General features: G+C 51.8%; 5 protein-coding genes across 12 annotated transcripts; 2 read left to right on the top strand and 3 right to left on the bottom strand.

The window, feature by feature from the left end:
* Positions 1-15,587: 15,587 nt before the first annotated feature.
* Positions 15,588-20,956, bottom strand: TUBG1 (tubulin gamma 1). Its single transcript, XM_004608800.2, has 11 exons — positions 20,833-20,956; positions 20,400-20,512; positions 20,045-20,212; positions 18,389-18,457; positions 18,064-18,143; positions 17,406-17,532; positions 17,159-17,245; positions 16,914-17,063; positions 16,404-16,556; positions 16,160-16,321; positions 15,588-15,976 (listed from the first exon to the last, which is right to left on the bottom strand). The coding sequence occupies exons 1-11, from the start codon at positions 20,879-20,881 to the stop codon at positions 15,779-15,781; spliced, it is 1,356 nt and encodes a 451-aa protein (XP_004608857.1). The 5' UTR covers positions 20,882-20,956; the 3' UTR covers positions 15,588-15,778.
* Positions 20,957-21,104: 148 nt separating this feature from the next.
* Positions 21,105-50,837, top strand: RETREG3 (reticulophagy regulator family member 3). The gene is made up of 9 exons (XM_055133347.1): positions 21,105-21,467; positions 39,952-40,058; positions 42,342-42,375; positions 43,501-43,627; positions 44,232-44,316; positions 45,840-45,977; positions 46,768-46,850; positions 48,296-48,428; positions 48,819-50,837. Exons 1-9 carry the CDS (start codon positions 21,229-21,231, stop codon positions 49,274-49,276), a joined length of 1,404 nt encoding a protein of 467 aa, XP_054989322.1. The 5' UTR covers positions 21,105-21,228; the 3' UTR covers positions 49,277-50,837.
* A 1,465-nt stretch (positions 50,838-52,302) lies between these two features.
* PSMC3IP (PSMC3 interacting protein) lies at positions 52,303-56,935 on the top strand. The gene is made up of 8 exons (XM_004608799.2): positions 52,303-52,353; positions 52,452-52,552; positions 52,630-52,719; positions 55,655-55,766; positions 56,285-56,430; positions 56,505-56,558; positions 56,667-56,726; positions 56,803-56,935. Exons 1-8 carry the CDS (start codon positions 52,320-52,322, stop codon positions 56,857-56,859), a joined length of 654 nt encoding a protein of 217 aa, XP_004608856.1. The 5' UTR covers positions 52,303-52,319; the 3' UTR covers positions 56,860-56,935.
* An 81-nt stretch (positions 56,936-57,016) lies between these two features.
* On the bottom strand, positions 57,017-62,854 carry MLX (MAX dimerization protein MLX). 6 transcript variants are annotated; one of them, XM_004608797.3, is made up of 8 exons: positions 62,750-62,854; positions 61,861-61,897; positions 61,245-61,334; positions 60,875-60,981; positions 60,547-60,646; positions 60,326-60,425; positions 59,775-59,976; positions 57,017-57,965 (listed from the first exon to the last, which is right to left on the bottom strand). In XM_004608797.3, exons 1-8 carry the CDS (start codon positions 62,789-62,791, stop codon positions 57,909-57,911), a joined length of 735 nt encoding a protein of 244 aa, XP_004608854.1. In that variant the 5' UTR covers positions 62,792-62,854; the 3' UTR covers positions 57,017-57,908. The 6 variants fall into 6 exon arrangements, with proteins under 6 accessions (XP_004608854.1, XP_054989587.1, XP_004608853.1 ...); XM_055133612.1 differs by having other exon boundaries at positions 62,567-62,848; XM_004608796.2 differs by having other exon boundaries at positions 62,588-62,848.
* A 508-nt stretch (positions 62,855-63,362) lies between these two features.
* COASY (Coenzyme A synthase) lies at positions 63,363-67,129 on the bottom strand. Of its 3 annotated transcripts, XM_055131466.1 has the most exons (10): positions 66,997-67,129; positions 65,919-66,629; positions 65,277-65,491; positions 64,915-65,046; positions 64,628-64,817; positions 64,482-64,546; positions 64,244-64,328; positions 63,999-64,096; positions 63,771-63,917; positions 63,363-63,693 (listed from the first exon to the last, which is right to left on the bottom strand). In XM_055131466.1, the coding sequence occupies exons 2-10, from the start codon at positions 66,616-66,618 to the stop codon at positions 63,643-63,645; spliced, it is 1,683 nt and encodes a 560-aa protein (XP_054987441.1). In that variant the 5' UTR covers positions 66,619-66,629; positions 66,997-67,129; the 3' UTR covers positions 63,363-63,642. The 3 variants fall into 3 exon arrangements, with proteins under 3 accessions (XP_054987441.1, XP_054987442.1, XP_054987443.1); XM_055131467.1 differs by having other exon boundaries at positions 65,919-67,051; XM_055131468.1 differs by lacking the exons at positions 63,363-63,693; positions 63,999-64,096 and having other exon boundaries at positions 63,829-63,967.
* Positions 67,130-67,548: the final 419 nt, after the last annotated feature.

Genomic DNA, 67,548 nt, shown 5'->3' with positions numbered 1-67,548 from the left:
AATAAAGCCTGGATTGACTGTGTACAAGGCAAGAGAGTTACCTACTCTACCATCTCTCCGGCCCCCAGGGGGAAAAAATATTTTATAATCTGGTAGCATTTGCTTTGTAAAGGCAGAGTTGCTGTCTTCCTTTCTTCCTTTTTTTTTTTCTTCTATTTGGGTCACATCCAGCCATGCACAGGGGTTACTCCTTACTCTGCACTCAGGAATTACTCCTGGCGGTGCTCGGGGGACCATATGGGATGCTGGGATTCAAACCCGGGTTGGCCGCGTGCAAGGCAAACGCCCTACCCACTGTGCTATTGCTCCAGCCCCTCTCTCTTTCTTTCTTTCTTTCTTTCTTCTTTCTTTCTTTTCTTTCTTTCTTTCTTTCTTTCTTTCTTTCTTTCTTTCTTTCTTTCTTTCTTTCTTTCTTTCTTCCTTTCTTTTCTCTCTCTCCCTTCCTGTGAGTAAAAAAATATCTATTTACAGCAGACATTAAGACATGATTTCAAAAACAAACAAGTCTTTTATATATATATACATATATGTATATATATATATATATATATATATATATCACTGTTATCCCATTGCTCATCGGTTTGCTCCAGCGGGCACCAGTAATATCTCCATCGTGAGACTTGTTGTTACTGTTTTTGTCATATTGAATACGCCATGGGTAGCTTGCCAGGCTCTGCCATGTGGGCGGGATATTCTTGGTAGCTTGCTGGGCTCTCCGAGAGGGGCTGAGGAATCAAACTTAGGTCAGCCGCGTGCAAGGCAAATGCCCTACCTACTGTGTTATCGCTCCAACCCACATATATATATATATATATATACATACATATATATGTATACATATATATAATTAGTGTGGGGGCCACACCTGGCTGTGCTCAGGGCTTACTCCTTGCTCTATGCTCAGGACTCAGTCTTGGCAGGGCTTGGGAGACCAGATAGGTGCCAGGTTGAATCAGGCTAAGTCTTGGGCAAGACCAGCTCCTTAACCTCTGGACTGTCTCTCTGGCCCAGGCTGGAGAGATAGTCTAGTGTGTAAGGCACTCACCTTGCAAGCAGCTGATACAAATACCTAATAGTAATACCTAATTTACTATTTTTAATTTTTTGCTCTTTGGGTCACACTCGGCGATGCTCAGGGCTTACTCTTGGCTCTGCACTCAGGAATCACTCCTTGGCAGTGCTTGGGGACCATATGGGATGCCGGGAAGTGAACTCGGGTCCGCTGTGTGCAAGGCAAAGGCCGTCCTCCTGTGCTATCATTCCAGCCCATAATTTACTATTTTAACCACTTATTTTTCTGGCCACATTCAGCATTGTTTGGGGGCTACTCCTGGCAGATTGAACCCATGGTTTCAGCATGCACTCCAGCCCTTTGAGTTATCATTCAGTCCCCCTCCCTTTTTTTTTCTTTGGCTTTTTGGGTCAAACTTAGTAATGCTCAGGGGTCACTCCTGACTCTGCACTCAGAAATTACTCCTGGCGGTGCTCAGAAGACCATATAAATGCTGGGAATCGAAATTGGGTTGGCTGCTTGCAAGAGCAAATGCCCTCCCCACTGTACTATCACTCTGGTCCCTCAGTCCCTATTTTAACCACATTCAAGTGTACTGTTGGGAGGCATTAAGTTCTATCACACTGTTGTGAAACCACTAAACCTTCTTTGTGTGGGGGGCTAGGGAGGCCATGAGGTGAGTTCTCCAGTCCTCTGAGCTTCTCTTTGCCCTGAGATTTCTTCTTTCTCCTTCCTTCCTTCCTTCCTTCCTTCCTTCCTTCCTTCCTTCCTTCCTTCCTTCCTTCCTTCCTTCCTTCCTTCCTTCCTTCCTTCCTTCCTTCCTTCCTTCCTTCCTTCCTTCCTTCCTTCCTCCCTCCCCCTTCCCTTCCCTCCCCTTCCCTTCCCTCCTCTCCCCTCCCTCCCCTCCCCCTTCCCTTCCCCTCCCTCCCCTCCCCCTTCCCTTCCCTTCCCTTCCCTTCCCTTCCCTTCCCTTCCCTTCCCTTCCCTTCCCTTCCCTTCCCTTCCCTTCCCTTCCCTTCCCTTCCCTTCCCTTCCCTTCCCTCCCCTTCCTTCCCCTCCCCTTCCTTCCCCTCCCCTTCCCTCCCCTCCCCTCCCCTTCCCTCCCCTTCCCTCCCCCTTCCCTCCCCTCCCCTCCCCTCCCCTCCCCTTCCCTCCCCTCCCCTTCCCTCCCCTCCCCTCCCCTTCCCTCCCCTTCCCTTCCCTTCCCTTCCCTTCCCTTCCCTTCCCTTCCCTTCCCTTCCCTTCCCTTCCCTTCCCTTCCCTTCCCTTCCCTTCCTCCTCTTGCCCCTCCTCCTCCTTTTCTTCTTCCTCCCCACCTCCATCTCCTCCTCCTTTTCTCCTTCCTCTTTATTCTTCTTCCTCTCCCTCTCCTACTTTCCCTCTTTTTCTTTTTTGCTCAGGGGCTATTCTTAGAAGCAACCTTTGGCAGTATTTGGCAAACCAAAGGTATGATGCTGAGAATTCAAACCCAGATAGGTGGGCTGCAAGATAAGCCCTTTAACCGCTGTACTTTCTCTCCAGATACCCTGAAATATTATCTTAACATACCGATATTTTTCCTACCTCACTAAATACATAAATGATAAATCATTGCATTTCCATTTCGAGCCAGAGCACAGTTGAAGCACTGAGTTACAGATATAACTGATTGACCAGGCAGACCAGCTATGGCAGTATCAGATTCCTCCCACTACCTTGGAAAGATAAGAACAAACAGGGGCTGAAGCGCCGAAGCGATAGGACAGTGGGTGGGGCGCTTGCCTTGCATGCAGCAGATGGGGGTTTGATCCCTAACACCATGTCATCCCCTGAGCCCCACAAGGAGTTAATTCCGGAGTGCAGGGCCAGGAGTCAGCCCTGAGCACGGCCAGGTATGTCACCTGCCCCCTCCCCCCAAATACAGAAGAGTATGTATGGCACAAGTGTTAGTCATGCGTTTTTTGATCTTTGAATCGGAAGAGGTTTGACTTTATCAATTGTCGTTTATACTCCTGGTGATCATTAGATTTAGATAGTGCAAACATCTGGTGATAATAAAAATCTGGCCTAGGTTCAGCTTGAAAAAAGGTATTGGTGCCAAATGGTAGGCTGCCAATGATAAGTCTTATCTACACCAGTGGAGGGCTGGAAGCAGTCACTCTCCCCTGAAGCAGAGTATCCAAGTGGCTTTGGTGTCCTTTCGGAATGCATCGTGATCTTCAAGAAACAGACGGATCTGGAAGTCCAACCCCCATCTTCTCTCAGACGCCCCCTCATCAACACTGGTGTCTACTTCCTGTTCGTCTCTCCCACCTTATCCAGCTCCCTTCATTGCCTTAGTCACTCAGGAATCAATAACGTGATGACTTACTTATAGTAACACAGTAAGAAATTCTCTCATCTTTATTATCTTCAGCATTTCACATAGTACTTGGAACTTACTAGCTTCTCAATAAATATTTGCTGGGTGAATGAATGATGAAATTGCTGCCCAGGGACAGGAAGTGGCCTGCCCAAGATGACAAATCAAGTCAGTAAGAGTAACTGAGAGGCAGGTGTGACGTGTAATGTTCATTACACTGCTTCACATTGCATTACCCAAAGGTACAGGGCCGGGGCTATAGCTCGATGTTAGAGAACTTGCCTCGGCTCTGTGAGGCCCTGGGTTCAATCCCCAGCACCACACAATTGCAATGAAAGTACATAGTTGTAAAAAACTAAAGCACGCCAAGGGGCGTGTGCACTCGTGGGCTCTCCGGGCGGCTGTGTCTCACCGTCCGAGTTCGGTGCTCTGGAACCGCTGTGTATGGGCTGGATCGGGACAGCCATTGGCCAAGAACAGGCAAAGGAAGAACGAGGACCAAGCTGGTTGCTGATTAGTTACCGTTTATTCAATCTTCCATCTTTCTCATCTCCCGCACTCCCAGCTCAGTCCTCTCTCTCATCTACTCCAGCCTCTCTTGTCTCTCCTCCTACTTGTCTCTCCCACCTTGCCCTCTAGGCTACACCCAGCCAGGTAGCAAAATCAACATAAGAAAGCCCTTCCAGAGGGCAGGGCATTCCAGAGCCCTTCCTGACTCTGAAGGTTTTTTCCTTTCCTTAGTACAAACACTTATTAACATCTTAATACTAGTTATTTTTGCATGGACATAGCAAGAGATACATTGAGGCTTGCAAGGCAGCTCTCCTGGCAACATCTTGCCACAGACTCAGACCACAGCACTCAGGCCAGATTAATCACTCCTCACCCTAGCAGGGTCCAAACCTAGTTATCACTGTTTGGATCATGACAACATTTGTCCATGATCAGGCTCTTAACTTATAGTTAAGCATTAGGCACTTTGGCCAGGCCCATCTTGATGCCAGGGTAGCACACAACTCACCGCTTGCCCTGGGTCTGTCCTGTCCCTCGTAGGGACTCTGCTTTTGGGGATGATAGGAAGTAAGGGCAGCTGAGGCTTAGGTTGAGAGAACAGATGCCCAGGAGGAAAATATCATGTAGAGTCAAATGACTCCCAGGTTATAAAAGCATAGCATTTGCTAAGTCTTCCTGTGTCCATACAAAAAGGACATTGCTCTGAATAAACTATGCAAAAGACTCAAGGAGAAGAGAAAAACAGTATTTGCAAGTCAACAGAACACTAAGAAGCTACAAATAAACAAAGAGGAATGGGAGCACCGTGAAGGGAGTAACCCAATAAACCTAAACTACCTGAGGCTATGTTATCCTACACATAGTGAAAGGCTACAGTTGAGGGCCAGAGAGATAGTACAGTGGTTAGTGCTTACCTTGCATACAACTGACCTGGGTTCGATTCCTGGCACCACATAATGGTCTCCTGAGCACCACCAGGAGTAATCACAGAGCCAAGAGTAAGTTCTGAGCACTATTGGGTGTGAACCTCCCAAGTAAACTTTGTGACCATTTTTTTTTCTTTTTGGGGTCACACCTGGCGATGCTCAGGGGTTACTCCTGGCTTTGCACTCAGGAATTACCCCTAGCGGTGCTCAGGGGACCATCTGGGATGTTGGAAATAGAACCCGGGTCGGCTGCGTGCAAGGCAAACGCCCTACCCACTGTACCATTGCTCCAGCCCCTCAAATAAACGTTGGTTTGGGGGCTCCATCTCACAGAGCTCAGGGACCACACCTGGGTCTACATTCTGGGGCCACTTCTAGAAGTGCCAGGAGTCGAAATAGGATTGCAGCCACATACTGGGCAGTGTCCCCCCTCTCCTGTGCATTCACTGATCGGTTCCTAGGACAGAAGTGAGGTGCACAGCTTGGGGTCGCTCTGATGGCTCAGGATGAGCAGCTTCCACGTCTCAGTAGTTACCCGAAGGCAGGTACACCCAGAAGGGCTGGAGGGAGTGCGGGAGGACCCCGTGTGCATGTGGAAAGATGGAGGCTGCATGTGTGGGAGCCCGTTGGCTGGGAGGTCTCCAGGGGAAATCCCTGACCTGAGCCAACGGGACCACATGATGGACTCGCCAGATGGTTCCACGTATAACCCATGAAAGGATTTCCAGGGCCACGGAGCCTTCGGGTAAGACTGTCCCCTGACCCTGGATGGGGCCGTCTGTAGCTGCACTGCCTGACTCAGGTCCTGTTTGCTGAGAGATTAGTCTGGCCCTCGTTAGCCCCTTGACCTAAAGCCCCTCCTGCTTTTTTCCTGCTCCATCGTTTTCAGGAGACTGGGTATCTTTTCCACCCATCACAGTGGATCCAGGACCCATGGGGATCCGTTGCCATTCTTTTTTTTTTTTTTTTTGGTTTTTGGGTCACACCTGGCGATGCACAGGGGTTACTCCTGGCTCTGCACTCAGGAATCACCCCTGGCGGTGCTCAGGGGACCATATGGGATGCTGGGATTTGAACCCGGGTCGGCCGCGTGCAAGGCAAATGCCCTACCCGCTATGCTATCACTCCAGCCCCCCATTGCCATTCTTGAGCTCAGGCTGACGGACACTCAGCTTGGACTCTAAGTGGATAAAAGTTTGAACTCTCTCTAGATTCCGGATTTCTAGGAAAGGTGGAACAGAGAGGGTGTAGGAATTCTCAGGCAGGACTGAGGAAAAGGAAGGTAGATTGCTTTTTGCGCAAGATTGGGCCCGTGGGGCCAGAGTGATAGTACAGTGGGGAGATTGTTTTCCTTGCATGTGGCAGAGCCTGGTTGATTCCCCGGCATCCCATACGGTCCCCTGAGCACCACCGGGAGTGACTCCTGAGTGCAGAGCCAGGAGTAGCCCCTGAGCATCACCAGGTGTGGTCCCCCAAAAACAAATGAGCAAAAATATCGGGGGCTATAGTTTGGGGGCTTTCTCCTCCTCACTGCCTACTGGCCATCTCCTCACCATGTCTGAGGCCCTTGAGCAAGGCCAACTATCGCACAGATGCATTGGAGAAACACATTTATCTGGCCGCTTAATTCTCCCTGTGTGGGACTGACGGCGCATTTTCCTACCCAGAGTGTGGGGAACCCCTCATCTACACGCTTTCCACTGTGCTCCACGTGCTCTACGGGGCTGCTGATGTCTACGGAAGCCCTTGTGATTCCTGGCTATTACTGGCTCTTGTAGGGTAGAACTAGTTTATTTCCATTCAGGCCCTAATGGCACCTTGTATAATGTAGCCACTGGGAAATTGTCCAAAGCATCAAATATCAGAAATCCAATGACCTCCAGTCATTTGGTGCCTGATACCACAAACTATTCAATAGTGCAATCTTGGCTTGCTTTCTTTCTCTTCCTTCCTTCCTTCCTTCCTTCCTTCCTTCCTTCCTTCCTTCCTTCCTTCCTTCCTTCCTTCCTTCCTTCCTTCCTCCCTCCCTCCCTCCCTCCCTCCCTCCCTCCTTCCTTCCTTCCTTCCTTCCTTCCTTCCTTCCTCTTTCTTTTCTTTCTTTCATCTTCCTTCCTTCCTCCCTTCCTCTCTCCCTCCCTCCCCCTCCCTCCCTCCTTCCTTCCTTCCTTCCTTCCTTCCTTCCTTCCTTCCTTCCTTCCTTCCTTCCTTCCTTCCTTCCTTCCTTTCCCACTCACTTCTTTCTTTCTTTAGCTCACTTTCTTTTTCTCTCTCCTCTCCTCTCTTTCTTTCTTTCTTTCTTTCTTTCTTTCTTTCTTTCTTTCTTTCTTTCTTTCTTTCTTTCTTTCTTTCTTTCTTTCTTTCTTTCTTTCTTTCTTCTTTTCTTTCTCTCTTTGTCTTTCTTTCTTTCTTTTTTTTTTTTGCTTTTTGGGTCACACCTGGCGATGCACAGGGGTTACTCCTGGCTCTGCACTCAGGAATTACTCCTGGCAGTGCTCAGGGGACCATATGGGATGCTGGGATTTGAACATGGGTTGGCTGCGTGCAAGGCAAACGCCCTACCCGATGCGCTATCGTGCCAGCCCCTCTCTTTCTCTCTCTCTCTCTTTCTTTCTTTCTTTCTTTCTTTCTTTCTTTCTTTCTTTCTTTCTTTCTTTCTTTCTTTCTTTCTTTCTTTCTTTCTTTCTTTTTCTCTCTCTTTCTTTCTGTCTTCCTTCCTTTCCCCCTCACTTTTCTTTAGCTCTCTCTTCTTCCTTCCTTCCTTCCTTCCTTCCTTCCTTCCTTCCTTTCTTTCTTTCTTTCTTTCTTTCTTTCTTTCTTTCTTTCTTTCTTTCTTTCTTTCTTTCTTTCTTTCTTTCTTTCTTTCCTTCTTTCTTTCCTTGTCTTTCTTTTTCTCTTTATTTCTCACTTTTCTCTTCCTTCCTTCCCTCCCTCATTTCTTTATTTCTTTCTTTTTCATTCTTTCCCTCCCTTCCTCCTTCCCCTCCTTTCCTCCCTTCCTCCTCCCTTTCTTCCTTCCATCCTTCCTCTCTTCCTTCCTTCTTTCCTTCCTTCATTCCTCCCTCCCTCCCTCCCTTCCTTCGTTCCTTTCTTCCCTTCCTTCCTTCTTTCCCTTTTTTCCTTCTCTTCCTTCCTTCCTTTTTTCCTTTTTTCCTTCCTTCCTTCCTTCCTTCCTTCCTTCCTTCCTTCCTTCCTTCCTTCCTTCCTTCCTTCCTTCCTTCCTTCCTTCCTCCCTCCCTCCCTTCCTTCGTTCCTTTCTTCCCTTCCTTCCTTCTTTCCCTTCCGTCCTTCTTTCCCTTTTTTCCTTCTCTTCCTTCCTTCCTTCCTTCCTTCCTTCCTTCCTTCCTTCCTTCCTTCCTTCCTTCCTTCCTTCCTTCCTTCCTTCCTCCCTCCCTCCCTCCCTCCCTCCCTCCCTCCCTCCCTCCCTCCCTTCCTTCCAACTCACGCAAAACACTGCCCTTCTCTCACTGGCCTTCTCTCCCTCCCTCTCTCTCTCTTCCTCTCACTCTCACTCTCCTTCTCCCTCTTCTCTCTCAACTGGCTGTGCTCAGGGTCACCCACCCCTGGTGGGCTCAGGGGACCATCTGGCTAGTGTTGGCAATCAAACCCAGGCCAGCTGCATGCAAGACAAGCCTCTTACCTGCTGTACTATCTCTCTAGGTATCTTTTCTTAGGTCACGCATAAAAGAAATTGGGAAAACTTTATTTCTAGTTGCCGAAATATCTCCACTCTCCTGCCCTCTTGTTTTGAGAGCTGCCTAGGAATAAAGTAACAATATTCCTGACCTGTAAGTCAATGTGGTGAGCACAGACATTTTCTGAGAAAGCTTTTATCAGACTGAGGGGTGGCAAGCATTATTGTATCTCTGGCTAAAGAGAAGGCAGAGAGTATAAGCTATGACCTTGACATTCTTGTTTCATATGTTCAAATGCTTTTGTTTTGTTTTGTTTGGGGGCCACAAATTCTCAGGGGTTACTCCTGGTTCTGCACTCAGGAATTAGTCCTAGTGGTACTCAGGGGACTGTATGGGATGCTGGGGATTGAACCTGGGTCAGCTGTGTACTTGGCAAGTGCCTTACCCATTGTACTATCTCTCTGGCCCCTAACATCAAATGTTTACTGAACAGCTACAAGGACTTGCAGTGGATATCATGCACACACACACACACACACACACACACACACACACACACACAACTCTGCCCCAGCCCACCAAATGATGGGAAGACAGGGGGGTGGGGGGATGTGGGGATGTGGGTATCCTGGGAAGGTGGGAAGGTTGTAGCTTTCTAGGAAAACAAGAAATCTCTCATTGTTCTGCTATCTGCATTATTTGATTATCAAGGGGGGGAGGGGAAAGGTTTCCCACCTCAGGAAGTCAGTTTTTCCAATAACCAGTTTTATCTCTACATCTCACGACTTAAAGCATCTAAAATGATTTTTGATAGAAATAGTTACAAAGCAGAATCTTGATTGAATCTTGACTAATTTTTTTGAGGGAGAGGGGTTTGGGTCACACCTCATGGTGCTCAGTGCTTCCTCCTGGCTCTGTGCTCAGGGATCACTCCTGGAGGACTCAGGAGACCCTTTGGGGTGCTGGGGATTGGACCTGGGTTGGCCACATGCAGAGATGTGCCCTACCCACTGTACTATCTTTGTGGCCTCTACTGCTCTTTTCTTTTTGTTTTATTTTTCTTTTTGGGTCCCACCCGGCGATGCACAGGGGTTACTCCTGGCTCTGCACTCAGGAATTACCCCTGGCAGTGCTCAGGGGACCATATGGGATGCTGAGAATCGAACCCGGGCTGGCCGCGAGCAAGGCAAACGCCCTACCCACTGTGCTATCACTCCAGCCCCTACTGCTCTTTTCTTAAGAGGCATATCCTGAATGGCAGTCAATCTTCTCAGCCCCATGAACACCAGCCTCTGCTGCCCAGTCTCGTGGAAACCTCTGTGCACCCTAAACTAAGTGGCCTGCATGTTGTCTCTACCAGGGTGCTGACCCTGATCCCAGCTGCTTTTACTATATATATTGCTTTTTTGGGGTCACACAGAGCGATGCTGAGGGGTTATTACTGGCTCTGCACTCAGGAATTACTCTTGGTGGTGCTTGGGGGACCATATGGGATACCGGGAATTAAACCCGGGTCGGCTGAGCGCAAGGCAAACGCCCTACCTGTTGTACTCTGGCCTCTGCTTTTACTCTTTTTTTTTTTTTTTGGTGTGGGGGTTCACACCCGGTGATGCACAGGGGTTACTCCTGGCTCATGCACTCAAGAATTACTCCTGGTGGTGTTTGGGGGACCATATGGATGCTGGGAATCGAACCCGGGGTGGCCATGTGCAAGGCAAATGCCCTACCTGCTGTGCTATTGCTCCAGCCCCTCTGCTTTTACTTTTAAGTCCCCAGTTGCTCTTTCTTTCCTCCTGGGAATCTTGTGTAGGTCTGGGAGTCCACACATCCAAACAGGCTTGTTTTCTGCTTACAGTCAGAGTGAGTGACTCTGAGTCCAGACTGGATAGGCTCCCTGTGGGGACGTGCAGTGTCATCTGGAGCAGAGCACTGGCATCCCAGACCATCTGCATGTTTGTTCCTGCCTTCACATCCATCTGGGAGACATTTTTATTTATTTAATTTAATTTTTTTAAATTTTTGCTTTTTGGGTCACACCGGGTGATGCACAGGGGTTACTCCTGGCTCTGCACTCAGGAATTACTCCTGGCAGTGCCCGGGGGACCATATGGGATGCTGGGAATTGAACCCGGGTCGGCTGCACGCTAGGCAAATGCCCTACCCACTGTGCTATCGCTCCAGCCCCAGGGAGACATTTTTAAAGTGCTTGACAAGTGTTGAATGCTAGAGATGGGTCCATAAGCAGACCAGGTCCTGCCTGCAGGGAGGAAAAACAAAACCCAAAATGTAACAGGGCAGAGAAAGAATAGGATGTTAGTGAGATATAAATGGGGAGGGACAAGTCTTTCTGTGGTGGTGGTGGGGAATACTCCCAAACAATGTTCTGGGGACACTGCCTCCATACTCTGATCAGTTGCATGGGCTCTAGTTGAGTGGGGGGCTCACCAAAGCCACACCCGGTGGTGCTGGAGTGAGGATGAGCACATGCAGTGTCAGGGATGGAACTTAGAGTCTGGTTCATGTCGGCTATGTGCCTTAGTCCTTTGAGTTATTCTCCCTGGCTCAAAGCCAGACATCTTCACTGGAAGTGGCACTTCAGTGATCTGGAGCATGAATGAAGAAGCGGCTGCCTGGATGAAAGAAGAGGGTTGGGAGAAAAGGTCCCAGAGGAAGACGGGAAATGCAGGAACAAAGCCTGGTGTGGGTGCAGAAATGCCCGGGAGGAAGCATCTTCCAGGTTAGGGACATAGTGTCACGTGATGTCCAGGGAAGGACTCTCAAAAGCAGTTGAGGGGCCGGAGAGATAGTAAAGTAGGTTGTGTGCTTGCCTTGCATGCAGCCAACTCAGGTTCAAACCCCAGCATCCCATAATGCATCCTGTGCATCGTCAGGAGTGATTCCTGAGTATAGAGCCAGGAGTAACCCCTGACCACTGCTGGGTGTGGCCCCCAAACAAAAAAAGTATTATTGTTATTTTTTTTAAAAGGCAGTTGAGGGGCCGGAGCGATAGCACAGCGGGTAGGGCGTTTGCCTTGCACGCGGCCGACCCGGGTTCGATCCCCAGCATCCCATATGGTCCCCCAAGCACCGCCAGGAGTAATTCCTGAGTGCAAAGCCAGGAGTAACCCCTGAGCATCGCTGGGTGTGACCCAAAAAGAAAAAAAAAAAAAAAAAAGGCAGTTGAAACATTTTGTCCCCAAATACCCAGTGGATATTAAATCTTATTTGTTCCAAGTGCTATAGGCTTTGGGGACTTATGAGACCACTGAAGCTTTAGGGTAAAACACATTATAAAATCAGTAGCACTATAGCACTGTCATTCCGTTGTTCATCAATTTGCTCGAATGGACACCAGTAACGTCTCCATTGTGAAGCTTATTGTTACTGCTTTTGGCATATCGAATATGCCACAGGTAGCTTACCAGGCTCTACCGTGTGGGCAAGATACTCTCTGTAGCTTGCCGGGCTCTCCGAGAGGGACGGAGGAATCGAACCCGGGTCAGCCGCATGCAAGGCAAACGCCCTTTAATATATATTGATTTTGCTTTAGAGTGAGAGAAATGTATCCATTAAAGATATCTTTTGTGGGGCTGGAGCAATTGCCTTGCATGCAGCCGACCCGGGTTTGATTCCCAGCATCCCATACGGTCCTCTGAGCACTGCCAGGGGTGATTCCTGAGTGCAGAGCCAGGAGTAACCCCTGTGCATTGCCAGGTGTGACCCAAAAAGCAAAAAAAAAAATATATTTTGTTTTTCTTTTTTCTTGTTTGGGTATCACCAGGAGTAAGCTCTGAGCACCATGGAGTATGACGGCCCCCAAACTAAAAACAAAACAAAATCTCTAAGTGATGGATTCATAAATCAGATTGTCAGGGTTTTTTGTTTTTTGTATTCTCTTTTGGTTTTTGGGTCACAGCTAGCGGTGCTCCGGTGGTACTCCTGGCTCTGCCATTCAAGGACTACTCCTGGCAGTATTCAGGGGACAATATAGGATGCCAGGGATTAAATCCAGGTCACAGCTGTACTAGTGCTCCTACCCTATTTTTTTTTCCTTTTTCTTTCTTCTTCTTCTTTCTTTCTTTTTTGCCGTGGGGTGTGGTGTAGTTGTGCTCTATGGTTCCCGGGATTGAACTGGGTTCGGCCACAAGCAAGGCAAATTGCCTTAGCCCTGTATGATCTCTCCGGTCCCAGCATGCCAACTAAAAATGTTTCTGTGAGGGGCTGACACACACACACACACACACACACACACACACACACACACACTATCAGTGTGTGTGTGTGTGTGTGTATGTATGTGTATGTGTGTCCGTTTCAGAACAAAGTTGGAACTCGTGAAGAGCCATGAGCCATGACCAGGCTTAACCCCCTTAACCCACGACCCCTCCAGCCCCGGCAGCCCCCAACTCTGTGCCTCACCTTAGTCCCTATTGCAGTTCCAGATTCCTTGACACCTACACCTTGACATTTGACACCTTGACAACTATTTTGGGTTCTGTGCTTCCTGCCACATCTTATCTCAGATAGGTCTGAGGGTTCCGGGCTCACCTGGTGCTGAGGGTCTGGGGAGCACTGCCTGGACACGGTTCGTCAGGAGGGTTCCTGTGCCGGCCTGGGCTTTCATGCTTTCCCCCGCCGCCTCCGACGGCGGCTTGAGGCTCGGGGCCTCCGGGATTCCACAGCACCAGCACCACCTGCTGCCCTGGCTCCCGGGCCTGCGCGCCGCCACCTGCCTCCCCACTGCCCTCTAGTTGACACACTTCAGGCTCTGCGGCGGGCCCTGCACAGGGAGGGGCGAGCTGGCGAGGGGGATGGGTGTTCTGGAAATAGCCGGGAGGAGGGGCCTGGCTCCAAGCAGGCTTCGAGGTGTTTCTCCAGGCTAATAATTTCAGCAGGCAGAAAGAGGGAGATGGCCCGGCAACCCAGCCCTCCCTCCGGCTCCCTGCCCTCACCTCCCCTCCCCACCCCTCCCCACCCGCCCAGGATTTCACCCCTCTGGGTTGGTGACTTTGGGCTAGTCACTTTAGACTTTTACTGGGGCCTTCCTGGAGGGTGGGTGTGGGGGGGTGGGGGGGGAAGGTCTACCTGGGAGCCCCACCCTGGGTCCTCGAGAGGCCTGGGCATGGCTTGTGCCCTGGCTGTGGGCCCGCTGGTCCCTCTGGCTGCAGCTGCTCTGCACCCGCCTCTGGTGCAGCCGCCCCAGTGAGGAAAGGGCTGAAAGTTTTGTCCTCAGGGAGAGGGGGAGGGGAGGAGAGGAGCAGCCCGTGGCAGGGGAGTAGAGACCAGCGCACACTGGTTTTCCCTGAAGTCCGCCTCCCTCTCTCCTGCTGGCGACAGTCAGCCGGTTAACACCCACCAGTCTGGCTCTCTTTCGCCTCCTTCAGACTCTGGCAGCCCAGGAGAGAGACAAGTGGCCGGCTGGTGCTTTGGCTGCCCTGGACACCGACTTGTGGCCTTTCTGCCACCTCTCCTGCGGCCTGTTCTGTGCCCAGCGGTTCTGGGCCAAGCAAAACCCCATGTTCGTTAGGATCTGGGCCTGCCCGTGGCCCTCTCTGAATACTTGCTGAGCTCTGCTAAAGAGAACTAGGTCCTGTTGCTCAGGGCTTACTCCTGCCTTTGTGCTCAGGGGGAATCACTCCTGGCCGGGCTCTGGGGGACGTGTGGGGTGCTGGAGGTAGAACCCAGCTTGGATAGGAGCAAGGAATGCACCTTCCCTGTGGCACCACTGCTCCCCCACCCGCCGGAACTCTGCTGGGGCTTGTCTCTCCGTTGCAGCGAGCTGCCTGTACAAACCATCACCCGGCCTGCTTCACCCACAGGCCTTGGTTTGCCCCATGCCCCGTCCTGCCACAGCCCCCAGGATTATACCACCCTAGCCTGCATAGTTGTTTAAAGTTCCCATTTTCTCTGCCACCCATGCGCCCATGCAGTGACACTAAGGGCCTCAGAAATAGGATGATCCTACCCCAGACCCCTAGGGGCGCTGGGAACACTCGTGTCCCAGCCAGAGTTTGTTTCCAGCTTTGCCACTTAGTAGCTGAGTCACTTGGTAAATGGGCCAGTCTTGGCTTCAATTTCCTCACTTATAAAATGGGATTATGAATATCTAGCACTTTGTCACGAGAACTTAAAAAAAAGTAAAGTACTTAGCACACAGTCCAAATAAATATTAGCTGTAGCTATTATCATCTTCATCTCTGGGCATAGAAGGGCCCAAAAGGGGTTCTGACAATTCACCACAGTTGGGAGACATGCTTTGCCCTTTTTTTTTGTTTGTTTTCTCTTTGGATCACACCTGGTGATGCTCAGGGGTTACTCCTGGCTCATGCACTCAGGAATTTCTCCTGGTGGTGCTCAGGGGACCATATGGGATGCTGAGGATCGAACCTAGGTTGGCCACATGCAAGGCAAACGCCCTACTCACTGTGCTACTACTCCGGCCCCAAGACAAAACAAATTATGGTCCCTACACATTTCCTACTTTCCTGAAATCTCCCACCAAGAATGGAAAACCTTGAAATAACACAAGCCCACCCTAAGTTACAATCACGGCACCTTTGCTCGGGGCTGCATTGCTGTTAATTTTTTGCTTTTTGGGCCATACCCAGCGGTGCTCACTGCTTACTCCTGGCTTGCACTCAGGAATTACTCCTGGAGGGCTCGAGCACCATGTGGGATGCTGGGGATTGAACCCACTGTACTACCTCTTTGGCCCTGGGATCACATCGCTTTTAGTTCAGGCTTGGGTTTTCTTGGTCTCACCATCAGTACCCCCCTGGCACTTGGGGTATCTGTTGCTTCCCCAGGGCATGTGTGTATGGGAGTGGGGGGTGAGGGACACAGATCTGCTGGTGTAATGATCAATGCTACACTGACGTGGGCAGGCAACACAGTAGAATTTTACCTGACACAGGGAGTGGCCTGGAACCCAGAGTATCAGCCAGAGAACAAGATATCTATCGCTCACAAGCCTTTCACCCAGGAAAGGAATGTCTCAAGGTGGGTCAACTCCATGCTGTCCTGAACTAGGTAGACGGCAAAAATGCGGGGAGGTTGTTGGCTCAGAGCAGAAGATGCTGGAAGCGAGGACAGACCGAGTGATGGAGACAAGAACAGGGGTCGCCCTCTCCAGCTCTCCAAACCTTCAAAGAGAACAGTGCTGAGATGGATGTCCAGTGCTTTATTAAACATATATAGTCTCAGGAGAAGAAAAAATGTCCCCAGGCCAACAGAGAGTATATGGACGGCGTGAGAAAGATATAGAAGGTCCCTGATCTGTGCTGAGCGGGTGGTCAGTCAGGTGAGGCCTGGGCCAACCAGTAAGGCAGCTGAGGTCCCTGTGTGAGGGGACTCACTGCTCCTGGGTGCCCCAGGAGATGTAGTCCGGCCGCGTGGCTGCGTGGTACTCGTCGATGAGCTGCTGCACGATCTCCCGGGACGTGTCCAGCTCGTCGAAGTTCTCCTTGAAGATGTCCTCCTTGCGGAACTGCTCCAGGAAGGCCTCCCGCTTCCGCAGTTTGTCATACTGGCGACAGGTCCTCTCAAAGAGCTTGGGGTGTACCAAAAGTAGAGGTCACAGAGAGTTTTGGGGATTGACACGACCCACAAGGCCAGGGAATGAAAGGACAATCTGCACCACTAAGAGCCCAGAAGCAGGGGCGGCAGTGGAAAGCAGAGAGACGGGGCACAGCCAGACGGTGAGGAGGAGAAAGTGGTACATAGGGAGGCTCACCGAGGAGATGCTGGTGTGGTTGGCCATCATGAGCCCACTGACCCGATGGGCCGACGGCAGGTATGGAGACTTCCTGGACAGGGCCACCTGGATGCTGGCGGGGCCCCAGGGGATGAAGTTGGCCAGCTTCCTTTCCCGGATCCTCTGCAGGCTCTTGTGGACCTGGGTGGGGACAGCTGTGACGGGGGCGGCCTCTCCTCTACCCATGGGGGCCCAGGTAGGGTGGAACAGAGGGGCCCCGTACCTGGGTGGGGTCCACCTCGCCCTGGATGATGTTGAGGATGGCGATGTAGCAGTGGTTGGTCTGGCGGTCCCGGCCCGTGGACACCATCACATTCTTGGGCTGCAGTAGCCGCCTCATGACGTCCAGGACCGTGGTCTTCCGCACGCTGGCCACCTGAGGGAGAGCAGGCCACAGGGCCCCACCGGCCCTCAGGACACCAGCCAGAGGGGCATTAGCAACCCCTGGCCCCACTCAGAGTCAGGGTGGTGAGGGTGTGTGTGGGGTGTCACCTGGTGAGTATCAGTGAACAGTCTGGGTCTGTGCTGAGCAGCGGGGACTCTTAGCCCTTCTCTGCTCAGCATCCGACATCCGCAGCCCCGGCCAGTTACCGCCCCATAGGGTGCCATAGGCAGAGCCCAGAGGAGCAGCCGGCCAAGAGCCAGTCGGTGCCCGTCCCTGTGTCTGAGAGCAGAGCCTGGTGGCCAGCAGGGAGGAGGGAGAGGCTCAGGGCCCACCGGGGGCGGCTCTCACCGACTGGTCCGTGGTGAGGGGCGTGTAGCCGGTCATGAGGAAGTGGAGGCGCGGCGTGGGGATGAGCGAGGCGATGAGGCCGATGAGGTCGTTATTCATGTAGCCGGGGTAGCGCAGGGTGGTGGTGCTGGCCGACATGATGGTGGACACCTAGGGAGAAGGGAGGGAGTGGTGTGTGTGGGTCATGGGCCTGAGCTGGCACGGCGACAAGGAGGGGTTCGAGTGTGATGGCGCGTGCGGCTGACCAGCTGGTTGATCTGTGAGAAGGACGGGTTCTGGATGTGCAGGCGGTCTGTGGCGATCCTGTTCAGGGCCGTGTTGTCCAGCACCACCTGTGGGGGGTGAGGAGAAGCAGGGCACAGATTTGTGAGAACCGGCAGGACAGGAAATCTGAGTGTACCTGGGGCCCGCTGGATAGGGACTTCTAGAATTGAGGGACGTGGTCACCCAGCCCTAGGGTGGCATCGAGGAAGGGCAGACTCTGGTGCTCACCACACAGTCCGCGTTCTGGGTCAGCCTCTTGAGCGTGAGCAGCGAGTTGTAGGGCTGGACCACCACGTCGCTCATCTCGTCCTGGTTGGGAAACACCGAGTAGGTCTGGACCAGCTTCTTGGGGTACCTGGTGGGAATGGGGAGAAGAGGGCCAGGGCAAGGAGGTCTGGTGAACATGGGGCTCCTCCCAACTGCCAGGAAGCAACTAAATCTGGAGAGGGGAAATCTGGATGGGGTCGTGGGAGCAGAAGAGGGAAGACTTGACTTTTGGAAGTCCCCAAAGGGGGGTGGGGAGGCATTTTTTTTTGGGGGGGGCCACATCCAGTGATGCTCAGGAATACTCCTGACTGAGCTCAGAGGACCAGATGGGATGCTGGGGATCAAACTCAGGTGAGTGGGGTGCAAGGCAGATGCCCTACCCACTGGACTATCTTTCTAGCGCCTACATTTTCTGATTTCAACTTCAGACCAATCATGCTCTGTGGCCCGCCTCCTAAGCCCCAAACGCTAAAGTCCAGTCTCAGTCAGCAGTGTGATGTCTCTTCATTTTCTCCATCCATAGAAGGAAGTAGGAGTCTCGCTATGCCAGAAAATACAAGAATCTGTTGAAAGAAGCTCCCAGTCACTTGGAAATCCAAGTCCTCCAAAACATACTTACCGGTCATTCAGCCGCTCCAGGAGGTAGGAGCCCAGGCCAGAGCCTGTCCCCCCAGCGATGGAGTGACACAGCACGAAGCCCTGCATGGTGAAGGGGCAGTCAGGGTCCCGAGTCCAGAGCTGGGATTTCGAGCTGGATCCACTCACCCCATCTTTCTGGACTCCTATCTCCCTGGGCAACCCCCTCCCTCCTATCTACAGCAAGATGCAGTGGCTCTGGTCCAGAGCACAGCAGACACAGTGGGTCTTGGCCCTAATGGGTGGTTTCTAAAGGGAGTTGCCAAACCTTTGCCACCTCAATTCCTACCAGCTCCCGAGACACCCACCTCAAGGCTGTCACTGCCGTCTGCCTCCCGATCAATGATGTCGAAAATGTCCTCATGGATTTTCTCTCCCTGTAACAGACACAGGGGTCAGAGTAATGACAGGAGCACGGGACAAGGACTGTGACTTCGGAACGCCACCCCCCACTCCCTAGGAGTACCTACACATCCTTCTGGAGCACCGCCATCTGCTTCTCACTGGCAGTGAGGCTGGCACAGAAGCACGCTGTGGCCAGGCTGCCTGGCCTTACACGTTAGCACCAACCAGTCTAGCGGCTGAGTCCGTCTGGGCAGGTTCTGCCTCTTGCTCTATCTCTGTTTTCTCATGTGCACAACGAAGGGGATCATGATCAAGGCCCATAATCCCCCTGACTTAAGATCCTTGCAGCCGATAATGTTATAGCACTCAAATATTTCCAATTTTAGAAAGGGAATATGGTAGATGAAGTAAGTTAAAAAAGTACAGCTCCCCTGGGCATCAGAGGTATGCTTATCAAACACAGAACAATTTCTGCAAAGCAGGAATAATGAAAGAGATAATGAAAATAAAAGGCCTTATCTTCACTGAGCTTCACTGTTGTTGCTACATGACTTATGTATTATCTCTTGGTTTCAGAATTTGGGGGTTCTGGAAAGGCAGCTAAAAGACTGTGTGCCCACCGTACCGACCTCTGGGGCTGCTGGCAGGCTCATATAAGCGTAGTATGGCCCGACACACAGCACTAGCTAGCATAGGCTGTTAAGAAATTTAAGAAATTACATTGTTGGTGACTGTGAAGATGGGTTAAAGGGCTGGTGCACATTCTTTGCATACGGGAGGCCCAGGTTCAATCTCTGGCACCAAATGGTTCTCTGAGCACTGCCAATAATGGCCTCAGAGCACCAAGCTGATCTGTCCCCAAGCATCATCAGGTGTGGCCCAAAACAAAAACAAACAAATAGGAAAAGAGGTGATGTAGTTGGATTGGGGAGATGGCTCAAAGGGCTGGAGCACATCTTTTGCCTGCAGGGCCCTGGGTCTAATCCTAGGCAGTCAGTCCCATGGTACCACAAGAGACAACTAGAAAGCACTGGGCTGGGGTTGCTGTCACTGATGTGGCCCCAAAACAAACACAAGAAGGGGGCGGGAGATGCAGTAAGAACATTGGGCAGGGCGCTTGTCTTGCATGCTGCCCACCAGGGTTCAATCCCAGACATGCCATATGGTCCCTGAGCTCAGACACAGGAGTAAGCCCTAAGCACAGCTGGGTATGGTCCCAAATAACAATAACCACCCCCCACCCAGCCCCCTAACACACAGACACATACAGACACAGACAACCACACACAGACACAGACAACCATGTGTGTGCATGCGCGCGCGCGCGCACACACACACACACACACACACACACACAGTTGAGCTGAGAAGATGGTTCAATGGACTGAGCAAATGTTTTACATGCAGGAGACCTGGGTTCAATCCTGGGAAATTCAAGACTTGCCAGGAGTGGCCCCCAAGCCATAGCAACAAAAAAAACCCAAAGCTGAGTCAGAAAGTACAACTCCCTTAGCCAGGAGTTTCTCCCTCTACTTTTCTTCTATCTCTGATCTGGTTCCATCTCTCCAGGGGTGGCCCCAGGGCCCGTCCTCCTGCAGGAGGAAGGAAGAGCAAATAACCTGGGAGAATCCACTGGCCCAGTTGTTGCCGGCTCCTCCTCCGTGCTCTGACAGGTAGATGTTCTCAGGATTGTAGAGCTTGGCATAGGGGGAGTTGAGGATGGAGTGGATCACCCGGGGCTCCAGGTCCAGCAGCACGGCCCTGGGGATGTAGTGCTCATCGTCTGCCTGTGGAGCCGAGGCCAGAGGCCGCCCATCAGCCAGGCCAGCGCGGGGCTGCCGCCTCCCTGCCCTCCCTCCTCCAGCTCGCGCCCTGACCCCTCTGGCCAGCCCAGCTGCCTGCAGCCAGGCCGCTGCCCTGCCCTTCCTGTGCCCCGGGGCTACTGGCGGCGCTGGGTCAGTCGCTGGGGGGCACCTGGTAGAAAAAGACGTCCTTGCGGTCAGTGCCCTCGGTGGCGAACTCCTCCACGATGCCCTCGGGGCTGATGCCATGCTCAGCGCACAGTTGTTTCCAGAACTCGAACCCAACTGCAGGGGAGGGGCGAAAGAGGATATCTGGGGTTGGGCACATTCCAATTTAGGAGCTGGGGACGGAGTGCCTGGGTCCGGGGATAGAAAAAAATCAAGCCTCGGGCGCAGCCCGTGTCTCCGGAAAGGGCTGTAGTGCCAGCGACTGGGCACGCAGGAGCCCCCGGGGGTTGGACAACGGGACACTGGGGTCAGGCATGTCCCGCCTTTCGGAGCACAGGACGACTCTGCAAAGGGCAAATGGAATCCAGGATCCCACAGCAAGAGCCCATAAAAACCTTAAGGACCCAGGCTCGTGGAGGGGCCGGAGGTTCGCTCACTCTGATTGCCGCACTGGCCCAACTGCAGGGTGATGATTTCCCTCGGCATCGTTCCTTAGGCACCAGCGTTGCAGCCGCTCCCGCCAGCCAAGCCGCGGCTCACCAGCCCGCCCGCCGCACTGCGCAGGCGCCAAGGACCCCGCCCCGCCCCCCGGCTCTTCTCCGCGCCAATGAGAACGGCGTTCGGGCGCAGGCACTTCCGTATCCATTTGGCTTCAGGGGTGCGGACGGCGCGTGCGCGGGGCGGGCGGGCCGGCCGGGAAAATCGCGGGTCGGCGCCCGTGCGCAGGCGCTCGGCAGCGGGCCGCGGCCTCCCCCGCCTCGTCGCGCTTCTGCGCAGTCGGTGTTATTGTGACTCGGGCCGCGGCCCCGGATGTTGTGGCTGCTCCGGCGGAGATGGCCGAGACTGAGGGGCTGGCCGCGGCCCCAGACCCAACTTCGGGGCCAGCTCTCCGGGGCCGCCGCGCCATGTCAGGCTCCCGGGAGCGGGACCAGCAGGTGGAGGCGGCGCAGCGGGCGCTGGTGGAGGCGCTGGGGCCCTACGAGCCGCTCCTGAGCCGGGTGCAGGCAGCCCTAGTGTGGGAGCGACCGGCCAGAAGCGCCCTGTGGTGCCTGGGTCTGAACGCGGCGTTCTGGTGAGAGACCGACCGAGGCGCGCACCCCTCGGCTTCCTCCCTCCGCTCCTCTCTTCTCTGCGCTGCTTCCCTGCCTCTCCGCCCGGCTGCGCCTCACCTCCTTCCACTCCATCGCGCCCCGTCCCGCACACCTGTCCGGAGTTTCGGTGTCCCCCCACCCCACCCCACCACTCCCCGCCCCGGAGCCTCGCGCTGGTCCCTGCCGTGCGGGGGCTCAGGTGTGCTCACGGGCCCGCCTCCCTCGGGCGCAGAGGCCGGGAGAACAGAGGGACACCTTCCGAGAGGGTGTCCCCAGGTGTGATCGGAGAAGGAGCGGGAGCCATGGGAGTTATTAGCGTCTCTCGGGCCGCCTTTTCGTCCACTCGGGACGCCGGGGGGAAATCCGGCCCCCCCCCTCAAAAAAAAAAGAAGCTGCAGCTTGGACGAAAGGCTTAAGTTTTTAGCAGCACTGTTAGGAAATGGCGATGGTGAGATGCCATCCATTTCTGGGCCACTTAACTTTGCAGGGAATGAGAACCCCCCCATTTCCCTCCCCCCGGCCCCCTGTGCCCTGGTTTACCGGCGAGGACACGGAGGGTGTCTGGTTAATGCGTGATTTCTAGACTCGGACATGGGGGACCAGGAATACGCTGTAAGACGCTGCGTGTTGTCATGATCCGGGGAAGTGCAGCTCCTGGTTCTCTGAGTTGTTATCACCCAAAGTGGACTTAGGTCTCAATCTGAGCTGACAGGGGAGTTTGGGTTTCTTCCTGACTAGGGAGATGGTATTGATCAAATCCCAATGGAACCGAAGAATAAAAGGGGGAAGGGACAGGGGTCCCCAGAGGAGTGAAATAAGTTTTTTTGTTTTTTTTTTTTATGTCTGAAAGAATGTGATGCCTCCCCTACAAAATGTGTTTTTGCTAAAAGTGAATTTCTTTAAATTCGTGATTTTACAACCAAAGCATTAGCCTTTGTCTCCAAGATGATTTTCAGTGAGCTCAAGCGGAAGAAAGAAATCCAGGTTCATTGACAAGCAGATGCAGTGCTCAGCTGTTACTGGAATCTGCTCACAATTTGAAGGAGACTTGGATTGAGGGTATTATAACAGTCTCTGGCACTTGTTGCTTCCAGAGTCTTGAATACATTTGATTTTAGAATTCTACCAAAATAGTCTTCATTTATTTCTAGTAAGGCTCCTTTTCTGGTCCCTGGGTACCAGTTTCTATAGCACCCCACTCTGCTGTTTAAAAGAAGTTTAGAAAATGACCCTCAGTCCGACCCTTCTCCAACCCCCACCCCACCCCCAACCTTGGGACAGTGCAGAGGTTCAAATCCAGGGTCTTACACATGCAAGGCTGAGTTTTCAGTTTTCCAAAATGACCTGTTTTCCTCCCACCTCCCTATCCCAGCACCTGGCTCTAATCCATCCTGGCAGAACCTCTTTTCCCACAGTGGGATTGGCACACCAGGAAGCCAGCTGACATCAGGCTGTGTGATGGGCCCAGGAATTAGGATGCCTGTCTTGAGGATCTTGAGTTCAATCTCCAGCACCCTCTGATCCTCAAAACTCCGGGTGTAGACCTGGAGGCCACCATTGAGGGCAATTCTGATAGCCCACAGCACTTCTGCGCCCAGCATTCAACCAGCTGGCCTGGATGCTCTAGTGGCTCCAGGAATAGTTCGGTGCCCCATCCCCCCTTCCCCCCCCCCCCCCCCCCCGTATTGCTTGGGACCACTCCCTCCTGTTCAGTCGGCTAATACATAAAATGTTTGATCAGAGTTTAAGTGAATCTTATCAGCTGTTTATTAATGCAAATTGTTAGTAGGATGAATGGTGTTAGGTCTGAGAAAGGTCTTTTCTCATGCCCCTTGTCTGAAATAGGTCAGGTTTAGGTTCCTGCCTCAAGAGCTGGGCGACCTAGACTAGTCTTTAAATGTTACAGTTGGCTTTAAGTTGTTGACCCCCAGCAGTGTTGCCTAAATTTAAAAATGGGCTGTTTGGAGGCTCAATGGGGTCCCTATTCCTAGTTTGGAGCCTAAAAGCATTGTGATCTGTCTTTATCTCTGGCATTTCCTGGTAGCTTGCCTGCTTGCCATCCAAAACAGTTACTCCTGTTACAGACCCATTACAGCTAAGTGTGTGGTGGAGAGATACAGCAAAGTCAGGGCTAGCGGCTTGAGACTGCAGGGGCCGGTGCTCGGTTGAGAGCTGTCAAGCGTGTGCCTGGAATGGGTGTTAGTGTTGAGGCCCCAGCGTCTAGGGCTGTGGTCTGGCCTTGGAGTTCACTTTTTGTTTCCATTTTCATTTTATCTAGGTGGCACCCAGCAGTACCCAGGACTTAACTCCTGGCTCTGTGCTGGGAAAAGTCTTGGTAGTGCTTGGGGAGCTATATGGGGTGCAGGGGGGAACCCAGGGAATGAACCCAGGGTTGGCCACAAGCAGGGCAAAAGTGCCCCGCCCGCAGTAATGCCGTGGCCCCTCACTGACTTTTTGTTTTAGGAAACGAGCTTCCTTGGAAGGTGTTTGAGTTTCAGTGAAGGTTAGATTTCACATCATGTCATGTTGAATATAGCTGTTGACATTTCACTGAGGAATGTCACAGAGTGGCAAAATGTTTGAGGAAGGAGGGCCATCAGCCAAGGTCAGAAAAATCAGATCCAGACATAGTTTTTCTTTCAATTTTAGTTTTAACTAGTGATGCATCACTAACAGATATTTTGTACATTTTGAGGTTTTAGAAAGAGTATGCGAAATGAAACAGAATTGTGTTACGGTTTCTCCATAATTTGGGTGCGGGCTACTGTGTTTAAGCTTTGCATGCAGGAGCCGGGGGTTGAGTTCAGTGCCCTCTTCCTCCCCTTCCAGAGTAATGACTGGGAATAGCCTTGTGTGGGAGGCCCAAGATCTCCCCACTCTTCTTATAACAAAAGATACTGTTTCTGTAACTATAACTGCGCGATTTTAGTTGAGTAAAACAACCATATAGAAGATACAGATTAAATTACTTTGCCACTATAGTATTTCTAGGCTTTCTCTTGTACTTGGGGTGGGGGGTGGCTGTGGAGCTGGGGCCACATCCAGCGTGGTCAGGGCGTACTTCTGGCTCTGCACTCAGGGATCCCTCCTGGCTGGGCTCAGAGGACTATATGCAGTGACCGGGTCAGAAATATGCAAGGCAAGTGCCGTCCCACTTGTACTCCTACACCATCTGTTGGCCTTGACTTTTGAAAAAAATATCCCAGAGAAATTATGGTCGGGACCATGGCAGAGATATTTCAACTTATATTGCATCAGAATACTAATATGTATTATCTTTAGGATAATAATAGGGTTGTCAGATTTCTTTTCCAATATCTTGTCTGTTCATTAACCTCAGCCACACCCATAAATTAATTATCTGAGGGAAAAATATCTACGTTAGCAAGAGAGTATCCTGATGAGATTAAAAAAAGAACAGGTTGGAAAGGGCCAGAAAGATAGTACAGGGTTGAAGGCTCTTTCAGGCAGAGGCGGTCAACTCTGGTTTGATCCCTGGCACCACATGTGGTCCCTCAAACCCTGCCAGGAGTGAGCTCTGGGTGTGACCCAAAATAATGCAAAACAAGAAAGAACAGGTCGGAGCACTTTTTGGTTTGACATTCACTGGAGGAGACAGGAGGAGGCTGAAGGGACCTGGAAGGGAATGTCTGTGAGCTCCGGGCCTCCCACACCCCCCTTTCTACCAAAAGTGTATGTTCAGGGAATGCTGAGTGTCTTCAGAGCTTTTTTTCAGTTTTTATTTTATTTATTTTTGGTTTGGGGGCCACATCTGGCAGTGCTCAGGGCTAATTCCTGATTCTGTACTCAGGGATTGCTCCTGGCAGGCTTGGGGTTCATATGGTGTACTAGGGTCAAACTCAGGTCTGCTGCGTACAAGACCAGTGCCTTACCTAGTGTACGATCCTCCTGCCCGTCCTCTAGTCTTTAATCTTATGTACTCTCGCTGGTTTAAAAAAATTTTGTTGTTGTTTGTATTTTAGGCCACACCCAGCTGTGCTCAAGGCTTACTCCTGATCACTCCTGGCTGTGCTGAGGGACCTTATGAGGTGCGGGGGATCAAACTGGGGGTCAGCCTCGGGCAAGGCAAGAGCCTTACCCATTGTACTCTCTCCAGCCGTTGGTCTTTAAATAAGGGGTCTAGACTTAGAGCAGTCCAGTGTCCAGATTTGGCATTTAGAGTCAGTATTCTGAATCATACTATATTCTAAGAGTTGTCATTTTTTGGTGGGTTGACGTATCCAGTGGTGCTCAGATCTTGGCACCTGGCTCTGTGCTCAGGGATCACTCCTGGAGAGGCTTGTGGGACTCTTCGTGGTGGTGGAGATCAAACCCAAGTTGACTTCATGGAAGGCGACTGAAAACTGCATTTCTAAACTACAACTATCCCTCCGGCCTGTGAGGCAAGCACTTTGATCCCTTGTTCTTGCTGGCCCTATTCTAGATTTTTGGGAATCTGTTTTGTTCTTTCTTTCATTTAATTTTTTGGCCACGCCTGTCTTGGGAGCTACTCCCAGCTGTACTGTGTGGGTCATGCAGTGCTAGGGATTGAACACAATCAAAGCATGCGAAGCACGGACTCCAGCCCTTTGAGCTGTCACTCTGACCTGGTATCTGTTTGGTGGCAGTGCTCAGAGCAGCATTCATTTGCGATGCTGAGTACTGAACTAGAGTAGGCCATGTTCATGGCAGATGTCTTAACCTTGGTACTATTTGGCCTACTGACCTGGAATCTTATTATTTTTGTTTTGTTTGTTTTGGGGCCACACCCAGAAGTCCTCCCAACTTACTCCTGGCTCTGTGCTCAGGGATCCCTCCTGGCAGGCTCAGGGGACCACATGGGATGCTGGGGATCGAACTTGGGTCAGCTGTGTGCAAAGCAAACACCGTATCTATTGTACCATCGCTCTGGGCCCTGGAATCTTTTAAAATTGAAAATTTTGGGGCTGGAGCAATAGCATAGCGGGTAGGGCGTTTGCCTTGCACGCGGCCGGCCCAGGTTTGATTCCCAGCATCCCATATGGTCCCCCGAGCACTGCCAGGAGTAATTCCTGAGTGCATGAGTCAGGAATAACACCTGTGCATCGCCAGGTGTGACCCAGAAAGGGGAAAAAACAAAAACAAAAACAAAATGAAATTGAAAAAATTTTGTATTGTGCTTAGGCTTTATCCATTGTGCTTCCTTCCCTCCCTGAGGTGGTACCCCCCTGCCCTCCCCTAAAATTAAAAAATGACCCTCGAGGAGCTTGAGAGAGTACGTCAGGTAGGGGACTTGGTTGCCTTACATTCGACCAACCCGGGTTTGATATCTGACACCCCATATGATCCCTTGAGTCAGCTCTTGCAGGAGTGATCCTGAGCACCACTGGTATGCACTCAAACTTAAATACCCCCCCCCCCAAAAAAAAAGACCCTGGAGATCATTTATGCAGTGACTCATTTTTTTTTTTAAGAATTTTATTTTATTGAATCACCATGTGGAAAATTACAATGCTTTCAGGCTTAAGTCTCAGTTATACAATGCTGAAACAACCATCCCTTCACCAGTGCCCATATCCCACCACCAAAAAAAAAAAAAGTACACGTCCCATCCCACCCCCCCGCACCCCCCCCACCATGTAACTGATATATTTCACTTTACTTTCTATTTACTTTGGTTGCATTCAATATTTCAACACAAACTTGTAGTGATTCATTTTTGAGTGGGGAGGGGAATTATACCCAGATATGCTCAGGCGTTGCTCGGGGGACCATAATAGAGTGCCTTGGAGTGAATCTGGGTCACTGGGTCAGCCACACGCAAGGCAAGCAAGCAGCACCCTACCCACTGTATTATCACTCCAGCCAGTATGGAGTGATCCTTTTTTTGCTTTTTGGGGCGATGCACAGGGGTTACTCCTGACTCTTCACTTAGGAATTACTACTGGCGGTGCTCAGGGGACCATATGGAATGCTGGGATTCAAACCCAGGTCGGCCGCGTGCAAGGCAAACGCCCTACCCGCTGGTGATTCTTATTTTAAAAGTTAAAATTGGGCACTGGAGCAATAGTACGGTGGCTAGGTAGTACAGTGGGTAGGCATTTGCCTTGCATGTGGCTGACCCAGGTTCAGTTCTACCCCCAACCCCCGCCCCAACACCACCAGGAGTTATCCCTGAGCACAGAGCCAGAGTAAACCCTGAGCTTCACTGGCTGTGGTCTCAAAACAAAAAAGTTAAAGTTGGAATCGTGGGGGGCTGGGGATGTGACTCAGTGCACATGTCTTGCATCCAAGAAACCTGGGTTCAGTCCTCAATACTGAAAAAGCAAACAAAAATTTTAAAAAGAGAAGAATTGGAAATAGAAGAGCAGATCTGTTCAAGTAGAGACATTTGTTTTTTTGGAGGGGTGGGGGCATCAGATTTCAAATCAAATCTACTGAGCAAATACTTGTTATAGTCTTGGAGGATTCATCTGGAATTTGGTAGCCAAGTTCTGCAGGATGGGGTAGTAGAGGAAGCAGGGCCCTTGCTCTTCAGCACTGCCCCGAATGGCCATCTGAGCGCAGCTGGAAATGACTCCATCCCCATTTCCTAGCACAGAGTTGTGGGGTGTGCTCCCAAGTCCCCCCAAAAGAAAAAGAAATCTCCCAGAATGCCTTGGCTTGCTTTTCTGGGCCTCTCTTTTGTCATCAGTTTTGATTTGTCCTAGTTGTTAGATGGGTGCTTTCTCCCCAGTGACCTAAGGTAGGTTTCACCATTGACTTAAGATAGGTCATTAGCAGCTAGCTGATTTCATTTCTGGCTTTTCTGTAAGCAACAGCTATCACTTGATGAGATAGGCTGGTTTAGTTTTTTCCTTCTAATTTGCCACTGACTGGCTCATTATCAGACAGCCACAGGTGCTTTACAACTGGGGGCCTTTTGTATCCCCATAGAGTGTTTCAAAGCTTTGTTCTGAGGGGCCACTGGGACAAGTTACTCATAACAAAGAAACCCAGAAATAGTAGCTTCTTTGAAAATAGGTGTGATCTTTATTATGGGTATACCAATATTATGGGTATCGCAAATTCTTAATTTATGTGTACTTAAAATCTCAGGGCTGGGAGGAATAGAGATGTTACTGGTGCCCGATTGAGTAAATCGACAAAACAACGGGATGACAGTGATACAGTGATATGTGTACTTAAAGTGAGGATACATTATATAGACAACTGCGACCAAAATTATTTAGCTTTGAAATTTATTTAGTTTATATATGTGAGTATATAAATTAAATTAAATATATTTATATATAAAAATTGCTCTGTGCTGGCTATGTGCTCAGGGATTATTCCTGTTGGGTTTGGGGAACTATTTGGAGTGCCAGGGCTTGAACCCAGGTTGGCGGGGTGTAAGCCAAGTGTCCTACCCACTGTACTCTCTCTTCGACCCTTAATATAATCATTTTTTAATTTTTTTTTTTTTCTTTTTGGGTCACACCCGGCAATGCACAGGGGTCATTCCTGGCTCATGCACTCAGGAATTACCCCTGGCGGTGCTCAGGGGGACCATATGGGATGCTGGGATTCGAACCCGGGTCGGCCGCGTGCAAGGCAAACGCCCTACCCGCTGTGCTATCTCTCCAGCCCCATCATTTTTTAATTTTAATGGCATAGGAAAACATGTTAAATGAGGTTTTGTTTTATTTTTGGTTTTTGGGTCATACCTGGTGATGCTCAGGGTTTACTCCAGGCTCTGCAGTTAGGAATTACTCCCAGCAGTGCTTGGGAAACCATATGGAATGCCTGGGATTGAGCTTGGGTTGGGTGTGTGCAAGGCAAATGCCTTACTCTCTATACTGTTGCTCCAGCCCCTGAATGAGGTTTTATAATCATGTACCATGTACTTGGATGAAAGTTATATATGTAAATATATTTTTATTTATTTATTTATTTATTTATTTATTTATTTGCTTTTTGGGTCACACCCAGCGATGCTCAGGGGTTACTCCTGGCTTTGCACTCAGGAATTACTCCTGGCGATGCTTGGGGGACCATATAGGATGCCGGGGATCGAACCCGGGTCGGCCGCGTGCAAGGCAAACGCCCTACCCGCTGTGCTATCGCTCCGGCCCCTGTAAATATATTTTTAATGAAGAGATAGTGCCCATATTTTGGGGTGTGTGGATAACAAGTTATTTAAAAAGCTTTTTATTATGAAAAATTTAAAACATATACAGAATATTATGTACATTTGCCCAATTAAAATTGTTTTCCTTTTTGTGACCAATTTTGAGTCTTCTGTATTTCACTATATAATCTATTTTTTTTTTTTTTCAAAATTGTGGGGTGTGTGAAACCTTTTTTAAAAAACAAAACAGAGGCTGGAGCAATAGCACAACGGGTAGGGCGTTTGCCTTGCACGCAGCTAACCTGGGTTTGATTCCCAGCATCCCATATAGTCCCCTGAGTACCGCCAGGAGTAATTCCTGAGTGCAGAGCCAGGAGTAACCCCTGTGCATCGCCAGGTGTGACCCAAAAAGCAAAAAGAAAACAAAAACCAAAAAAAAAACAACAGAACTGAAGATATAGTCTAGGGGTTAAGATACTTGCCTTGCATGTGTGGTCAACTCCAGTTTGATTCATAGCGCTGTGTGTGGTCCCCTGAACACCACCAGGAGTGATCCTTGAGAACAACAAGGTAATGGCCCCAACTCCTAGAAAAGAAAAAACACATTAAAAAGACAAACATGGGGCTGGAGAGATAGCACAGCAGGTAAGGTGCTTGCCTTCCATTGCATGCAGCTGACCCATGTTCAATCCCTGGTATCCCATATAGTTCCCGCCAGCTCGCCAGGAGTGATTCCTGAGGGCCCATCAGGAGTAACCCCTGAACACCACTTGGGTGTGGCCCACAAACCAAAAGAAAAAAAAGGCGAAAAAAAGCTATCTCCAGGATATATCCAGGAGATATCCTTCTGTGAGGTGGCCTCAGTTCAGTCCCTGGCACCACATATGGTTCCCTGCTCACAGAGCCAAGAGTAAGCCCTGAGCATTACCAGGTAGGGCTAAGAAGCTGACAGTACTGTCTTAAGAACAGGGTGCAGTGATTATGAAGTGGTGACAGTTTTACAGGGAAATAGGGTATACCCCAGTTCTTTTTCACCTTTAGCGCTTTGAGGCAAATCCTTGCTCTTAGACAGTCTGTAAGCATTTCATTATATGTCCCTAAAAAATCAACAATGAAGAATACCACTGCCATTGCCACATATGAAAAATGAGTGGTTTCATTAAGTGGTCAAACTTCCAATTCTCTCATGAATATCATTTGATGTGGGGGGTGTTGGACCACACTCAGTGAGCTCAGGGGCTACTGCTTGCAGTGCCAGGATTTAACCAGGGTCCACCTTCAAGTGCCTTCACCCTTGTGCTGTCTCTCTAGTGCATCATACTGGGTTTTGTTTGTTTTGGTGTTCTTGGTCTTTGGGCCACACCTGGCTGTGCTCAGGGCTGATTCCTGACTCTGTGCTGAGATTGCTCCTATTGGACTTGGAGGTCCGTATTGGGGTGCCGGGGATTGAATGCAGGCCAAAAAAATAGTTTGAAAAAAATAGTTAGTTTGGTCTAGCATCCAGGTGCAGAGATGGCTCAAAAGAATGGAGTGCATACTTGCATTGGGGAGCCCCAGCTGGCACCAGATGGTCCAGCAAGAGCCACCAAGTTTGGCTTGAGGCTCCTGTGAACAGATATTAAACTTAAGATTGGAGCTTCTTTTGGGGAGAGGGGTCCTGGGTCACACCTGGAGGTTCTTAGGACTTTTTCCTGACTCTGTGCTTATTATTATTAATAGTAATAGTAATAAGTGATTCCCCCAATCTCTGGTGACCCAGGGATCACACCCATAAGCCACACCCTGCCACACCCTGTTGGCACCAGATAATCTCATTGGCCACCCTCCAGATCTCAAGGCTGCTCCTCCCAGACGGGTGGGCGGGCGGGCGGGCGTATAAAATGAGGCCCCCATAGCCATGCCACAGGACTCAGGAGGGCGGGTGAGAACCCTCCCCACCCCAAGGGACCCAGCCTGCGCGACACTTTATAAGACACTTCCTACCCATTTTCCACAACTACCACACCATATTTGATGGAGTTCAGACAGTAGGCAACAAATCATATAGAGTAATTTGTATATGTATATGTGTGTATATGTATATACACACACACACATATATATACGCATATATATAGGCCGGAGCGATTAGCACAGTGGGTAGGGCATTTACCTTGCACGCGGCTGACCCAGGTTCTGTTCCTTCGCCCAAGCCCAGCAAGCTACCAAGGGTATCTCGCCTGCACGGCAGAGCCTGCAAGCTACCCGTGGTGTATTTGATATGCCAAAAACAGTAACAAGTCTCACATGGAGACGTTACTGATGTCCACTTGAGCAAATCAATGAACAACGAGATGACAGTGACACATATATATATGTCATGTGACATATATATGACATATATATGGTGTGTGTATGTGCATATATATATGTGTATATATACATACACACATATACACACCTCTAGGAGAGTAGGAGAGCCTGGCAAAGCTACCGAGAGTATCCCGCCTGCATGGGCAGAGCCTGGCAAGCTACCCATGGTGTATTCAATATGCCAGAAGACAGTCACGATAGGTCTCATTCTCCTGACCCTGAAAGAGCTTCCAGTCGTTGGGAAAGACAAGTAAGGAGAGGCTGCTAAAATCTCAGGGCTGGGAGGAATAGAGGCATAACTTGTGCCCACTCAGTAAATCTGCAGGATGACAGTGATACAGTGACAGCATTCAGGTGAAATCTACTTAAATTGTCTTTGTATGTTAGCATCACTGTTACTTTGTGGTTCTTTTTCAGTCTTCTTTTCTCTTGGCACTTTATTTGTTGATTTGTTGAAGAAACCAGTTTGTCCTGTAAACTGACCCACAAACTGGATTTTGTTGATTCCATCTCCATGGCTTAACACATCCCTCTGTGCTATTTTGTGTAAATTAATCATTGAGTTTATTCTGATGCAGGTTCAAAAATTGTGTTTTGGCAAAATTTTCATAGATGGTTTACTAGCTCATTTTTCATTTCTTTAATGGTTTTCTAAACTTAAGTAAATATGCTTGCTTTCTTCTTCCTCCTCCTCCTCCTTCTCCTCCTCCTCTCCTTCTCCCCCGTCAGGTTATTCCTGGCTCTGCTCTCAGGAATTACTCCTAGTGGTGCTTGGGGAAATATATGAGATGCTGGGGATCAAACCCAGGCCAGCTGCAGGCCAGCTGCATGCAAGGCAGATGTGCTACTACCTGCTGTACTATTGCTCTGATCCCAACATGTTGGCCTCTTAAGAAATGAAAAATAGGGCTGGAGCAATAGCACAGTGGGTAGGGCGTTTGCCTTGCACGCAGCCGACCTGGGTTCAAATCCCAGCATCCCATATGGTCCCCTGAGCACTGCCAGGAGTAATTCCTGAGTGCAGAGCCAGGAGTAACCCCTGTGTATAGCCAGGTGTGACCCAAAAAAGCAAAAAAAGAAATGAAAAATAGGGGCCAGAGTGATAGCACAGTGGTTAGGGTATTTGCCTTGCATGCAACTGATCCAGGTTCGATCCCTGGCATCCCATATGGTTTCCCCAAACACCACCAGGAGTAATTCCTGAGTGCAGAGCCAGGAGTAGCCCCTGAGCATGGCTGGGTGTGACCCAAAAAGCAAAAAAAGCAAAGGAAAAATAGGGCCAGAGAGATAGAACAGGGTAGATACTTGCTTAAGTATGATACTTAAGATACTTGCCTTGCATGTGGCCTACTTGATTGGATCCCTGAGCACTGCCAGGACTTAACCTCCAAGCATAGAGCCAGGAGAAAGTTGTGAACATCACTCTCAATCCCACAACCTTAAAGGAAATAATAAATGCTAAGAAAAATGGATTATGAGCACATACTGGATAGAAAAGAATAGGCAACCCTAGCTAACGTAGCGTCGTCACAGGTGTAGATCTAGAGCAGAGTGCATTTGCGGTTGTTTTTGTCTACCTGGGAACTTACCCTGCTGATTATAGTTGCTCAGAAATGTTTCTGCGTGTCTTGTCAAATTTCTGTCCTGTTAATAGCTGCGTGTGAATGATTTTGGCCTGAATGACTAGACATTGCAGGGCTAAATAAATCCCGAGGAGTCATCCCTTATTTTACCTCCACTCCTTAAGGTGAATGTAAGATGAATCTCTCTAATCTCTACTCTGTATTTGATCTTCTATTATATCTTATTCTTGCTTAGAGACGTATTGTTATTTTTCCAGGTGTGCTTTCAGGTCATCTCTGTAAAATGGCAAGCAGAGTGTAACCTTGGAATAGCCAGAAGAACCTGAGGTTGATCAGTTCCTTTTTTTTTTTTTAATTTTTTTTATTAGTTTATTTTTAATTAGAGAGTCATCGTGAGGGTACAGTTACAGATCCATACATCTTTGTGCTCATGTTTCCCCCATACAAAGTTCGATAACCCATCCCTTCACCAGTGCCCATTCTCCACCACCAGTAAACCCAACATCCCTCCCCCCCTCCCCAGTCCCATCTCCCCCCACCCCACCCTGCCACTATGGCAGGGTATTCCCTTTTGTTCTCTCTCTCTGATTAGGTGTTGTGGTTTGCAATAAAGGTGTTGAGTGGCCATTGTGTTCAGTCTCTAGTCTGTATTCAGCCCGCATCACCCTTCCCCCACATGACCTCCAACCACATTTTACTTGGTGGTCCCTTCCCTGAGTTACCCAGAATGAGAGACCAGCCTCCAAGCCATGGAGACAACCTCCTGGTACTTATTTCTACTATTCTTGGGCATTAGTCTTATAGTCTATTATTCTATATTCCACAGATGAGTGCAATCTTTCTATGTCTGTCTCTCTCTTTCTGACTCATTTCACTTAGCATGATACTTTCCATGTTGATCCACTTATATGCAAACGTCATGACCTCATTTTTTTCTAACAGCTGCATAGTATTCCATTGTATAGATGTACCAGAGTTTCTTCAACCAGTCGTCTGTTTTAGGGCACTCGGGTTTTTTCCAGATTCTGGCTATTGTAAACAGTGCTGCGGTGAACATATAAGTGCATATGTCACTTCGACTATACTTTTTGGCTTTTCTGGGATATATTCCCAGCAGTGGTATTGCTGGGTCAAATGGGAGCTCAACCTCTAGTTTTTTGAGAATCGTCCATATTGTTTTCCAAAAGGGCTGAACTAGCCGGCATTCCCACCAGCAGTGTAGAAGGGTCCCTTTCTCCCCACATCCTCTCCAACAGCGGTTGCTTTTGTTCTTTTGGATGTGTGCTAGTCTCTGTGGTGTGAGGTGGTATCTCGTGGTTCTTTTGATCTGCATCTCTCTGACGATTAGTGATGTAGAGCACTTTTTCATGTGCCTTTTGGCCATTCGTATCTCTTCCTTGGTAAAGTTTCTGTTCATTTCTTCGCCTCATTTTTTGATGGGGTTGGATGTTTTCTTCTTGTAGAGTTCAACCAGTGCTTTATATACCATTGATATTAACCCCTTATCTGATGGGTATTGTGTAAATATCCTTTCTGATCAGTTCCTTTTATAGCCACATTCTTTTTTCTTTTTTTTTAAATTTATTATTATTATTATTATTATTATTATTATTATTATTATTTGCTTTTTTGGGGTCACACACAGCAATGCACAGGGGTTTACTCCTGGCTCATGCACTCAGGAATTACTCCTGGCAGTGCTCGGGGGACCATATGGGATGCTGGGAATCGAACCCGGGTTGGCCTTGTGTAAGGCAAACGCCCTACCCGCTGTGCTGTCACTCCAGCGCCCCACATTCTTTTTTTAAAGAAAAAATTTCTGGGTCTGGCTTAACCTTGTTCAGAACGGTGCTCATAGTGTTAGTCTTTATAACTCAGAATATACACCTGTTGCGAAACTCTACTGATTCATCTTCATCTGAGGGATAACATCCAGTGGAACAGCTTGCCATGAAGGCCCTTTCAGGCCTGCGACTCCTGTCTCTCGCCCCCACCCTGAGTCACCCGTGTTTCGGTTACATTAAACTACTCACAGTTTCTGAAATGTAACCGTGTCAGGCTCTTCTTATCTGGACGTGCTCTCCTTCCCCACACCGCCATGCTCTGTCTTCTCACCATTTATCTGTCAAAACCAGCTTGGACGTCCCCCTTGTGATCATCAGCATGTGTGTTCCCTTGTAAGCACACACGGAGTGTGGCTCATGTTTCGCTTTGCTCTATACCTGGCTGCTCATTGCAAGGCCTTGCCATGTCAAGGACACTCAGTAAATGCTGAATTAAATAGAGCCACAAACATGCAAATGTAGAGACCGTACAGGCTTCTGAGATAGTCCAAGTCATGGAGAAAGAGGGTTTTTTGTTTTGTTTTGTTTTTCGTTTGCCTTTTGTCCATTTTTTAGGGGAGTTTATCATCCTCCATGCCAGTTTATGTTTGTGTTTGTCATTGTGCTCGGGAAGCGGAGGGAGCCAGCGGCCTGGAGCGCCTCCCTCCGGGGCCCTTCTTTCGAGGACTCTGGAGGAAACAGCAGTTGCACGGAGGTGGGAGCACGCTGGGGAGAAGGTGTTGGAGCTCTGTCCTCAGCTTTGTTTAATTTACTGTTTGTTGGATGATGAGCTGACTTCGAAGAGAAGATGAGTGGCCCCGGGCAGCTCTTCAGACTCGCTTCTGTTAAGCACCTTTCATTCTTTAATCTCATAATTAAAGCCTCTGAGTGTAGGGTGGAAAAATTGGAATAAGGTTGTCATTAGTGACTGGATTTCTAAGGTTTTTTTTCCCCTCCATCCCTCTTTCTTTGCATACTTAAAAAAATTATGTAAAATGGATTTATATTTATCGACAAATAAAACTTCTTCTGCAACCCCTGATGGGGTATGTGTGTGTGTGTGTGTGTGTGTGTGTGTGTGTGTATTATACACACAGCTAAAGATTTTTAAAAATATATAGAAGGAGCATCGTGTTTAATTCAATTTTTTTTAAAATTTTAATAATGTAAGGGGCAAGATGGGGAGAAAAGTGGTGGGCCTAGGGGCTGGATCGATAGCACAGCGGGTAGGGCGTTTGCCTTGCATGTGGTCGACCCGGGTTCGATTCCCAGCATCCCATATGGTCCCCTGAGCACCGCCAGGAGTAATTCCTGAGTGCAGAGCCAGGAGTGACCCCTGTGCATCGCCAGGTGTGACCCAAAAAGAAAAAAAAAGTGATGGGTCTATATTCTTTTTACTATTTTAGTTGAGAGATTATTTAGATTATTAGTACCTGTGTTGAGTTGTGAGAAGAGGTCATTTGTAACCTACCCCTTGTCTGTTTTGTTTGGGGGCCACAACGGCTGTGCTCAGAGGCTATACCCTGGTGTTGGTGGGGGTAAGGGGACACCACCATAGGCTGTGTAGGGATTTGAACCAGGGTCGTACCACAGCTGCAGCCTTTACTCTTAAGGCGCTATCTCTGAGATCCTGTGGTCATTCTCTTTAAAAAGAAAAAAAAAAGTTAGGGGCTGGTGCTTAAGTATAGCAGGCAGGGTACTTGCCTTGCACATGGCTAACTGAGGTTCGATCCCCAGCACCCCAGTTGGTTCCCTAGTCCCCACCAGGAGTGATGGTTGAGTGCAGAGCCAGAAATAAGCCCTGAGCACCAGAAACCAAACCAAACCAGAAATAAATTTTTAAAACTTATTAAATTTTTTATTTTAAATTAAATAAAATTTTAGAAAAATTTAAATTTTATATAAATTTAAAAAACATATCAAGGGAAATGATAGTATCAGACAATGAGAGACCCTTAGACTGACAATGGGGGCCTGGGGAGAGCACCGGGTGGGGAGACAGAGACTAGGAATGACAAGCTCAGTGGTCTAGGGTCCTGGGTACTTTGGTGGTGGTGAAGTGTGGTAACTGCATACATCAGATGATACCCCTTGATACTGTTGAAACCTTGTTACCTAACCTCTCTAGGTCTTGGCTATGCCTGGAAGTGCCTGGGGGGCTGCTCATGGTTCTGCTGGGGGACAGTGTGGCGTAGGGATCGAACCCAGGGCTCTTGCATACGAGCCAGGTGCTCCAGTCTATCATCTCCCCAGCCCCACACCCTATGTAGTTTTTTTTTTTTATTTAATTTTTTTTTTTTTTTTTTTTTTGCTTTTTGGGTCACACCTGGCGATGCACAGGGGTTACTCCTGGCTCTGCACTCAGGAATCACCCCTGGCCGTGCTCAGGGGACCATATGGGATGCTGGGACTTGAACCCGGGTCGGCCGCGTGCAAGGCAAACGCCCTACCCGCTGTGCTATCTCTCCAGCCCTTTTTTTTAAAAAAATTTTTTATTTTATCACCATGTGGAAAGTTACAAAGTTCTCAGGTTTATGTCTCAGTTATACCGTATTCAAACACATCCCTTCACCAGTGCCCATATTCCACCACCAAAATCCCCAGTATACCCCCTGCCCCCGCCCCACACCCCAACTGTATAACTGATGAATTTCACTTCATTTTCTCTTTACCTTGATTACGTTCCATATTTCAACACAAAACTCACTATTGTTGTGGGAGTTACACACCCAAACAAGATAGCTCTACTAAGGAAGCATTTGATAGTTAGTTTTCCAATAAAAGATTGTATGTTTTCAGGTTTTAGAAAAGGTTGCGCGGCCGCATTAGTGGCCGCGTGGCTCGGATGTGTCCCAGTCCCGAATCCCGGGGCTGTGTTAGTTGCTGCTCAATGTCGCCAGGGCTCCATCCGGAGAAGGTGTGCTGGCTGCACCTCCTCCGTTCGGCTCCCCGGTGTAGCTGGCCCCAATTTGGGTCCGGAGCATTTTCCGGGCCACGTTGCTCACCAGAATGCATGGCCGCTTCTCTGTTGAATGTGGCAAGATGGCGCCGAGGGTGGGCCGAGGGCGTGACTTCCGGCAGCCGGACCTATGTAGTTTTTAAAAACATTGTATTGTGAAAGATTTTTCATTTTGAATAAGGGTAGAAATGCATGAACTGAGGCCTGAATGGGGCCAGGAGTGTAGTTTGGTGGTAGAGCACAGGCCTTGCATGTTTTCGGCCCTGGGTTCAGTCTTTCAGTCTCTAGCACTGCATAAACGTTTCCCCTTCCTCTCCTTCCAGCACTGCTGAGTGTGACTCTGGTTCATACGGTGGCACTCAAATCTTACTTAAAAAAAAAAAGAGAAAGGAAGGAAAGGGGCCGGTTTGATCCGGGGGCCATATGGGTGCCAGGTGTTGAACCCTGGTTTGCTGCATGCAAGGCAAGCACCTAACTTGCTGGATTATTTCTCTGGCCACCATTTGTTGATTTTTGTATATTGAAATCACTCGTGTATTCTTGGACTAAAATTCTAATAATTATTTATTATCTGTAATTGTTTAATATATGCTGAATTCAGTTTTCTAGTATTTTGTTGAAAATTTTTGTGTTGCTGTCCATAAGGAATATCAGTCTGTAGTTTTCTTGTGGTGTCTGTCTGAGTGTGGTGTCAGAATATTGCTGTTGGCCTCACAAAGTGAATCAAGAAGTTGTCCTTTCCTCGTTAGTTTTGGGGAAGCGCTTGAGAAAGATTGGTGTTAGTTTTAAATAACTGGCTTTCTGGTGTAGTCTGTTGCTAATTTTCTATGTGACCGTGACTGAGTCACTTTTCCTTTTTAGGCCTCACTTCTTTCATTTAAGAGAAGTTATCTAATTGAATTAAATATTTAGACATTTCCATCAGTTTGTTGCCCTACACCGCAGGGTCTAGTTTGGTAGAGAGATGTTTGCTTTCCGTGTGCTTTCGTTTGGGGGTCACACCTGGCAGTATTCAGGGCTTAACTCTGGCTCTGCCCACAGGGCTTCTGTATCTTGACTTTCCTTCAAGTGACGGTAGGCTGTGCTGGAATGGGACGGAGTGGGCCACATACCAGACAAGCGTCTTAACCCCTGTGCTGTCTCTCCAGCCCCAAGGTGTTAGCTTGAAGCATAACAACTTGTTGCCAAAGATGAATTTCTCTCTGAAATTAATAGAATTACAGACTTGAAAGTTGAAAGGGGCTTTAAGACGTTATTTGGTTTCATCCTCTGTCTTTACTGAAGCACATTATAATCTCTCATAGCAAAAATACCCTGCAACCAGAAAGTTGAAGTAATTTACCCAGGTATATAACTAGGACTTAAGTCTGTTTGCCCCAGAACCTATAATAAACATCTGAACTTTTCTGAAATTAGCTTAATTGGATAATGATGATCTTATGTGTGTGTGTGTGTGTGTGTGTGTGTGTGTGTGTATGTGTGCGTGTGTGTGAGAGAGAGAGATTGGGGTGCACATCCTGCTGTGCTCAGGGCTTACTCCTGGAGGACTCTGGGGACCATATGGGGAGCTGGGGAGCAAACCCGAGTTGACTGTGTGTCTCATTTGCTATATTGTTTCTCTTGCCCTGAGTGATGATCTTCTGTTCTTCTTCCCTATAGGTTCTTTGCACTGACATCCCTTCGTCTTGTATTTTTACTTGCCTTCAGCTTGATGATTATTGTGTGTATAGATCAGTGGAAGAACAAAATCTGGCCTGAAATAACAGGTGAGTTTGGTAGAACATAGAAAAATCTGAATTCGAAATTGACTTTCCTGTGATTTTTTTTTTCTTTTTGGGTCATACCCGGCGATGCACAGAGGTTACTCCTGGCTCTGCACTCAGGAATTACTCCTGGCGGTGCTCAGGGGACCATATGGGATGCTGGGAATCAAACCCCGGTCTGCCGGGTCTGCCGCGTGCAAGGCAAACGACCTACCTGCTGTGCTATTGCTCTAGTCCCCATGCTCATCCTTTTGAGCTCTCTCTGATTCCTTCCCATTGTTTATTGTCTGTTGCCTTTTTTTTTTTTTGTATTTGAGCCACAACCAGCAGTGCTCACGGGTTATTCCTGGCTCAGGGATCATTCCTAGCGGATTTGGGGTACCATATGTGGTCTCAGGGATCAACCCTAGGTCAACTATGTGCAAGACACAAGCATCTAATCTGCTCTGTCTCTAGCTCTGTCCATCTTTTTCAGGAAATCTGTATCCATTACCAGAGATAATTTTAATTTTGGTTTTGGGCCACACCTGGCTATGCCCAGGAATCATTTCAGGTAACGCTCTCTGGACCATGTGGGGTGCCAAGAATTGAACTCAGACTTCTGCATGCAAAGACTGTGCTCTAGCCCTTTGAACTGTCTGTCTCCCATGTCCAGGAGTTTCATTTATTTATTTATTTTTAATTTTTGTGAAGCAAGATAGGTTTTGTTTTGTTTTATTGTAAGAGAAGTAAGCCTTTATTTCTGTCTCACAAATAAAGTTGACTTTTGGTTGCTTTTTGGTAATTAGTCCGATGAAATCCCATATCCTTCCAGCTCCTCTGACTGACTATTCTTGGCTGCAGCAAGATAGTTTTTATTGAACGAAAATGATTTAGAAAGATGTGAGGGCAGAGAAAGAAAGGATATGTGTGTTCAAGAAGGAACACGGACTTCTCAGAGTGGAAAATGCAAAGAGACATACAGACAAGCAAGAGAGATGCGTGTTCAGAGGAGAATGTCACCTGAAGAGCAAGCCTCTCTTACTTATTTTGTTTTTTCTTTTATGATGACTTAAGTAATATGATTACAATCAATTGCAAAGCAAGTGCCTTGACTCCTGTACTATCTCTTTGGCCCTTATCCACCTATCTTATGCCTGGTGAATGTGAGAAGACTTACTTATTTTTTTAATTGAATCACCATGAATACACAGGTACAAAGTTGTTCATGATTTCCAGTCCTACAATGTTCCAGCACAGTCCCTTTACCAGTGTCTCCAGTTTCCCTTCAGTCCTCCCACCTTCCTTGGTGGTGGACACCTCTCTCCCTCCCTCCCTGCTTCCCTCCATCCTCTCCTTTCTTCCCCCCTCCCCCTTTTAGGCACTGTGGTTTGCAGTACTGTTAATGAAAAGGCATCAGGCATATCACTTTATATCCTTTCATCTTTCAGCACCCAGTTCTCGTTCAGTCATCATTTCCAATTATCATTATCATAGTGGTCCCTTCTCTGTTCCAACTACACTCCCCTCCCCCTCCCCCAACCATGTTTTCTTGATCCTTGTTTCTACTGTCTTTGGGTTTTCTCATACTATGGTTTTGTTTTTTTTTAATATCTCACAAATGAATGTGATCATTCTATATCTGTCACTCTGACTCATTTCACTTGGCATAATACTCTTCATGTTCACCCATTTATAAGCAAGTTTCATGACTTCATTTTTTTCCCCCCCTAGCCGATGCATAGTATTTCTTTGTGTAGATGTACCATAGTTTCTTTATCCATTTATCTGTTCTTGGGCATTTGGGTTGTTGTAGGTTTGGGCTATTCTGAATAATACTGCAGTGAACATAGGCGTGCAGATATCTTGAAAAGACTTTTTACATCATTCATTGTAGTTAACAGGTTTCTCTTAGAGTAGGAAGGTTCCTAGGGCTGGAATAGTTAAAATCACACGCTGCAGGAGGCTGGTGCATTCTGGTGTTCCTGAGCAACCCAGACACGCATGAGGGATGGAATGGACCATTTTTCATGTGCACCTTGACTTTCAATTATAGTAATTAGAGGGGACCCTACTACTCCATTTGCATCTTCTCTCTCCCCAGAGAATAAGCAGGCATAAGCCATCATTCCTTTGTCTGCAGTTCCCTCATTTTGGCAGCATACCATGGTGTCTCTGTTTTATTGACTATTACTGTTTACTTTGCCCAGACTGATTAAAACTTGCACTGTCAAACCAATAGCCTAACCTTTCTAGTGTTTAGTTCCCTCCCGCCAACTAATGCTTGTGTTTGTTTTAATATTGTAGTGCCAAGACCTCACAGCGCATTAGACAATGAGAGGTATGTCTAGAGGTAAAACTAATGGAACCCCTTTTCGTTGCTCTGATTGATTCATTGTGTGTGTGTGTGGGGGGGGGTTGGGTGTTCAGGATATACCCCAGAGCTCAGGGCTTACTCCTGGCTCTGCCCTGAGGAATCACTACTGGTGTTGTTCGGGGACCATATGGGTAGGGTACTGGGAATCGAATTCAGGTTGGCTGTATGCAAGGCAAACGCTCTACCCATTGTAGTTTATTGTCACTCCAGACCTTTTTCATTCTCTTATTGCAATATTTTGGTAACATGTTGTCAACACCACATTCTGAAGTATAAACTAAGAACCAAATAAATGGATACAGGCATTATTTTACCAAACATTTTAACATCGAGGCAGCAGTAAGTTGAGTTGGCTAATGTCCTCTAAGAGTTACAGGACTGTTTGCTGAAAAAGATAATTTCCTATGCCTCCTAACCTGACATGCCAGGTATTAGTCACATTTTTCAGCCCAGTGTGAAAACTTAGAGGCAGCTAACTTCACTCAGCATTCACCGTGCCATTGAATGTTTTCTGTGATCTCTGGTCATTTAAAGTTCCTGATCAGAAAACACATTGAATCCTCGTGTCCGCAAGCTAAAGATTTCTCGCGTGTCTTTCTGCTCTTGGTTTCACCTGTCAGCTTATTCACTCCTGTTTGATGGGAAGAATTTCCCTGCCTTATTTTCTGAGGGCCATCCTCACCGTTGTGTTCCACCCCCCAGCCCCCCCCCAGCCCCCATTGCAGTGGTGTTCAGCTCGTGTTTTCCTTTTATCCCTGGATTGTGGTCACAGTGGAGTGTAGTAGTTTGCAGGGAAGGGGTTTCTAAGTACAGAGGCCTTGGAGCTGGCGACAGGCTTACACATGTGCATCGGGCTTGCTCAGAGGGTGGAGTTGTCAGAACAAGTTTGCCATCCTATTCTCTGAATTCATGTTTCAACCTGGTGAGCCAAGAAGAAAGTCAGGCTTTGCCTGCAAAGCACCCAGGACCAGCCACACCCCAGTCCCTTCTTAAACCCTGAAACATGTCTGTCTGGAGTGAGATGGGGGTGGGGGCGGGGGTATACCCTTGACCCCCTCCCTCTACAACTGCCTCTTCTCTTTTCCCTAGCTGGGGTTTTGTGCACCCTCGGCTGCTCAGTGTGCCTGAGCTCTGCCGCCACATAGCTGAAGTCTGGGTCAGTGGGACCACTTTCATGCGGAATCTTTTGCTTTTCAAAAAGCAAAATCCAGGCAAGGTAAGACTCCTCCCTTCTTCACTTTAATTTCTGGCCTTTCAGTTCAGTGCATGCTAAACGGAAACAGCCCTTTCACTACATACCCTCCTTCAAAAGGAAAGTGTCGGAAGGGCTTCTCATCAGCACAGGCTTGATGGCACATCCCTCGGGGTGGTGGCCGCCTAGATTAGGCCATCTCACTGCAAGGAAGAAAGTTGCTTTTGTTAAACATGCAGTTTATTGTGTTTTAAAAATTAAAATATTTTGCTTTAAAATAAAACAGAACGGAACAAAAAAAACCTACCTCCGCTTGCTTCCAGAGAGAATTTCTGTCCAAGTCCTATTCATAGCAATTTCCTGGCTGAGAGGTATCACCCTAATGGGGTTAGCCACATGAAAGGGGTTTAAATGGGAGTGGACATCTTTCGTATCCTTCCAAATCGAATCACCATTTGGATGTGAATGTCACAAGCTCTATTTGTCATTTTGACATGTCCATGTGCTTTTCTCATAGATCTTAAAGAATTACTTAATTCTTAATATCTCCACATTAACCACCCCCCCATTTCTACCCCAGTCTTCTTCCATGTGCTAGAAACTTAATAATGTTTCCCGACTCCCCCAGTTCTGCTTGCTCAGCTGTGGGATCCTGACCTTTTTGGCTGTCTTGGGCAGCTATGTCCCTGGGCTCCTGCTGTCCTACTTAATGCGTAAGTATTAATGCTGATGCCCTATCCCCAACCTCCCTACAGCTCCCCTCCCCCATAGCTTTTTCTTCTCACCACCCTCCCGCCACACCCAGCTCTGGGTTTAAGGAGATTGAGATTTTGTGTTCCCAAGAAATAGCCTTGTAATGTTTTCTTTTCTTTCTGTTTAATTTTTTTTCCTGTGAGGAGGGGGTTTCCTCTGAAGCAATGCTTGGGTCCCCAGGGACCACTCCTGGCAGTATTCATCCCAGCTGTGTGTGTCTGACAGTTCAGTGTTCTGGCCCAAGGACACAGTGATGCTAGGGGTCACTACAGCCATCCCGGAGATGCCGGAGGGGCAGGTGTCGGGGGTCCTGTAGTGATAAGGATCTAACTCAGGGCCTGGAATATGCCAGGCGTGTTCTCTAGCCCTTTGAAATATTTGCCTGGCCCCATTTTCTGTTTTCTTTCTTTCTTCTTTTTAAAGAGACCATGTGCTGTGTTGCCCAGGGACCACTATAGCTCTGGGTATTTGGTGCTCAGGGCCATCATGTGGTGCCAGGAATAGACCTTTCCTACCACATGTTCTGTCTCTTCAACCCTTTTTAGATTTTTGTTGTTGTTGTTTTGGGGCCACACCCAGTGATGCTCAGGGGTTGCACCTCCCCGGTGATGCACTCAGGAATTCCTCCTGGTGATGCTTGGGGGACCATATGGGATACCAGGGATTGAATCTGGGTGGGCCGTGTGCAAGGCATATGCTCTGCCTGGTGTACTAGCTCTCTGCCCCCTTATTATGACATGCTTAGCGTATAAAAATAGCTTCCTTACCTACTGGCTTCCCAGATAAAGAGTCAGTTTTAGAAATCAATGAAAATCTGCCAATAGAACAGTAGAGTAAAGCAGTGATTTCATCAGTCAGACTGTGGGTCACTGCCAGTGCACTGGCGTATGAATGTCAAACGATCACTGGTGTACAGGACTGTGTTCCTTTTTAAGGAGGGAAGTTTTAGCATCAGCATATTGTATCGGTGGAAATGAATGTTGGCATCTTCTTCTAGGAGATTGTTTTCCTTGGAGGGAGCATTTCCTCCCTCCCCCACATGGAGCACATTTTTGCATTGGCACAAGCTCAGCTTGCTCGGAGCAGAAGAACAGAGTAGTTATGACTATGTGCTGCACTCCAGAAGCTCCCTGATTTGGTTCTGTAGTGTCTGAAGCATCACTGCCTTTCGGCCTTGTCTCTGACCCAGTGCTACCTATATGCAAACGGCTGCCTCACTTGGTTCTGTCCTGGGTCTGTCAGCAGCACCCATCTGTGCACAGACTGTAGGTGGCTGCAAAGGTACAAGCCTCCCAAACCTGGGCCCCTGGGCCCCCACCCCCCCACCCCCGACCTCGTGTGGTAAGGGAGACCCAACCTGCAAAATTAGGCAGAACTGTCCCACACTAAGGGTTCAGGTCCTCAGGACCTAATTGCGGTGACCATTAGGACCGTTTCATGTGACCCCGTAGCCATTTTGCCCTTTTCCCATTTCTTACCTCAGTTGTCCTTGTCATGATGTGGCCTCTCACTGTGTACCACCGGCTGTGGGATCGAGCATATGTCCGGCTGAAGCCAGTTCTCCAGCGGCTGGACTTCAGCGTGCGCGGCTACATGATGGCCAAGCAGAGAGAGAGACAATGTAAGTGCCGGGAGGAGGCCGCCTCAGCAGTTTGGGGAAGTGAAGTTTGCATCTGACGTGGCGGGTAGATCCTCAAAACTGTGGAGAGGTTTGGTGGGCTGGGTGTGGTGTGGGGCGAGGGTAGGTCAAAGAAAAAACACTCTGTTCCAGGGAAATCTATGCAGGGAAAAAATGATTGTCCCCACCTAGAATTCCAGGCACCCTCATTTTAAACAAGTCTCAGGAAGGTCCTCCCGAGTTGAATGAAAGTGAAGAGAGGGCGGTGTCATTCTGCTTCTGCTGCTTTGTTAGCACTCCCCTGTGCGCGGCACCACGCCTGTCAGCAGTGTCACCGTGGGTGCCATTGCCCTCCTTTTTCATTGAGGAGACAGAATCTCCGGGTTGGAAATAGGAGCAGGTCTTTGCCCCTCCTGGGTCAAAAGGGGGCTTCAGAACTGCTGCCCCGGGAGTGTGCCCAGCACGTCATCATCACACGCCAAAGTGCCCTTCCTGGCCCGTGCGTGTAATTCCAGCTTGCAGAAGCTGGATTTGACTCAACTGCACGTTCCTCTGTCGCCTCCTCCTGGTGTGACCGGTGCCACTTTCCACCTTGACACTGCTCTGGCCCTGATTAGCAAGGTCGAGCCTGATAGTTGGTTGTGTGATTCGGAGGGGAGGCTGTTGGCAGAAAGCCTTTCATTCTGCTCCTCCGCGCCTGATGGCTAACTCCGGCTACCCTATGTAGGCCCAAGGCCAATTCCAGTGGCTTCTTTTCTCCTGTGCATAAAGACTTTCTGCTTCCTCCGTACAGCACGCCGCAGAGCTCTACACCCTGAACGCGCCGTGGATGGTCACAGTGACAGCGAGGAGGAGCTGGCTGCCTTCTGCCCGCAGGTATCGCTCTCTCCGCCATCTGCCCCACACGCTGCGGCAGTTCCAGGCTCTCTGTGTGTCTCCAGCCCTCCCTGCTGCCCCGCAGCGGTGGGGAGAGAAGTTAGTGTTCCCTGACTTCTTAGGTCAGCACAGCCTGGTCATGGTCCTTCCTGTTGCCATCACGGCAGAACTTCTGCAATTATTCGTTTTGGGGCCATGCCCAGTGATGCTTGGGAGGCAGTCTGGCCTGTGCTGAGAGGACCAGGTGGTGCTGGGGATTGAGCCTGTTTGTGTTCCAGCCCCTAACATGCCCCCCTTTTTTTTTTATCCCCACCTCATAGTAATCGGGCTGGAGTGATAGTGCAGCGGGTAGGGTGTTTGCCTTGCACGTGGCCGACCTGGGTTCGATTCCTTCGCTCCTCTCGGAGAGCCTGGCAAGCTACCCATGGAGTATTTGATATGCCAAAAACAGTAACAACGAGTCTCACAATGGAGATGTTACTGGTGCCTGCTCGAGCAAATCGATGAGCAACAGGATGACAGTGACAGTGACCCCATTATTCAAAACTTCTGACTCTATATTCAGGGATTGAATTAGGGTTGGCCTTAACCCCCTGTGCATCTCTTCAGCCCAAGTCCTTTGAGCCACCTGCCCAGCCTGCCTTTCTCCTAAACTGCCCCACCCCTTGGGTTGGTACTGTGTGTGTCTCCTGATCACCTGTGAAAAGTCTTTCCTGGATCAGGGCTGGAGTGATAGCACAGCGGGTAGGGCATTTGCCTTGTACGCGGCTGACCTAGGTTCGATTCCCAGCATCCCATATGGTCCCCTGAGCACCGCCAGGGGTAATTCCTGAGTGCAGAGCCAGGAGTAACCCCTGTGCATCGCCAGGTGTGACCCAAAAACCAAAAAAAAAAAAAGTTCAATCTTAAGAGTTAACCATGGGGCCAGAGTGACAGTGCAGCAAATAGGGCATTTACCTGGCATTTGGCTGACTGGGTTTAATCTCTTGCACTTACATGGTACCTCATGCCCACCAGGAGTAATTACTGAGCACCACCAGGTGTGCTCCCCTCCCCCACCTCCCAATAAAGAGTTAACCATGTTTTCCTGGAGGAGCGGGGAAAAGGGTTAAGATTCTGATGTGAGGGGCTGGAGGGATAGTACAGTGGGTAGGGCATTTGCCTTGCACGTGGCCGACCCGGGTTCGATTCCCAGCATCCCATATGGCCCCCCAAGCACCGCCAGGGGTGATTCCTGAGTGCAGAGCCAGGAGTCAGCCCTGAGCATCGCCGGGTGTGACCCAAAAAGCCAAAAAAAAAAAAAAAAAGATTTTGATTTGAGTCCCACTGGCCAGGCGCAGGCTCGCCTTTGGACCAGCTCCTTTACGAAGCTGTCGTGGGGAACCGCACTCAGTTGCTAACGGCGGGCGGCATCACTCAGGCTTGTCGGTCTTCTCTTTCCTAAGCTGGATGATTCTACTGTTGCCAGAGAGTTGGCCATCACCGACTCTGAGCACTCAGATGCTGAGGCCTCCTGTACAGACAACGGCACGTTCAACCTTTCCAGGGGCCAGACCCCTCTCACGGAAGGCTCGGAAGGTGAGGGTGACCGTGTGCCAGCGTTGACAGTGGCCGCGATGGCTGCCTCTCCGCTTCCCAGGCCACAGGCCAGAGCGGCTGCCCCTTTCTCCTGCCGCCTTGTTTTCTGAGCTGCGGCAGGTGGCAGAGCAGCAGTGGGGGCGGCTGTGGGGTGGTGCTCCTGCTTTCCTGTAGCGGTCAGTCCCATGGTCGCTCCACGGAGAAGCCTCTGGCCAGTAGGCAGCTCGGCGTTCTGTCATTGGAGGGGAAACGCTGAGCAGGAGCGTGGCCTTCACGGGCACCCTGAGAAGTCCTGGGCTGGGCAGTCAGGCTTCAGGGACCTGCCTTGCGGGGCTGGGGCCGTGGAGCTCCGGTTGGTGCCATGTCACAGACACCCCTCTGTTCTTCCAGACCTCGACGGCCACAGTGATGCCGAGGAGTCCTTCGCCAGAGACCTTCCAGACTTCCCTTCCATTAATGTGGACCCAGCGGGGCTGGATGATGAGGACGACACCAGCATCGGGATGCCCAGCTCCTTGTTCCGGTCCCCTCTGGGGGCCGAGGAGCCGCAGGCGCCCGCTGCCAGCCACGATGAGGCTGCACTGCCACAGCTGCTGCTGTCCGCCCTGCCTGCAGGATCCAACCTCACCAGCAATCTTGCCAGCCTGGTCTCGCAGGGCATGATCCAGCTGGCCCTGTCGGGGGCCTCTCAGCCAGGGCCTTCGGGCCCGCCCCCCCGGAGAGCGACAAGAGGCTACCTCCGGGCTCCCAGCTCGGACCTGGACACTGATGCTGAAGGGGACGATTTTGAACTTCTGGACCAGTCGGAGCTAAATCAGCTGGACCCTTCCAGTTCCAGGAGCCACTGAGGCAGAGACTCGCCTTGTGGGGGGAGGGTCACTGAGGCTTGGGCTTGTTTTCCTCCCCATCCCGTATCCGGAAGGGCAGGGGGAGAGTCCGGGCCTGTTCCCTGAATTACACTTGCGTGCTGGGTGGCCTGGCTGGTGTTCCGAGGCCTGGGGAGAGAGCACACTCCCTCCCCCGCGGCAGCAGAATCCCCACTGCTGAGCTCAGGCTCCGGGTGAGAGCGTGAGTCCCCAGGGAGGCTTCTCTCCACCGGGAAGGTACTTGTGGGGAACAGAGTGTCAGGGGTAGTGGTCCCCCTGGAGGGGAGCCGCTCTTCGCTTTTGGGTATGGGTGCTCGGGGTTCTCAGTGATAGATCCCTTTCCTTCCTTCCTCCTGCGGTCACCTCCCTAGCGCTGCAGAAGGGTGGCGGCTGAACGAGTTTCATGTCTTCCTCCTCTTCTGCCCGGCCATGATTGGATTGTTCTCGTTTCCTAGGCGAGCCTGGCCTTTGGTTCTATACAGCAGGCCTGCACTATCTGTCTCGGCTCTTCTGCATTTCTGGAGGCCTAACCCAGTGCTCCAGAAGGATGCCGAATTTAAGAAATGTGAACACGATGCAGAGTGGGCCTCGGGGTGAGCCGGCAGGAGGGCGGGTGCCGGAATCTATGGGGCTGCTTGGTTATCTTTGGTGCTGCTAACCCCCTGGCTCCACTTGACCGTCAGCCTGAGCAATGAGCAAAGCAATACCACACCCATTCCTGTGTTCCTGTTTCTCCGTGCTCCTCTGGGGAAGCAATAATCCTGTGGGGGGAATGTCAGAAGTAGCACTTTACAAATAGCTCAGTGGCATTCATCCCAGGAGCCACGGCTCTTCCTTGCACCAGCTTTTCTTACTCCCTGTTCAGCAACCCTAATGCTTTTTCTTTTCATCGACGGCCCCACCCCCCACCCCCCCACAGCTTGGCAGGGCCTTCTTACAGATGAGCCCAGTTGCAAGAAAATGTCTAGAATCAGCAAACCCCTCTAAGGAGTAACTTCTACTGCCCCTTGTAGAATCATGTGAGACAAGACCAAAAATGGTAGCCCTAAGCCATGCCAGGCTCTTTCCTAGTCAGGGCTCCAGCTGAGCGCTCTGTCCTCTTTTCTCTGCATCAACCCTTTGCTGATCCTCAGGGACCATTCCCCCAACATCCCAGACCCGGGTGAGGGATGTCAGAGGCCGTTTTCACGTGCTGCTGGGGGAGTGTGTGAACATGTTTGCTCTGGGTTGATGGGCCCGGTAAAGGCCAGGGAAGGAAAACAGTTGACAGTGGGGAAGGAAGACAGGCTCGGTGCCTAATGGTGAAGGTCAAATGTAACGGCGTCTCCCCACTGGCTGGTTTCCCCAGCTCTGGACAGGTGAACTCTGATGTGGAAGGGTGTGGGAAAGGAGTGGGGGTTGTGTGTTTGCATGAGTGTGTGTGTAGCTTCAGGCCTTGGGAGTTGGCAAGCGGGAGGGACGGAAGGAGAGCAGAATTTTTGGAAGGGGTTTCTTGTACCTGGGGGATCCTGCTCTGAATCTCCTTAGTCCTCCACTGTGAATTGGGGTGAGGGTGGGGGGGAGGGTGCTGAGGAATAAATCTTGTATGACAGTAATCTTGTAAGAGACCAGTGTTGGATAGTGTTGTATCCTCTGCTCTGTTAATAGGTGACAGTTGGATTGACCAGAATGGGTGCCCTCCCCAGAACCCAGGCACATGAGTGCAAGTGCCACTCCTGGCTGGCACCAGACCTGCTCTGTCATTTCGAATTTTTTGTTTTAGAGCCACACCAGGCAGTCCTCAGGGATCACACCTGGCAGGTTCAGGGACCATATGAGGTTGCCAGGTTTTGTTGTGTGTTTTTTTTTGGGGGTCATACCCAGCGATGCATAGGGGTTACTCCTGGCTCTGCACTCAGGAATTACTCCTGGCGGTGCTCAGGGGACCATATGGGATGCTGGGAATCGAACCCAGGTGGGCCGTGTGCAAGGCAAACGCCCTACCCGCTGTGCTATCGCTCCAGCTCCAAGGTTGCCAGGTTTTGAACCCAGGTCGGCTGTGTGCAAGGCAAATGCCCTACCCACTGTACTCTCTTTGGCCCTTCATTTTCTTTTTTTTTTTTTTTTTCTTTTTGCGGAGGTGGGGGCGGTGTGTAGCCATACCCAGCTGTGCTCGGTTTACTCCTAGTTTTGCTCTCAGGACTCACTCCTGGAGGGCTCAGGAAGACCATGAAACACCAGGGGTCAAACCCAGGTCGACCGCGTGCAAAGCCAATGTCCTATTTGCTGTACTATCGCTCTGCGCCCCGCCCCCCCCAAGTTCCCCCAGCGAGTGACAAACACATTTCAAAGGCTAGGGACGTTTTTTCTGGTAGCAGGAACCTTTAAAAGCCACCATGCTGTTGGCCTGGCCCGTCTGAGCCGCGGGGACATCTGTTCCTTGGCCTTCAGCTGACCTCAGAAACTAGAATTGCTTATTTCAGGCTTTGTCCAACTGGCCACTGCGGGCAGCAGAGGCACCTGTCAGGTGTTGCCAGGACACCGAGTGGGCCTCGCCTTCCCCGCAACAGCAGGTGCCGAGCGCCCCCCAGTGTGCGCAGCGAGGGGCGGGCGGGAGGGGGGACCTTCGGCTCCTTCCAGGCGCTTCCCGGCTCGCTTCCCGCAAGTCCTTCCCGTTCCCACGGTACAGATGATAAGGCGAGGCGACGGAAGGCGCCTGGACTGTGGGTCCGAAGCCGTCCCCGCGGATAACGGGGCTCTGCGACCTTGAGTGAGGGTCCGTCCAGGCTGGCACTGATCCGCGCACACACACAGGCCGAGCGCAAGGTCACGAGCATCCGTCGCTGCAGACGAGGTCCCGGGACGGGGTTCACTAGTCCACGTCCCGGCGAAGGACCGAGCCCGGAGCCGGGAGGGGGGGGGGGCGGTACACTACGGGGACCGGGAGGGGCCGCGCCGTCCCGCCAGCCAATCGCCGGCGCCGGAAGGGGCCGTTGCCCGGGCAACGGCGACGTCCGGTCTGCGGAGTCTGACGGCGGGAAAGACGATGAGTAAAGCGCGCGCTGAAGCCGCGGCGGGAGGTACCGGGCCCGCGGGCTCCGGCGGGGAGACGCGGGAGCGGGCGAGGGAGGGGTGGGCCCAGGGGACCCCCCAGCCCTCCCGCCGCGTCTCTCCGTAGCCCCCGAGATCGTCCTGCGGTACCTGCAGGAGCAGAACAGGCCCTACAGCGCCCAGGACGTGTTCGGGAACCTGCAGCGGGACCATGGCCTGGGCAAGGCGGTGAGCGCCCGTCCCTCCCGGGGGGCCTGGCCCTCGGGCCGGCCCCGGCCTGAGCCCCGGCCGCCGTGTCCCCGCAGGCGGTGGCCAAGGCGCTGGAGCAGCTGGCGCGGCAGGGCAGGCTCCGCGAGAAGGCGTTCGGCAAGCAGAAGATCTACTTCGCCGACCAGGTGAGCGCCGCGGCGGGGCCTGGGCTCGACACTGAGCTGGCTGCAGGGTCCCGCACTGTTGCCACCACGCTTCTTTTTCTGCCTGGAGGCCCCTTCGCAGTGTGGAATTCTGGCTCTATTAACATTACTATTTTGGGGTTTGGGGTGGGGATGCAACCGTCGTCATCCTCGGGCAGGGCCAACCCCCTTCCCCTGTGCGCTGTCTCTGGCCTGGAACCTAGATTCTGGATCACACCCACCCTGGGCCACATGATTTTTTTTTTTCTATTTCCACCGGCCGTTCCCTCACACCTCCCTAACATACTCTAATCCGTGTTTCTACCCCACACCACCTGGGTGCTGTCAGCTGATCTAAATTACCCCAAGACCCTTTGTTTGTTTGTTTGTTTTTTTCTTTTTTTTGGGTTACACCCGGCAATACACAAGGGTTACCTACTGGCTTTGCACTCAGGAATTACTCCTGGTGGTGGTCAGGGGACCATATGGGATGCTGGGAATTGAACTCAGTGGGCCGAGTCAATTACCGCTGTGCTATTGCTCCAGCCCCCCAAGGCCCTTCCCCCCCCCCCCCAATGTAGGAGTACTGCTGTTTATTCAGTCACTGATGAAGCTGACCAAAGCAGCCCAGGCCCATTTTGATGCTTCCTACTCTATTGAAGATCTGAGGAAAGGTTAGCAGGGTGGTTAGGGGTTTTTGTTTTTTTAAGTTTTTGGGTAGCCTGGCAAGCTACCCGTGGCATATTCGATATGCCAAAAACAGTAACAACAAGTCTCACAATGGAGACATTACTGAACAATGGGAGGACAGACAGTGCCGTGCAAATTTTTGGGTCACACCTGGCAATACTCAGGGCTTACTCCTGTCTTCGTTCAGGGAGCACTCGCGGCAGTGCTCGGGGAACCATATGGAGTGCTCTTGATTGAACCCAGGTCGGCTAAGTGCAAGTCAAATGCCCTCCGTGCTGGACTATGACCCTGGCCCCGAGGGTTAGTATTTTTTAACTTTGCAGGCCCAGAGGTCTCTTGTCACAGCTGGACAGTCACTACCTTTTCCTGACTTTTGTCTGCCCTTGTTAAGCACGAGCAGCTATAGAAATGAGAATGTTACGCCTGTGTTCGGTTTTGTTTTCAAAAATGTGTAACTAGGGGGCTGGGAAATGGTGCAAGGGGTTAGGGCACATGTGTAGCAAACACCCAACCTGGGTTTGATCCTTGGTGCCACATGCCCGAATGAGCCTGCCAGGGTGCCCTGAGCAGTACTGTGACCTCAGGCTTTAGCACTAAACTGCCAACCCACCTGCTTGGCCCCTGAAATCCTGTTTAGGATGCCCACCCCCCAGAAATGTGTACCCAGTTGGATTGGGTTTGCAGCTGTGGTCTGACCCCTGCTCTAAACATTCACTTAAAAGCAGAACCCAGGTTGCTCTGCTGAAGTCACATCTTTCGGGTCTTCTCCCAGCATCAATCACAGCACCCTTTTCCCTTTTCATTTTTGGGCCACACCCGCCGATGTTCAGGGATTACTCCCAGCTTTGCACTCAGAAATTACTCTTCAGCAGTGCTCAGGGAACCATATGGGATGCGGGGATTGAATCTAGTTGGCTGCCTGTAAGGCAAATGATTTGCCCACTGTACAATCGCTCAGGCCCCAATAAGACCCTCTCTGAGCCCCAACACTGTCCTTTTCTTTTTTTGGCGGTTGGGCCACACCTGCAGTGTTCAGGAGTTTATTCCTGGCTCTGCACTCAGAAATCCTTCTGGCGGTGCCCGGGGAACCCATATGCCAGGGATCGAACCCAGGTCGGCTGCAGGCAAGGCAAATTCCCTACCGACTAGCCTATCACTCTGGCCCCAACACTTTCTAGTGCAGATCTCTAAGGGGAGGGGGGACCTCATTTCTTTTGGGGCCCGGTAGCTGTGGCCCCACCATGCTCTTCACCTGGAAGCCCTTTGCAGACCTGTGTCAGATTTCATCTTTTACACATATACACACGCATGTATGCACTGTCATTGATGTTGTATCCAGGGATGCTCAGGGTTTATTCCTTGTCGGGGAACCACGCGCAGGGCCAAGGAATCAGATCAGGTGCCACTTTAACCCCTGTTTAGTCTCTCCAGCCTCTTAAAATTTTTGCTCCAGGGAGGCCAGAGCCAAGGTACAGTAGGTAGGGCATTTGCCTTATAAGCAGCTGACTTGGATTTGATCCCTCGCACCCACCAGAAGTGATCTCTGGGCGCAGAGCCAGGAGCTCAGGGCGTCGCCTGAAAATTAAGAAATTTGAAATTAAAATCTTTTTTCTGGTTGTTGGGCCGGTGGAGCTTAGGCATCCATAGGCAGCGTCCAGGGTCAGCTGCTTGCAAGGCATCCTTGAGCCCTGTAGTATCTCTCTGACCCACTCGTGCCCTTTTATACCTTTATATTAGGACCAGTGCTAAACTGGGTGACTTCTCAAAAAATATCCTACTTTTTTTCCAGGCCCTCTGGATGGTTGAGAATTAAAGTTCTTTTTTTTACTTTTTTTTTGGGGGGGGGGTCACACCCGGCAATGCACAGGGGTCACTTCTGGCTCATCACTCAGGAATTACTCCTGGCAGTGCTCAGGGGACCATATGGGATGCTGGGAATCAAACCCGGGTCGGCCGCGTGCAAGGCAAATGCCCTACCCGCTGTGCTATTGCTCCAGCCCCTAAAGTTCTTTTTTTTAAATCTTTGTTTTGGGCCACGTCCAGTGGCGGTGCCCAGGGCTTACTCCTGGTCGTGCTCGGGAGACCACTGGGGATGCTGATGATTGAATTAGGGTCAGCCTTGTGCAAGGCAAGCCCCTCACCTGCTATATTATCGTTCCAGCCCAGGAGTTCCTGGTTCTTGATGTAACTTTCCTTCCTGTCATGTGCCTCACTTCAGCCCCGTTCTATTTCCCCTTGTCGTCGGCAGGAGCAGTTTGACACGGTCAGTGATGCCGACCTTCAGAGCCTGGATGCCAAAGTCATGGCCCTCACTGCCGAGGTGCAGAGCCTGCAGCAGAGCTGCCGCCACATGGAGGCTGGTAGGACCGGGCAGCCCTGGGAGTGGCCCCTGGGGTCAGGGTCAGCCCGAAGACCAGAAGCCACTAAGCACATGGTCTGCTGAGTGTTGTCTAGATGCAGCCAAGATCCCCGCCCGCACACATATCTCACTTGCTTGTGTTTCTTTGCTTGCCTCCTAGATCTACTCTGGGGAGTCTGTTCTCTCTTAAACACATGCTTCTCTCTCCTTACGTGTTTCTTAATAAAATAAAAAAGACCCCTCTGCTGGGCAGCCTCAGGTGCTCAGGCTACCGCCAAGGAGGCGCCATGCAAGGACACGCAGTTCTGGTCCCTTATCTTCCGTGGTTGTCAGCGTTCCCGCCTCTACGTGTGGGTGTGGAGGAAAGCAGCACGGAGCCTGCGGGCTAAGCCTGGCCTCCTCCAGCATAGAGGCCCCTCTGGGGCAGGGCGCTGGCTGCTCTCACCGGGGTACACCGGCCGGCGGGGAGAGCAGCCCCTCCTCGGAGTAGCAAGCAAACACCAAGAGATGTGATTGCAGAGCTGAAGGAGCTCACGAGTGCCCTGACCACGCCGGAGATGCAGAGAGAGATCCAGGAGTTAAAGGAGGAATGTGCCGGCTACACCGAGAGACTCAGGAACATCAAGACGGCCACCAACCACGTGACTCCCGAGGAGAAGGAGCGGGTGAGCCCGGTGGCAGGGGGGTACAGCCGCACGGTGAAGTGGAGGCTGCCAGGCTCAGCGTGTTTCTGCTGTAGGTGTACAGAGACCGGCAGAAGTACTGCAAGGAGTGGAGGAAGCGGAAGCGGATGGTAAGTTCCCCGGGGCTTCAAGACCAGCCTGGGAAGCTGCAGCTTGAACCAGGGGTCTCCCAGGCTGGGCTGAGAACTGTCCGTCTGAAAGCGGTGGTTTCTTGTCAGGCGACAGAGCTGTTCGATGCAATCCTCGAAGGCTACCCCAAGAGCAAGAAGCAATTCTTCGTAAGTGCTCCCCGACCCCCCTCGCGCCCCAGTGCCCTCCATCTAGAGAGTCTCACCCGCTTGTGTTGGCCCACAGGAGGAAGTTGGGATAGAGACGGATGAAGACCACAATGTAAAGCTCCCAGATCCCTGAGCCCGCCACATTGAGGTGGGCTTTGTCCCACCCTTGAGTGGAGCAGGTGGGAAAGGTGTGAACCAGAGGGTGGAGGGAGGGTGCCTTGGCCACGAGTGGATGGTTGCGCTCACTTCCTCATTCACACCTTGATCTTAACACACATTTGGAACAATGCTGAAGGAAAAAGCATTTGGCAATATTTATTGTAATATAATCTGATATAAAAATATTTAATTTCCTCTGGATACAAAGCCTCCCAGATAGCAAACCTGAGGCAGGCATAAGGGAGCCTGAGGTGGACGGGCTTGAGGCCACTGTACATAGGGGGAACTCGGAGCCTCCGCATCAGGACTGCTGGGCTCTGCCCTGGCCCGTGTCCACTCCAGGCCTGGGAGCCAGCTGGGCAGCACCACAAGGCTGGGAGTGGTCTTGAGGTCCAGTTAATTTTCCAAAATTGTAAATTTAGCAAATTGTAGAAAAATAAATTTTATTTTGCCAACATTGTGTCACAGTTGACGTTACTAGTGCCTGAGGAACGGCTGGCTTGCTCTCCTGTCCAGGGCAGAGGCAGGAGCCTGGCCCCCACCCAGGCTGACTAGCCCTACCCAAGGAGGCAGACATCTAGCCTAACTACACCGAGAGAAGTTTCTTTTACTCCTTTCCTCCCGGGGGGGAGGGGGTTGTCAGAGTTGGGTCACCTGTTACTCAAGCGACCTAAACAGGCCAGGAGGAATCCCCAAATATATACAGGTCATGATCTGACACTTGGGGCTTAGGAAAAGGGGAGAGACCTGGAGCTCTGGGGTGCCCAGCAGCTCCCATCCCAGGAACGTTCCACGGGGAGAGGGGAAGACTGGGTAGGTTCGAGTTTTATGGTCAATATAATAAATTAATCAGAAGCGTTCGCAAACACCCCAGGCCCTCAGAGTGAGGCTAGGGAACAATCTCCGAGGAGGAACCCGGCTGGCCGGGCGCGGGCTGCAGTCCGATCTCCTAAGCCCAGCGGTGCCAGGACCAAGTGGGAGACTCGAAGGCCTCGCTGGCTGTCTGCAGGTTCCAAGAAACGGTCAGTAAAGCTGGTTCTTTAATTGATGCAGGACGCCAATCACAATCTCCCGGAGGGTCTGCGGGGGCAGCAGAAAGACACCACTCAGGTCAGCTCAGCAGTGGCTGCTGAGTCCAAGGTGTGCGCTTATTACTTCATGCCCCCCACTTTAACTGATGAAGCACAGTTTACAGGACTGTCTGCAGTTCCACGCATGCAGTCCAACACCACCCCCACCATTCTGCCAGTGTCCAGGGACCCCCTTCCCAGGCCAGGCCAGTTGACCAAGTCTCTAATCCTGTTGCCTTTGGTCATTTGTTTATTTACAACTTTATATTCTACCTATAATGAGATTCTTCTGTGTCTGTCCCTCTCCCTGTGACCCATTTCGCTCAGCATGATCCTCTCCAGACCCAGCCATGCGCAGCTCTTTAGGAGACAGAAAAGGGGGGCACTTCCTTGTATGTGGCCAACTGTGGTTCGTTTCTGGTACCCCAAACAGTCCCCTAAGCTCACCAGGAGTGAGCCCTAAGCACAGCTGGGTATGATTCAAAAACCAAAAGAAGCTTAAAAAAAAAAAAAAAAGTAAAGGGGTGGAGCTGGAGCCATAGCACAGTGGGTAGGGCGTTTGCCTTACACACTGCTGACCTGGGTTCGATTCCCAGCAATCCCACATGGTCCCCCGAGCACTGCCAGGGATGATTTCTGAGTGCATGAGCCAGGAGTAACCCCTGTGCATCGCCGAGTATGACCCAAAAGGCAAAATGGCGGGGGGGTGGGGGTGCGGGGAACTGCCTCAAAGCCTGGGTTCGTTCATGGCTTTCTGAGCACCACTAGGTTTGGCCAAAAATAAAGCCTCTGATTTTGATTGGTTTGCTTTGAAATAACTCCGTAAGGAGTATAGAGATGGGTAGTTGTGTAATGCAGCAAATACAGATTATTGTGGTAGAGTTCAGGTGTGTGTGGGGGGGTACTTAAGTTTTCGTTGTAATATCTGCACAATGTTGCAGTAAACTTAAAGCATTTCATAGTAAAAATGCTGGGAGGGGCTGGAGAGTTAGTTCAGCAGGTAGAGAGCGTTGTCTTCATGCAGCTCATCCAGGTTTGATCCCTGGTACCAGATATGGTCCCCTGAGTACTGCTAGGAGTCACCCCTGAGCATAGAGCAAGGAGTAAACCCATAGCACCTGCTGGTGTGGCTCAAAAAACCACAATCTTGGATAATCTCCAGCCTCAGAAAAAGCAAACAGGCCTCAAAAGCAAAAGACGGGCTGGAGAGAAAGAATAATAGGCAGGGGCCGGAGTGATAGCACAGTGGGTAGGGCGTTTGCCTTGTACGCAGCCGACCCGGGTTTGATCCCCGGCATCCCATATGGTCCCCCAAGCACTGCCAGGAGTAACCCCTGAGCATCGCTGGGTTGTGACCCAAAAAGCAAAAAAAAAAAAAGAATAACAGGCAGGGTGCTTATCTTGCATGTGGCCAACCAGTGTTCAATCCCCAGCACGCCAAGCAGCCACCCTAGTACCACCAGGAGTGATTCCTGAGTGCAGAGCCATAAGTAACCCCTGAGCACTGCTAGCTGTGAAACCCAACCACCCCTCCCACAAAAAGCAAGACAGTGCAATCATTAATATTAACACAGCACCTCTAACAAATAATTGTAATAACCTGGGGAAACTCCAGCTGGCCAGGAATCTTGCCCAAACCCAGGTAATTCTGCTGCCAATGATCAGGGCTGATGCCAGAGGCGGCCTTACCTCCCGCTGAGCAGACTCCGGCAGGCTTTGCAGGAGTGCGCGCTCACACACTTGCCAAATGAAGCCTCCAGGTGAAAAGCACAGACAGCACATGTGGGGACGCCTGGCCAGTGACCAGGGAGGTGCATACCTGAGGCTTACAGTGCTCCTCAATCCAACTGAAGACACAGGCCGACAGCTCCTGGAAGCTGGCCACCGAGATGGATGCATTGAAGGACTGGAACAGGGAGTCCATGATGCCTTGAAACACGTTGAACTTGACCTGGTCAGAGACCTGGTCCTCTCCCTCGTGGGGGTTGTCCTGGTGCGCCTTCACGATCTGCTCATAGTTCCTGAAAGGGAGCAGCAAAGTACAGCTGAGCACTGCAGCAGCTCTGATCGCCAGCCAGAAAAACAGCGTGACCCTTCGTACCCCCAGGATGGGGAGTCCCAGGGTTTTGTGATGTCTAGATACTGCCTTAGCTCCTCTCCATGAATCCCGCAGGCATTTCCAGGGTCTGCTACGTGCCAGGGGCTGGAGGATCGGGTAGAGCCTGCCTCTGAGGGGTCGCCTGAAGGACAGCGTCTTACCTACACTCTATTACCTGACTCAGCCTGTGATCTAGGAGAGGCATGCACGTAAGCCAGCCTCGAAGTCCCTCAGAAGCTCCCGGCCCCCCTCAAAAGGCCAGACCCCCTTACACTTTCATGATCTTCAGGGCCATGACGTCCTTACGTAGTGTGGATACTTCCTCCTCCTGCTTTTTCTTCTCCTTGTGTAGAAACTGGATGTAGTCGATGGCTGGAGTTGACACAAAGCAAGTCTCAAACAAAGGGACATGGTTTTGTCCCCTTCTCCCAAAGACCCGAGTCTCCCATTACAACCACCACACCCAGGAGGGGGCCCCACCCCCTGGCCATACTCTTCTGTAGAACAATGGCTTTGCTGAGCTTCTGGGAGCCAATGGAGAAATCTTGCTGCTGGCAGGTAGGGACGATGGTCTGAAGGTCGTCATAGCCTCTCTGTGGAAACAGCAGGGGACAGGGCAGCTAGCTCTGAGGGGCTATGCCAAAAGGGCACAAACCTTTCTCTCTGCGACAGTCTCACGCTCACACCCAAAGGGACGGGGGTCTGGAAGGAGGGAGACAGTCATGTCTGGGACTACGGGGCCAGTCTGATGGGTCTGGGGCTCAGGTACATGATACTGTGGGGCATTGATATGCGGGTGCGGGGCTGGCTCCCCCAGTCACCTTGATGGCATCCCGCCTCTTCTGCTCGGCCTGAGTATGGGCGCGCCGTCGGCGGTCATTGTACGACTCTTTGTAGGACTCCTGGTGGTAATCACTGTCCTCATCATCTAGAGTTGGGGACAGGCAGAGATCATGCTGGGGCCCGGTGGAGTCCAGCTAGCCCGCATACCCCCCCACATGGAAGAATCGGTACTTAGAGCTAGTAGATGCATGGAAGAACCTAGCCCCCTACATGAGGTGAAAGATGGCGAGACCCTGTGTCCAGCAGTAGGATGACAAGATCCTGGCATGGGTGATGAACTCCCACTTTAGGGAAGATAGTAAGATAATGACATCTGAGTCCCCTGTGGGGGTGGATGCTGCTGCCTACCTGTGTTGGGGACGGAAGAGGCACTGGTGGAACCGATGCTATTAGCTCTGGACACTACACTCCCCTTGTGAGAGCTTTCTACAAAAAGCCCTGGAAAAGAGAGGTCCCGATCACTATGGGTGGCTGGGAGGATACTTCGAGGACGCTGAAATGATTTCTCTCCTTCAACTGCAAAGCCAACAAGAGGGCCAGAGAGACAGTACAGTGGGTAGGGCTCTTGCCTTCCATGCGGCCGACCTGGGTCCCAACACCCCATTATGATGCCCTGGGCACTGCCAGGAAGTGATCCCTGAGTGCAAAGCCAGGAATAAGGCCCGAGCACCACTGGACGTGGCCACAGACAAAAAGCCAACCAGACTGAGTCCCACTTATTGTCATGCCCCATCATAACGCCCTGTTCCTTAGTGTCTAGGATGCTCCTCCAGCCTGCAATGATCTCCTCGATCACAAAGTGGCACCTGGCTGCGGGAGGCACAAGACTGTCACTACTCCATCACTGCTCTGCTCCTCCCTCATTCTCTTAAGCCAGAAAGAATCTCAGGGCAGTCACTGGCAGGGTCAAGTCTGGCAGAGCCACTCAAACCACAGGGGTTTGAATGGCGGGGAAGACACTCACCGGGGTCCAGGCTGTTGTCACTATAGGCATACTCCACCTGTGGCACCAACATGGGAGAGGTACATCAGAAGCCTGCCTCTGGGGAAGGATTCGCTTACGCAGTGACAATACCCACAGGCACACCCAGGTACAGATGTACACCCCAAATCACACACACTCATCCCCCCCATCACCCCAAATTACATAACCCCAATTTCACAGGTCCCCAGGCATTCCCGAATATACATACCCAAACTACACACCACAAATCACATACAACCAATGACACACCTCCCAGAAACACCCCCCATAACACCCTCCAATTAGACATCCCGAATCATACAACCCCAATTACAGATACCCCTAGTCACCCCACCCTCACACTTCTTCATTAAACACTCCATCACACACACCCAATTACACACACCTGCGGAGCACAGGCAGTTGAAGATTCAGACACACACACACACAAACACACACGTGTACGGAGCACAGGCAGTTGAAGATTCAGACACAGACACACACGTGTACGTCGCCAGTGTACACAGTGTACACGCTTTCCACCCAGCGCACACACATCTACACACACACACACACGTATCCCTAGTGAACACAGGCTTTCCACCCAGAGCCAAGGCTGGCCAGGCCGTGGGAGCGCCAGCCCCGGCTCACCCCTCGCCCCCCGCCCGCGGCCCCCACCCCCCACGTGCCCCGCGCTCACACATGCCTCGGTCAGTTGCGTCCCCACCTTGGTACAGGCGGGGTAAGAGCTGTCTTCTCTGCAGCCCCGGGGCCCGGAGAGCGGGGGGGACTTTGGGGACTGCCAGGAATCCCCTCGTCTTCCGAACCCCCTACGTGCACGAGCCCGACCCGACCTCCCCTCGCCGGCGTGCGCGCCCACGGGGCTTGCCTTGACCCAGGGGTCCTCCGGCGAGGCGCCCGGCTCCGTCATCTCCGACCCACCGTACCGGAAACGAGCCAGAGGCCGGGCCCCCAGCCGCGAGGAAGAGGCGAGGCCCGCCCACGTGACCAGAGGCCACCAATCCAAGGCCGGGGCGGATGCTGCGCACGCGCGGCGCAAGGGAGGCGGGCCCAGGCGCGTACGCAGCCGGGGGAGGGGCTGGCCGGCCTCAGGCTGTTCTACGGGCGCTGTTTTCGGGTCCCTCCGGGCAGAGCGCCCGAAAGGGTCCTGATCCGAGGCTTTCCGCTGCTGTAAAGGTGTGCGCACGTGCCCCGCCGGCCGTTTCCCCGGACCCCGCCAGGCTGCAAGCTGAGCACAGCCCCAGATACTGCTTGGCTGGTGAAACAGGAGCTCTCCGCGCCCTGCCAGCGCCTGGCAGACCTGGGCAATTTAAGCCTGCAAAGAGCCTGTTTGCTACTTTATACCGCCCGAAGGCCGGCCGGGCTAAGGTTGACCTGGTCTGGCTAGCTTCAGAAGTTCCCAGCTCCTGTCGGCCCTGCACCTGGGCCCCAGAGACCGCCCAGGAATTATGGGAGCAGAAAGCAGACAACACACAGGCAGGTCTGGAAATATTGACCTTTAATTCTATTATAAGTTCCACATTTCTCCTGGTCCCAGTAGGCACACACCCCAACACGTGGGGATGGAATGCGGGGTCGTGCTCTCCCACGAGCCACATACTCGGTGTTGCCAAATGCCAGCGGGCTGGATGGGCTTCCTGGTGCACCCGCCTTGTCCTGCGAGGCTGAGCTCAGGGCCCTAGGCCGATGCCACCTCTCTGCTGGATTGTGATCCCTCCAAGGACCAATGTGACTCCGCAGGGAATCTGAGTCAGTCCGGGTCTATAGCGGCTTGGGGATGCGCTCCTGCAGGAGTCTCCAGGCTTTCTCCACCTTTGGGCAGGCCAGAGTCTTAGGAGGTGGGTTCAGGTTCGGGTGGGCGCCCTCTGACCACAGCCCCACCTGCTCACCTGCTTCTGAGTGAACTGAGGCTCCCATAAGGTACTCAGCACCACGTGGCTCTGCTCCACCAGCTGCTGCCCAGACATCTGGCTCTGCAGGCGGCTCTGGGCCGCAGCCTCGCTCAGGCCGTCCCTCTCCACGATGCGGCGGATGGCCTGGGCACACAGGAGGCACGTGTCAGCTCTGGCTCAGGGCAGGGCACGGTCTGCAGAGGGGGGTGGGGGGGCCGGATATACCTCCGTCTGAGGGATGACCACGGTCCACACCTCATGTACCATGTTCTGCCAGCCGGCCTCAAGCAGTACGGCGGCATCAATCACGCACACACGCTTTCCTGCAGGGAGACCCCCCAGTCACTGCGGGCGGCACCCTGCCACCTGCACCAGTCAGAGAGCCAGTGGGCCAGTCCTTCGGGGAGTGGACGCTGTGACTCGGGGCCGGGAGCAGCCCACCAGGCCCTCCCGCCTTCCCTCCCACTCACCCTCCTCGGCAGCGTGCACCATCTTCTCCCGCGTCATCTGTGCAATAACCGGCCACATAATGTCTCTGAGGATCTTCATCTGCTGCTGCAGGGGGACAGGGTGGGCACGTGAGTACATTGGAGGTCAGCCCCGGAGGGAACCTGAATGGACACTGGCATGCTGGCCTGGAGCAGAGTGACCCACTGGGTCCCCAGTGCTGGCCGGGTGGAGCAGCAGAATTCTTTGGGGTGTGTTTACCTTGTTTCCAAACACGCGGCTGCCCAGGACCTTCCTGTTGATGACGCCATCCTTATGGAGAATTTCTAGGTGACAGAGACAGAACAGGCTGAAGAGGCCAGGCCACCTCCTCACTTCAGATCACCTCCAGCTCTCCCTGGCAGTACCTGTCCCGAAGGCTTGCACAACGGCCTGGTAGGCAGGGCCGCCCGGGGTGTAGGCCTGATGGCCCAGCTGGTCACTGTCGATGATAAACGCCCCCAGGTCCTTCAGCCGCCGAGCCACAGAGCTCTTCCCGGAGCCACTGATGCCCGTCAGCCCGATCACGTACAGAGACGCGGGGAGCTCTGGCCTCTTCTGGGGGGTTAATGAGAGACAGCCCCACAGTTACTCTCCCTAAGCCCCCCTCAGTCTCTCCAGGGGTCCCAGTTCCCCCTCAGGAGTGGAGGCGCACATTTGGAGGCCGTAGCAGCTCTCCCAGGATTCGCTGGCGGAAGCTGGAGGAGCTGACTTTGTCCTCTTCATTCTCCTGGTGGCTCTGGTCCTTCAGCAGCTTGATCTGGTACAAGGAAAGCTCCTGCAGGCCCTAGGAGAAGGGGTGAGGGAAGGAACGGCGACATGGAGGTGCCACACGGACGGCCAACCTGTCCCCATCAGTCCTTCCTACCCCAGAGAGCAAGCTGGCCGCCTCGCCTCATCCCACCACCCTGCACCCTTTCTCCCCTCCTCTGGCCGTGGTCATGGGCTTCCAGCAGCCCCCCACCATGGCCTCCTCAGCCCCCTCCACTCCCTTTGATGGGCTCCCTCCGGGGTTACATTCTCAAGGCGGAAGCGGTTGACGGCCATCCCCCCACGGTGGGTCTCCTCGCTGACCACCAGGAACTCCAGGGAGGGGTCAGAGCCAGCGGGCCCATAGGGGTCCAGCAGGGGCATGATATCAAAATTCAAGGAGGGCTTGATGTCCACCAGGAACTCACTCAGATGTTCCACGCGCTCTGCGTAGGGCTGGAGCAGCTCAGGGAGCAACTTGCCTGCGGAAGGAAGAAGCCGGAGGCTCCGTGAGATGCTTCCCCTGGAGAAACGCTTCCCCAACATCCCTGGTGGCAGGAGAGGGCTACTCGGTGGAGGCAGTGGGCACAGGCGGGCATGTGGTCGGGGGCTCCCAAGTCAGACGCGGAACCCCCAAGAAGCACACACTCCACCGGTCGGTCCCTTCTTCTGTCTTGGGGACTACTACCTACAACTCACTTATTCCAACTTCGGAATCATCACCTGGAGAACGTGGCCGAAGCGCCTAGCCCCTGTCCGGGGACCACATTATTCACCTAGCACTGAGTGATTCGGGGAGGGATGGTAAGGAATGGGTGGGCACGGTCTCCCCTCAGTCTGGCAAGGGTGTGTCTGAGTTGGGGGGGGAAGGCCCAGCCCCAGCCGCTAACCAGGATCTCTCTCACTCACTCTTCAAGAGGTCTTTGTCGGCTACTCCCACCACAAGCTGCTCCTGGGCCAGGATACAGGCGACACTGAGCAACACCTTGTGTGCATTGTGCAGGCGGTCGAAAGTGCCACCCACAGCCCCACGCTGGTAGCCACGCACTGGCTGCTTCGGAGACCTGGCTACTGGAGAGGCCGGCCTGATGGTGGAGGGCAAGAGGCCCTCGGGGGTGGCCACGGGCAGCTCCAAGTGCTCATAGTCGGGATACAGGAGCACCGAGGCCAACTGTGGGCAACAACTGTAGCAGCTGGTGGCATAACGCTCTAGTTGTTGCTTCACCGGGTTGTACTGGCTTCCGTCCAGGGTCTGGAAGTCGGTGAGCACCACTTCCGGCGGGTGGGCGAGGTTCTGGACGGAATCGGGCAGAGCAGGGTGGAAGGGGCTCTTGGGTTGAATGTTGGTCAGCAGAATGCGGACGTCCAGGTGCCGGTGGACGTCGGCGCCGGCATAGAAGTGCGAGATGAAATCGAGAATCTCAAACGTGGCCGGCACGGGGCTGGACTGCGGCTGCGCCGGACCCGCCAGGCTCATGCCCGGCTGCAGGTGGACGTAGAGCGTGTGATTCACCAGCCGGGCCGCCGAGGTCAGGATAGGGGCCAGGCGCGGGGCCAGGGAGGCCAGCGGCGTTGTCAGCACCAGGAGGCCCGATCGGAACAGGGACATGCTGCCCAGGCCTGCAGACAGTCAAGGGGGCGAGGGTGACCGGTGGGGGAAGGGGACGCGCGGGGCGTTGGACCCAAAGCAAGGGGACCTTGACCACGTCCTCCGCGAGGAAGCCGGGGGTGGGAGCGGACCCTGGTTCAACGGCGCCTCGGGGCTGTGCTCTACGACTCGGTTTCCTCAGGGCTCGGACGCGGCCGTGACTTTCGCTGGACTAAACGGCGATCCGGGCAGGGGACCGCCGGCCACAAGCCCCTGGGCCGTGGCCCCCCGGGACGCGGGACTCCCCGGCCCTCCGGCTAGACTGCACCGGGGCCTCCAAGGGCTCGAGGGAGGTGAGTCAAGAGGGGTGCTCGGCCTCGGCTCGGCCCCGCTACTTACTGCGACCTCCCGGCTCAGTTCTGCTGGCACCGCCGCGGAGGTTACGGCCGGCCCCGCCCCGCGCCGCGACCCGGAAGCAAACGTTGGGAGCTCCGCGCTACGGGGGCCGAGACGGGCCAAACCTCTGGCGCCGGTTCGGGGCGGAATCGTCGCGAGGTTTCCTGGGGGGCGGGGCGGAGTGGGGCGGGCTCTGGGCTAGGTCCGGCGTGGGGTCCTGCACCGCCCGCGGACGGGGAATTAGCCCGGTCACCCGGGAGTCAGCGGCAAAGACAGCTGATAAGTTCCGGGCACGGAGGTGGGGTCGGGGCAGCGTCTAAGTTAGGGTTCGGTGGTCCTGCAGTCCTCTGGCGCCCGCCCGGTGCACAGTCGTCCCGTGGGAGATAACGGGACAGCTCTGTCCGAACCCCCGTTTCCTCTGGCGCCCGCCCGGTGCACGGCCCTCCCGTGGGAGATAACGGGACAGCTCTGTCCGAACCCCCGTTTCCTCTAGCGCCTTCCCGGTGCACGGTCCTCCCGTGGGAGATAACGGGACAGCTCTGTCCGAACCCCCGT

Source organism: Sorex araneus, chromosome 3, assembly GCF_027595985.1.
Source record: "Sorex araneus isolate mSorAra2 chromosome 3, mSorAra2.pri, whole genome shotgun sequence".
NCBI classification, from domain to species: domain Eukaryota; kingdom Metazoa; phylum Chordata; class Mammalia; order Eulipotyphla; family Soricidae; genus Sorex; species Sorex araneus.
The sequence above is the reverse complement of the archived record's forward strand: the minus strand, read 5'-3'. Positions and strand labels throughout refer to the sequence as shown.

Excerpts from the sequence above, each read along its gene's own strand:
- TUBG1 (XM_004608800.2), bottom strand. The coding sequence starts at position 20,881 with ATGCCGAGGGAAATCATCACCCTGCAGTTGGGCCAGTGCGGCAATCAG. Across the intron at positions 20,513-20,832 it reads GGGCCAGTGCGGCAATCAGA|TTGGGTTCGAGTTCTGGAAA; the intron begins GTGAGCGAACCT and ends CCTCCCCTGCAG. Across the intron at positions 16,557-16,913 it reads CCCTCACCACGGACCAGTCG|GTGGCCAGCGTGCGGAAGAC; the intron begins GTGAGAGCCGCC and ends GCTCTCCCTCAG.
- RETREG3 (XM_055133347.1), top strand. The coding sequence starts at position 21,229 with ATGGCCGAGACTGAGGGGCTGGCCGCGGCCCCAGACCCAACTTCGGGG. Across the intron at positions 46,851-48,295 it reads TGGCTGCCTTCTGCCCGCAG|CTGGATGATTCTACTGTTGC; the intron begins GTATCGCTCTCT and ends CTCTTTCCTAAG. Across the intron at positions 48,429-48,818 it reads TCTCACGGAAGGCTCGGAAG|ACCTCGACGGCCACAGTGAT; the intron begins GTGAGGGTGACC and ends CTGTTCTTCCAG.
- PSMC3IP (XM_004608799.2), top strand. The coding sequence starts at position 52,320 with ATGAGTAAAGCGCGCGCTGAAGCCGCGGCGGGAG. Across the intron at positions 55,767-56,284 it reads CTGCCGCCACATGGAGGCTG|AGCTGAAGGAGCTCACGAGT; the intron begins GTAGGACCGGGC and ends ATGTGATTGCAG. Across the intron at positions 56,431-56,504 it reads CTCCCGAGGAGAAGGAGCGG|GTGTACAGAGACCGGCAGAA; the intron begins GTGAGCCCGGTG and ends TTTCTGCTGTAG.
- MLX (XM_055133612.1), bottom strand. The coding sequence starts at position 62,791 with ATGACGGAGCCGGGCGCCTCGCCGGAGGACCCCTGGGTCAAGGCAAGC. Across the intron at positions 61,335-61,860 it reads TGACAACAGCCTGGACCCCG|GGCTTTTTGTAGAAAGCTCT; the intron begins GTGAGTGTCTTC and ends TCTCTTTTCCAG. Across the intron at positions 60,982-61,244 it reads CTCTTCCGTCCCCAACACAG|ATGATGAGGACAGTGATTAC; the intron begins GTAGGCAGCAGC and ends CCCCAACTCTAG.
- COASY (XM_055131466.1), bottom strand. The coding sequence starts at position 66,618 with ATGTCCCTGTTCCGATCGGGCCTCCTGGTGCTGACAACGCCGCTGGCC. Across the intron at positions 65,047-65,276 it reads ACCGCTTCCGCCTTGAGAAT|GGCCTGCAGGAGCTTTCCTT; the intron begins GTAACCCCGGAG and ends CCCTTCTCCTAG. Across the intron at positions 64,818-64,914 it reads AGCTGCTACGGCCTCCAAAT|AAGAGGCCAGAGCTCCCCGC; the intron begins GTGCGCCTCCAC and ends TTAACCCCCCAG.